Source organism: Cryptomeria japonica, chromosome 1 (assembly GCF_030272615.1).
Source record: "Cryptomeria japonica chromosome 1, Sugi_1.0, whole genome shotgun sequence".
Classification (NCBI taxonomy): domain Eukaryota; kingdom Viridiplantae; phylum Streptophyta; class Pinopsida; order Cupressales; family Cupressaceae; genus Cryptomeria; species Cryptomeria japonica.
The window spans coordinates 89,314,768-89,386,856 of NC_081405.1; the positions used below are offsets into that span (position 1 = coordinate 89,314,768).

Below are 72,089 nucleotides of genomic sequence, written 5' to 3' on the forward strand. Positions count from 1 at the left end.
AGACCAAAAAGCATGATCCAAACAAGATAATCCAACCAAAAACATTGAGCCATAACAAAACTTAATATTCCTAACACAAATCAACATAACTCACTTGTGGAATAGAAACACCACCAAAGAAACAAACTAAAAAATATTGCACGAACCACTTAATCATGTCCACTAAATCGTAACATAAAATTCAACATATCTAAAGGCTACTGAAGACTTTTCTGACCACTTTGACATACACCCTCACTGCCAAAGAATTGTAACAACTAACTTCTGTAATCCATGAATAGAAAACCAACTGATGCAACATCCATAAAACATAATATTTAGCATCCTAGAACTCTAAACTTATGGAGAATTAAGGAAATCTTCTAAACTTATGTAGGTTGAGACCCCAGAACTCTAGGATTTCAAAAGTGAAAAACATACAAGCTTAAGGATGTTTGGGGTTCCAAGACTCCAGAATCTCACAAATGGAAAGACAAAACCCTAGGATATGGATGAATAAAGCGATTCTTGATTTAAAACCATAAGTTTGAGGGGATGAAAAGTAACCTAAGAGGAATGACAATGAATTTCAATGGCCACCTTATCAAAAAGTGATTTATTGAAAGAAAACCAACAACAACAAAAAAGAAACCCTAATCTAAGAAACATGAAAAACAAGAAAAGAAAACAAGACAGGCAAATATAACACAAGACAAAGAAACCTACTTCAATAATGACCAACAGGAAGGACAAGATGCCAAGAAGCCACAACTTCAATCACTAAGATAACCAAAAACTCAGAGCTCAATCTCGAAAATATCAAATTCACAAATGAAGAAAATAAACCCCAAAGAGAGTGTTTATAACCCATTGTGGCTACAGAAAATGAGGCACCAAAAATACACTTCAAGGTTTTGGGATCTCGAAGTCTTGAGCTCACACAACTAAATGGTCATGATACACTTCAGTAACTCAGGGTTCTGAAAATCCGAAGAAGAACAGATAGAACTAGAAGAACTCAAGATCCCAAGATTTCGGGGTTTTGAGGCTTCAAACGAACAAAATATGAAGAACTTGGGATCCCATGATTTTGGTGTTTCAGAGCTCCAAACAAACAAAACATGTAGAACTCAAGATCCCGAGATTCTAAGGTTCTAGGCTCCAAACAAACAAAACAAAAACAAACAAACAAACAAAGACACTGGGACTATGGGATCTTAGGTTTTCAGGATCCAAAACCGAAAGGCTAATGAAACTCAGGAACTTGGGAGTCTGAATTCTAAAGACCAGAAGCAAAGAAGCAAAACAAAATAAAAAATACCAAACTTGGGAACCCAGGGTTCCAGGGTTAAGAAGCATGAAAACTCCTGAACCCAAAATTTTGGAATCTCGAAGGCAAGAACAAACAAAAGGAAAACAAAGGAAACAGAGAACAACAATAAGAAAAAAGTGGGACCCACATTTTACTAAATTAAAATGGAGGGGTGAGTATGGAAGGCATAACATGTAGTACACATCATTAACATTAAATTCATTGTAACAAGTGGATGCTAGTTGACAATATCTCTGTGTATTATACTTCAACATATAAATTTAATGAGTTTGGTAATTAAAAATTAATAGAAATTATAATTAATATGATAGCACAACTTACCTAGATACTATAGTTAGATAGAAATTATAATAATTTATTTGCAATTCTTGTCTTCATCCTTCATTAGGATTAAAACTTATGAAATGAGATTGGTGGTTAAATAGTGAGTTTATCTAACTAGTATTTTCTTAGTTAGCTATATAATTTTTAATTGAATACTTTATTAGTTTGGTGCTTAATAAAGTGACATGAATGTATATTGGTTTTCTTGTTATGTATTATCATTTTTTTTTAAATGGTGACATAAAATAGTAAGAAACAAACTAGAAAAGTATTTATTACTCAAGATGATTCATCCATGTAGTCCATAGATATCCATTTGCTTCATAAAGTTATTGTAGACCCAATTTAATGGGAGTTGGCCCTTCTAGCAATTTAGCTACCAAAAAAAGGTTATTGTAAACCAAAATTTTGGTCAAAATAATTAACGTTGATTTAATTTAATTTGACAAAAAGTTTAAAAGGTTATAAAAATAAGCCGGATGATTGACTAGATCTAATTAAATTATCTTTGTTTTATTTTGGGTCCTTTGAATTTTTTAGTTAAGTCATTATATATAAACAAATATTCATGGCTTATTGTTAGAAATTATAGAAAGAAAATACTCGTATTATTCACTTCACAATGCTATGCATAATAATGCTGGAAACTTGTTGTATTATCTTATATTATCTTCACTTTTCTAGGGCATTATTAGTGGAATTCCATCATGCCAACTTTTATTATCATTTCTCTTTGTTTCAAAGGTGTGTCACCTTTTCTATTACACATTTGTTAAGTCTTCATAATTTGCCATGGTTAGTATGTAAGTCTTTAGTATCTAGTAGTTCCTATTCACATTTTAGGTTGATTTAGGTCTTAGAATATTTATAGATGTCTTAGTGGACATTAGATTTTATTTTATATCATTTACTTCTTGTCTTAGGTTATTTAGTATCTGTTGTCTCATAACTTAAAGTTAAAAAAATATTCATGATCTTGTCTAAACTTATCTCTCACCTTGCCTATATAAGCAAGGGCGTATGCACATTTATATCATAATAATTATATACTATCATTGATCTATTATTAATCATTAAACATTATTGCTTCCATAAACAATAAATTCATCCTCATATTCTACTCTCTTATGAAAAGATATATTTTGTCTTCCAAGTGATCCTGAACTATGGGAGCTCTATTAGCTCCTTGTGGTTCACTATCAGCTCCTACGGTTAATACAAGTTGTATATAGAGTATTGTGTCTCTAGTCTATAGGTAGAATATTTATAGGCATCAAAATATTTTATAAGGAGCGTTCTCTGTGTATTTTCTACATCAGTTGGTCTCTAGTAGTTTTATAGTGTTTTATAATGGTTTAAATTTAGCATTTGAATGGTTGTCAATAGCATGCGCTCACTATCAGCTTCGCTAGGCCTCTGACCATGCAAATAAATTATTATTATTTTAATCTAACTATAATATCCAGATAAGTTGTGATATCATACTAATAATTTCTATTATTTTGAACTGCCAAATTCATAAATATAAATTTATAATTTCCAAAAAGAGTTTAAAAAAAAGTTCAGCATTTATAAATTTATATTGTAAAGGTCTTGTGGCTGTAGAGAGCATTTGGATTGAATGTAATGCAAGCTAGGTATTTCTTACTTTTTAAGGCCTGCTTATTCCCTATCGATGTTGAACTCTTTGTTTTATTATTATTTTTTTCTTTTTAAAATATTCGTGCTCAATGCAAATGATAATGATTGGAAGAAACAAAGTAGGATGAATGATATGTGTGACAAAAGAGGATGCGTCCCAAGACTACTGGTAGCAAAAGAGGAAAACTGTCAAATCATTTTACCAAAGTTGCTTCCCATGGCCTGTCTCGACCTTTCACTTCCAAGCTTTCTGACGCATCAACTTTCTTTTCTAAAAGCAAGTTAACCACTGGAAATTTAATGGAATTTTATTTATAAGGTGTGTCCACATTCCTTTCCCCTTCTCCAAAATATTCAAATTTTATTCCATACCAAAATATAATTTGATTTAATTTAATTAATAATTATTTGAAAAAATTGTGTCAACATTCCTTTCCTGATCTCTAAGTACCATTCTTTATCAAAAGAGATTGTAAATTTATGTATTTTTTATTTTAATGAACTTATTATATTTATAGTTATTTGGTTTACAAAATGCTCCCACATTCCTTTTCCATTCCCCAAAATATCTTCATGTTACTCCTTATGAAAAGAGATTGTGATTTTAAGTATATTTGATTTAATTAATAATTATTTTAGTAAAAGTTGTTCAAATATTATTTTCCTATTCCCAAAACACGCCATTTTTATTTCATATGAAAAGAGAATGTCATTTAATGTACATTTGATGTAACCTAACTTATTATATTACTTTTACTATTTGATCTAATTAATAAATAAAAGGTGTGTCAACATTATTTTGCACCTCCATAAAATATTCAGATGTTATTCTCAAAAGCATTTAAATGTTATTTCATATAGAGAATGTGGTTTCATGTATACTTGTTTTAATCAAAGTTAAGAAATTAATGATTATTTCATTTACTTAATAATCAATTTAGTAAGGTTGTGCCAACATTCGTTTTTCATTCTCAAAAAATAGAAAGTTCTATTATTCCATATGAAAATAAAAATTAATGTTATGTGTATATGATTTAAATGAACTTATGACATTAATGACCATTTTATTTGATTAATACCTATTTTAGTAAAAGGTATTTGCACTTTCCTTTCTCATTCTTCACTTATGAAAGGAGAATGTGATTTTATGTAAATGTGATTTAATTGATATTATAACATCAATGACCATTGGATTTGATAAATTATTTCAATAAAATTTAACATTCTTTTTCCATTTCCCAAAACATTTAGATATTATTATTTCTCAAGAAAGTTTGTGATTGTATGCACTTTTGATTTAATTGAACTTGAGGTATTAAAGATCGTTTGATTTATAAGATGTGTCTATATTCCTTTCCCATTCCCCAAAATATTAAAATATTATTCCATATGGAAAGATAATGTGATTTTATGTGGATGATCATATTAATGACTATTTAATTTAATTAATAAATTATTTCAAGAAAAGTTGTGTCAACATTCTTTTCCCATTCACTAAAACATTCAAATGTTATTCTTTACCAAGAAAAATTCTGATTTTATGTGATATTATTCCTTTTCCAATGTCCTCACAACCTATGCCGAAATGGGAGATTTAGAACAAGTTATGCACTCACTTCCCCTTTATCTCGTGCTTCATTCACAACCTTTTGAAATCTCTCACAGGGTGATAGGGAAGCATGCACCTTCCCTTTCACTGATAGCCTACGACTATCTTTCCTTGGTTATCTTGTGCTTCATTCACGACCTTTTGAAATCTCTCATAGGGTGGTAGGGAAGCATGCACCTTCCCTTTCACTGATAGCCTATGTGGGTCTTTCCTTGCGGGATGGCGAGGAGAGCCTTCCCTCTCCTACCTTGATAGTGTTGTGTTATTGGGCCCCTCACAAGTCTCATACCATCTTATCAACATGAAATCAAACATCAGCATTTAAAATGGTGTTTCCAAACACTCAAGTTCTATCGATAACACTTTTCCTCGATACTGAACAGTCTTATCGGAAAGATCTCATCCGACATAAAAGTGACTTCGATTACCAAAAGCTTAAGTTCTATCGATAACACTTTTGCATGATGCTAAATAGTCTTAGACTTCTCTTATCGAACAACAATATCACACTGAAATCCATAGGTCATCGCTAAGACAATTCAATGTCTTATCAAACTCACTGCATCTCCAACTGTGTGTAAAAGACGAAGGATATTCCATCGCCTTTGGAGCTGGTTGACAACAAGATAGTTTTCCACACCAATCTGATCACTATAGAAACCACATGCCATCTGATCGAGATTTCAACTAGTAAGTTTGAGACACCCATTCTCAACAAATATTTTGGATAATAGGAAAGGAATGTGAACACCCCTTATAAATCAAACGATCATTAATACCTTAAGTTCAATTAAATCAAAATTACATACAATCATAATCTTTCTTGATAAAGAATAATATCCAAATCTTTTGAAAAATGAGAAGAGAATGTTGACATAATTTTTTTTGAAATAATTATTTATCAAATGCAATGGTCATTAATGTTATAATGCCAATTAAATCGTATTTATATAAAATCACATTCTCCTTCCATATGGACTAACACTTAGAATATTTTGAAGAATGGGAAAGGAAAGTGCACACACCTTTTACTAAAATAAGTATTAATTAAATGAAATAGTCATTAATGTCATAAATTTATTTAAAGTATATACAAATAAAATCAATTTATATTTTCATATGAAACAATAGTTGTATTTCTTAGAGAATGGAAAAGGAATGTTGGCACAACGTTACTAAAAAAAAATATCATGAAAAAACATTTTTGAAAGCTTCTCTGCAACTGTAATGGCGGGACCTTGACTTCCCTCCCATTTTCTGTGCTCGGTCCCTTGCCATTTCCTTGGGATCTTGTGTTTTATCCCTCCTTGAGGGTGTAGTTAGCAATGTTTAAGGTTGGGGATGGGACCCAACCGGGCTCCCATACTTTTGACCCACGTGTTGGTTCCCCTCTTCTTGAAGACCCTCTGGTGGCAGATTCATCCTGTCGCCCCTCTGCTCCTCAATACTGTCATGATATCTTTACAAAACTTGAATTGGGGACTTATGCATATAAACTAAAAGGTGAAAGTCCTACAAAAATGGTAAATATACTAGAAGGCCCATCTCTCTTGACTACGTGCATTGTTAGTGAAAATAAAGTTGAAGTACCAGATGTTTTTGTCAACAAAGCTATTGCTAAACTAAGCCTATCCTTGGTGGGGAATTTTGAGTCTTTTTGACCAGCTCTGGAACTGGTCTAACTGGATGTTGAAAGGGAGTGTCTCATCCAGTGCCATGGCCAATGGATTGTTCCTCTTTAGCTTCACATTTAATCAAGTTGACTTGGCTCATGTTCTCACAGAGGGTCATTGGGTCTTTGGATCCTTGAAATACCTCTTGTTGTGTAAATAGAAACCAAACCTCGACCCTTGATCTAATCCGGGTGCTATGGCTCTATCCTAGATTGCCCTGCCAGGACTTCCTTTGGAATTTTGAAACATTGAGATTCTTAAAGGGATTGCAAACTCATTTGGTACATATCTGGCTATTGATAGTATAACATAAAGTAAATCCAGGCTCCTATTTGCATGTGTCTGTGTTAATGTGGCAATCCATACGATCTTACCCACCATAATTACTCTGTAGTCTAGACTTGGGTCTTGGGTTAAATAGATAGAATATGAGAATGTGAAAGTCTTCTATCAAAAATATGGAAGATATGGTCATCTGAGCTCGACATGTAAAAGGAACATATACAAGAAACATCAGCTGATCACTAACTCTGAGAAAATTCATCAGATGGAGAACACAAATAAGGAGGAACCACCTCATGCTAATAATGATTCAAAGGGAGACTCCTCGCTAGGCAAAGACCCTCAAAAAGTGGTAGCTCCCTTGAGAGAGGTGATTGTGTCTACTTTGTACAAAGATAAGAAGAAGAGTGTGGATGACCTTTTGGCTTCAACCTCTGGTGTTGAGTTTCTTGTGGTGGGTCCATCCCTTCCTCTCTCCTTTGAGGAACCCCTGAGATTGAATCCCCCAGCTGCTAATGAGGTTGTCATTGATTTGAACCAATCAGAATGCAAGGAACATAGTAAAAAAGAAGGAAAGAAAAATGAAACTTTATCCAAGGAAAATGTTCCCCCCGTCTCATCTGACTTAAGTTTGGAAGCGAGGAATACATTGATGGTGACTCCCAAGAAAAATTTCTATGGTGGTTTTGGTATGCCGGGTTTTTCTGCTTTTCCTCCACAAACCAAGACAAAACTCTAGTTTGAGGAGGATGAACAAGACAAGGGATGGGAACAAGTGCCTATCAAGAAGAAGAAGAAGAAAGCTGATTGTGGGGGGGGGGGGGGGGGGGCAACATTAAAACAGGTCAACCAACTAACAAAGACTCTAGACAGAAGGAAGTGGAATAGGGGGTAGCAATAGGAAAGCAATCAACCTTGGATGGAATCCTAGAAAACAAGAAAAAGAGGAATTAACCCAAAGTTGATGGGATTATCTCCTATTCAGGTGATTAGGGTTCTTAAGACTTATATTTACATGATTATCATTTCTTGGAATGTTAGGGGCCTTAATAGCCCCTTAAAACAACATATGCTCAAATGTAAGTTATTGGAATAGAACTGGATATTCTTAAGATTTAGGAAACTAAGATGAATAAGGATAATTTTCAAAAAGCCATTAAATCTTTCTAGCCCTCAGATCATTTTTTGAATAGCGGCTTTGAAGTTTCCTGGGGGGGAATCACTACCCTCTGGAACCCCAACTTGTTTAAAGGAACTTTAGTTTCTTTTGAAAGGAACTCCCTTATTGTCAAAATGAGAAACATTAAGTAAAATTTATAATGGCTTCTGGTTAATGTTTATGCCACAAATTTCCACAATACCAGGGCCAACTTATGGAGATCCATAAATTTACAAATTGAAAATAGAGCTGATGAGTTATGGATGATTTTTGGAGACTTCAAGTCCCCCCTCTACCCCTCATAGAAAGCTGGTGGAAATGAAGACTTCTCGGATAGTATGAATGAGCTGGCTGATTTCATCACCTCCTTTGGCCTCTTGGACATCCCTCTCAATGGATCTAAATTTACCTAGATAAACAAAAGACAAGGGGACCATTCGATTCAGGTGAGACTTGATAGAGTGTTGATCTCTTCCAATTGGAACTGCCTTGATTCCTTCTATCTTTGGTCATCTCCTCGCTCAAGATTCGACCACAATGCTATCCTCTTAAGTTTGGATGATCTTGGGATTAGAAAGCCATACCTTTTCAGATATGAATTGATGTGGGCTCAACATAAAGATTTTAGAGGGCTAGTTGAATAACGATGGACCACTCCTATTGCAGGCACATCGATGTTTAAAATTACCCAAAAACTTAATATCTTTAAAGAAAGAGTCAAGGGTTGGATAGGTATTCCTTTGATAATATATTTGAGCAAAAGAACATAATTAATGAACTACCAACCATCCAAACTAAAATGAAAGAACAACAGTATTCAGAGAAGGGCTCTAAGGAGGAATTGGATCTGAGAAATCAGTGGCTTATTCTCAACAGAAAAGAAGAACTGTTCTGGAAACATAAATCAAGGGTCTAGTGGCTAAAGGAAGGGGATAAGAATATGATTTTTTTTCCATCAATCCACTCTGAAAAATACAAGCTGAAATAAAGTAAGATATCTTCTAAGAGAAGATGGAACCAAGGTGGAGGATGAAGAGGATATGTCAGCCCTTTTCATTGACTCTTTTAAACCTAGTTAGCTTTTGATTCATGGGGCAAATCAGGATATGAACAACATGTTGGATGTAATAGGTCTAGCATTATTGAGGATTCGGATCTCCTGGACCTCAATAAAAGACTTACCATGCAGGAGGTGAAGATTGCTCTTTTCTTCTTCTCTCCTAATAAGGCCCTTGACCCTAATGGATTTCCGCTTGCCTTTTTTCAAGACTTTTGGGATATCATTGGGAGTGACAAATTTAATGCTATCAAAGACTTCTTCAGAATAGGTAACCTCCTTAAAAAACTAAATGCTACCTTTGTTTCTTTAATTCCAAAGAATGACAATACTGTCTCCACCAGGGATTTTAGGCCTATCAATTTGTGTAATACTGTTTACAAAATTATATCCAAAACCATGGTCAATAGAATAAAACCTCTGCTTGATAAAATGATCTCCAAGAACCAGAAAGGTTTTGTGGAAGGAAGACACATTTTAGATGCTGTCATGGTGGCCAATGAGCTGGCTCACTCCGTGGATAGCAACAAGAAACCTTTGATGGCTTTAAAACTGGATATTTCTAAAGCCTATGATAGAGTGTCCTGAGAATTTCTCCTTGAAGTCCTTAAGAAATATGGGTTTAAGGGTAGATTCTTAGATTTGATTGAGCAATGTGGTTGCACCCCTAAGTTCTCGATCCTCCTTAATGGTTGCCCCAAGGGCTACTTTTCTTGCGGCAAAGGGCTAAGATAGGGTGACCCCGTCTCCCCCTACCTTTTCATCATTATTGCTGAAGTACTAGGGAGAAATATTGAAAAGCTTAGATGTGAGGGTGCTCTAAAAGTTTTTAAATATTCTTCATCCATAAACCCTACCACCCATCAACAATTTATTGATGATACCATCATCTTTGGTGAAGCTTTTGTCTCTGAGGCAAAGAAATGGAAAAATACCTTGGACATATATGCTATCATCGTAGGCCAACACATAAACTTTGTTAAGATAAAACTATTTATTTAAATGTCAACCCCACCCTCCAAGCAAAAATATCCTCCATTCTTGGTTTCCAAATTGCCAACCTCCTAGACTCTTATCTCAGGTTTCCCCTTGTCTCCAAACGTCCTAATCTGAATTTCTGGAATGGGTTGCTTGAGAGATTTCAAAAGAAGTTCGCTGGCTGGAAAGGGAACCTTCCTAGCTTGGCAAGCAAGATACAACTTGTTATTCAAGATACCTGGGGTGATTGCTAAAACAATTGAAAGGATCCAAAGGAGGTTCCTATGTTCAGGTATGGAAGAAAAAAGTAGACTTTCCTTGGTCTCTTGGGATAAAGTGTGTAGACCCTAGAATTGTGGTGGATTGGGCATAAGAAAGATCAAAACTTTTAATAAAGCTCTTATTTCTAAAATAGGTTGGCAATTAACATAGGAACAAAAAGGCCGGACTAACATTTTGAAAGCCAAATACTTCTCGAGTAACAATGGGAAAAAATTCATCAATCAAGAGGAGCTACCCATGGGTTCGACCATTTGGAATAATGTGGCTAAAACCAGACACGACATCAAAAGAAATGACAAGATAATTATAGGAAATGGAAGAAAGAATGAGTTCTGGAAAGACACTTGGATGCTTGGATAGTCTCTGGATTCCCTCCCACACTTGAAGAATATCAAGAAGTTCCTAAGCTGTCATTGGGGGCAAAGGTGCATGATTTCATAACTTGGAATAGGGGATATGCTTCCTAGATTAATTTGAGCAGAATTGTTTCCTCTAGACCGGATGTTCAGCCCACCACTAGAAGGCTAATCTTGAAGCAAACAATGAACCTCACTACCATGGTTCTTATTTGTTCTCTTTACACTACTAGTGGGGAGGATGAATGGATATGGAAAAGGAACGTGTCAGGGAATTTCACTATTAAGTCCTCTTACCACCTTTTGGAGGAAAATAATGACAAAGATTTAATATGGAAGGCCATTTGGATCAACTGACTAATCCCAAAAATTATCTATTTTTGGTGGGTGACCGCTCATGATCAAATTCTTACTATTGACAACCTAAACAAAAGGGGGTTTTCTCTGGTCAATAGGTGTGAACTCTGTTATATGGACTTGGAAAGCATTGAACATATTTTTTTACATTTCAGCTTTGCTCGGGATATATGGGAAGAAATGTGAAAGAAGGTTAACATTAATTGGGTGCAACTTAATTCTTTCAAAGATTTTCTTGAGGCGTGGAATTTATCCCCTTACTCTCACCTGATTGCCAAGAGTATGTGGCATCAAACTCCTCCCTTTCTTACTTTGAACATCTGGAAAGAATGAAACAACATGATATTCAGAGAAGAGAAGAGAAGCAACAAAATCCTAGCCACCATCATTATACAACAGATTAAGGAAAATATTAATGCAAAATCTACTGGTTTCTCCAAAATCGTACCCTCTTCTGGATCTCCGACTAAATCAGGTTTGTAGAATTTGACACAACTTTTCAAATGTTAATTGGCAAAGAATGATCTTGAGAAATTCCTGTTTATGGCAACTTCCTAAAATGGGATTGATTAAGTGTAACTTTGATGGTTGTTCTAAAGGCAATCTTGGGATCTCGAGGGTAGAAGGATTAATTCATGATCATAAAGGGTTCTTGTTAGTTGGGTTTGGCTTAGGTATGGGGACAACTACTAACAATAAGGTGAAAGCTTGGGTGGCCTAGATGGGTCTTCAGAGGCTATATGATTTCACTAGAAGGAATGCAATTTTGGAAGGAGATTCCAAACTCATTATTAACTACCTCAATAATGTCATCTCTCCTCTGTGGGATATCAGAGAGATAGTTGGTAAATGTAAATGGCTGGTGGAATTGTTTGAAGACATCAAAATACAACATGTGTACATAGAAGGCAATAGGTCGGCTGGCCTCATTTCCAATCAAAGTCTTCATATGCCAGACTGGCAGGTCTTCAAGTTTGAGAACATCTCTAGAGAGCTGAAGGAAATCCTCACACATGAAAGAGGAATCATAAAAAAGAAGGCAGGAAGTGGGACTACTGAGTTGTTGGAATGAGATCTTTTAATTTGTTTTATACCCGTGCTCTCAAAGATTTTGATTTGTCCGTTGGGTCCACACAGGTGGAGGGCTTACATGGTGATGACTCAATGCCTAGACGATTGGAGTCTCTTCTATAGCTGGATAGCCTACGTGGCTAATGACCAAGGTAGGAAAATTATCAATAAAAGCATGATGGTGATGGATGATGACTATGCTTGGATTTGGGAAGATAAGGTATTAATTAGAAGGGCCATGAAAAGGACTAATTTTTTCTTTTCTACAAACATGAAAAGAAGTCATTTTTACATTGCCTTTACGTGAAATGATTACCCAGGTGTCACACATGCGAGAAATATCATTTGAGTGATATCAGGAAAGGCATCTTTAAATTCATCCCATCCAAAAGAAGCCACAGTTCTCAATTTGTTGCCTTCTGCTCGGTCGCTTTCATAGAGTCAGGTATAGTTCTACTCTTTCCCGTATCAAGATGGGGGGCCCTCTAAAATGTAATGAACTGAGTAACTGTGTGGAATTGAGGGATAACAAAGAGCTATGGGAGATCTTTCAAATGGTGGTTTTCACTCCTTTTTTCCTGGCCATGAAGGGCTACAATAAGGAGCTCTCAGCTAGGGTTTGCAATTCTTGGCAGAATGGTGTGGTTACAGTTGGAAGAATCACCTTTACTGTGTCACCGGAGTACATTGTGGAGGTGACAAGCTTACAAAATTAAGGAGAGAAAGTTGAGAAGAAGAGCGCTAGAGATTATAGAGGTTAGATTAAGAAATTCTTTGAGAAAGGTAAAAAATGGGTTCCATTTCAAAACATGTATGATCGTTTGGCCCTTCCCAAGCCTTTCCCTTTGATCAGTTATCATGTAATGAAATATTTTACCTTAGAGGGCCGTTATCCTATTGTCCATGGCTACCATTTCCCCATTATGAACCATATAAGACACCATGTTAAAATCAATATGTCGTTATTTCTGTTTTCGTCTTTTAGTGCCTATATTCAAAATGGGGCGAACCCACCTTTACACCAGGGTTTAATTTAGATAATGTATAAATATGCAATGGACCATACCCCCACCATGAGTTGTATTGCTTAGGCCTCTGGTAGTGAGGGCAGCTGCAAGAAAACCTCTAAAAAACCACCAGTTTAACCTTTGAGAAACCTAAGGACGCTCCTAACACCTCTTGTCTAGTTAAAAACAAAGGTAAAAGCCCTATTGTGACCCTGGAAAATAATTCCCTTGAGCTATCCTTATTGGACTTAACCCCTGGCAAGAGGAAAATTGAAACACCAAGAAACACCCTAAGAAAAGCGAAGAGGTTTGGTAGTGAGTCAGTGGGAAAATGAATTACCATTGACCTAGAGATACAAAATTTTGAAGATGAAGGTACGAAGAGAATGGAGAAGGAAAAAATTGAGAGAAGCTCAGGGGAAAGAAGGTCTGTTAGGCTCCGAAATCAAGAGAGGAAAAGGCCCATCAAGAGTGAAGAAAACAGAACTAATACTAGCCTTTATGAAATTTATGATTTGGCAGATGAGGAAGATTCTAAGGATAATTCTAAGGACGAAGATGTCTAGGTGGAGGAAGAGGAACTGACTAAAAGCCCCAATGAGGACCCGAAAGAGGAAGAGGAAGGAGAAGAAGAGAACAACAAGTCACAAAGCGAGCATGAGTCTCCTTTCAAAAACCCCAATAGTGTTGGCATTACAGTAAGAAAGATTGTTGATATTCAATAAGGATATTGAAAAGGTTGTTGAAGATTATTGAAGATTGTTGCCTTTCTTGTGATTTGCTTAGGCTGCACTGTTTTGTCGGGTAAGTTCATTCGAGACTCTCTCTCTCAAAAGGTCCCTGAAATCCTTTCAGAAACTGTTGATGAGCCAAGCCATGCATCATTGATTCGAGACTCTCTCTCTCAAAAGGTTCCTGAAATCCTTTCAGAAAATGTTGATGAGCCAAGCCATGCATCATTGATTCGAGACTCTCTCTCTCAAAAGGTTCTTGAAATCCTTTCAGAAAATGTTGATGAGCCAAGCCATGCATCATTGATTCGAGACTCTCCCTCAAAACATTCCTGAAATCCTTTCAGAAAATGTGGAAGAGCCAAGCCATGCATCATTATATGACACTGAAAATAAGGTGGTTAAATCATGGACTGTAGCTTTTGCTTTCAAGGCACAGTACAAGTTAGTCACTACAGCTTTTGTTCCAGCAATCGGAAGTGTTGTGACGATTTGTGTTGCACTGATGGGCGCGAAAGTGAGACGGCTTTGGCATCATGGTAATAACGTGGGCTTGACATTCTATGTTCAGTGTGCTTTTGTCATAATAGGATGGATCGTCATTGTTTACAGATGGTTTAACATGTTGTTTTCTCATCAATTTTCAACAAATAAGATGCTTTCTGATGTCAAACGCTTTACAGATCGCTCATTTACAGTGCTCTCTATTTCTATCATAAATGTATTCGAGCGTATACCCTTCCCTATTGTAAGAGCAGTAGTGACTATAGCACATATTGTCAGTAAGGTATTAGTGTCAGTTTATCACATAAGCTACTTTTGTTGGGGTTTGTCGGCTTGTTTGGTCTCTCTTTGGGATTGTCTGGTGAAGCTAAATGAGAGGAAAAATGAGGGGTTGGCAGCGACAGATAAGGGTGGAGAAGAGCAGTCTGATAAAATTTTGAGGCAAATGGTGGTAAGTCGAACGATAAAATATGATCGTGAGAAGAAACTTAATGTAACATCTTATGAGCCAATAGAGGGTCTCATGAAAAGAGCTTATAAAACATCCTATGAGCCAATAAAGGATCGCTTGAAAAAAGCTGAAGAAGAAATAGGGAACTGCACAGAATTGCAGAGAGCAATCAAGAGTAGCAAGAACGTCGCAAGGTTTGAAAACAAGCGGCTGTGGAAGATGAGAGCAGTGGCTATAATCGAGATCATGGTGTTGTTAAGAAAGAATGGTTGTGAAATGGATATTGTGGATAGTAAAATTAAAGCATATAAGCAAGCTGTGGATCTGCTGGAATTTCTTGACTGCCCCGAGAATTTAACCATTGACTATATGAATCTATTTGGGACGTGCAACTTTGGAGCAGCTGCGGCAAGTTTAGCGGCTGACTACTACATGCTTAAGATAAAAAGATCACCCAAAGTCAAGGATGATAAGATGCTCTCAGAACCCTCCACTGAAAGATTTAAAGATGTCCGTCAAACACTTGAGAAGTATAGAGAAAGTCCAGCAAGCTCCAATGAAACAACTACATAATTATTTCAATTTGCGGAAAGGCTTGCTCAAAGAATTTGGCAAAATTCAACTTATCTGGGAAAAATTCGAAAACTGTCTCGCTTTGAATGGGGCAGACAATGATAGTATTGCTCTGTTATGGGAGTTCTGTAATTGGCTGCGGTTCTAGACTGTGGGCGAATGGCTGGCTGGACGACTCTTGCCTGTGGCTAAATGGATGTGGGGATGCCTCTCCTCTGTGGCTAAATGACTGTGGGGATGCCTCTCGTCTGTGGCTAAACGGCTGTGGGGGTGGCTCTCGCCTGTGGCTAAATGGTTGTGGGGGTGGCTCTCGCCTGTGGCTAAATGTGAAACCGACCTTGTGCTTATCTGTATGATCTTCCCTGGGATTCTCGTTGTGTTTGTTGTGTTCTTTGTGTTCGTATAAACTATCAGTGTGGTATTCTATGTATGCATCATTTCATTCATTTATCCATTTACCTTTATATTCATGTACCTCCACTCTTGCAGGAATGCTTATGCAATACCCATTACGGATCAATCAAAAACCCTCTGCTTGCAGGATGTTTCCAGTTATATCTTAGAGCCTGAGCCTAAAAGTATGTATGAATTGAAAGAGAGGGTAATTGTGTGCTTCGATGATCTTCTTGCTAGCTGTGTCCAAGCAATACCCGAAGTGTTGGTAGAATACTCCAACCAGTGGGCCAGAGAATTAGAGGAAGAGAAGATAAGTAAAGCGCTTGAGGTAGCAGCAAAGGTTACCCAACTGAAGAAAATGATCGACCAAACAGAAAAGGATGAAAGGAATAGTGAAGATATTGAGGTGAAGACAGGGTAAAACTGACGAAGAGGGTGCAGCAAAACCTACTCAAGCTGAAAGGGATTATGATAGTAAACCTGAAATTCAGATCAAGGAGGAGGGTCAAAGATTCCGAGGATCGACTTGTGCTCAACGAATGTGTCAAGGTGCAGATTTATCAGTTTTCCATGATTGAACTGAGATATAGTAAGTGTTATTTCCATTTAAGATTAGTATGGGTCATGTCAAGTCAAGATAAAGTCTTATAGTCCAAGTCAAGTTATTGCTCAAATTACAAGTCATTGGTATAGCATGCGAAGTCTGTATTGTCTACACCTAGAATTTGATGGTCACTCTTATTTGTTATATGACAATTTTATGATGGTTTGATGATAAAAGATATTTTATTTGATGGTTTTGAAATTTTTTTTTCTGTTAAAAAGATTATTTAATTTATGAATTTATTTGTAGTTTCATTTATAAGAAAGTAGAAGATTAAAATATATGATTTTTGTTGTGGTTTCTTCTTATCTAACAATTAGAAAATCTCAACATTTAAAGATATAAGAACAAAAACACAATCAAGAAAATGATTTTTCCCTTGCTAATGCAATGTTTATGCAACTAACATGATTATCCCATTTTAAGGTTTCATACTAAACCATGGATGGTGTGTGTAAAACATAAAAATCCATGTTATGTCTATTGTTTTTTGTTGTGGTCTCTCCTTATCTAACCATTACAAAATCCCAACACTCAAAGATACAAGAATAGAAAACACAATCAAGAAAATGATTTTCCTTTGCTAATTCAATGCTTATGCAACTAGCATTATCCAATTTTTAAGAGCTCATACTAAACCATGGATGATGTTTCTAAACTAAAAATTAGATAAAAATGATAAAAACTAGTACTATGTTTCTAAATTTATATTTAAAAGTTGTGGAATTTGGCTTTACACTTACCAATTGCATTTACGATGATGTTATTCCATGAGATGATATTTCTGAATCACTATGTAAAATAGTTCACATGCCTTGTCTTTGCTTCCATGTCTACCTGGATAGTTAGACATGCCTTTGTCTATGCTCCAACATTTTGGATACATGGGCCGTTACACATGCATCGCACAGGTTTCCACATTTTGGAAGCATGTTGCCTAAGTAATTACAACCACAGCATTGACAAAATTCTTTTATATTTTACCTACCATTTATGATAAAAATCAATCTTCTACTATGCTTTGATGGATGTTCAAACCCTACTCCAAAGCTTCCATTTTGGAATAGGTAGGGAGGATTGCTTGAATGTTTCAACAACCTTTTTAATAAATCCATTTTGTGCATATCCTAAGATCATGGGATTCCATGAGATAATCTATTTGAGGAATTCTGTCAAACGGTTTATGTGCCTTGTCTATTCTTCCACATTTTGCATGTGTCTACTAGAGCATTTCCAACTATAATATCTGAGAAAAAATCTTTTTTCATTATGTCCATGCCATGTTCCAAAGTTCCCATTTTGGCATAGGCAAGGAGGATGCTGGAAAAGGTTTTGAAATTTTGCTTTACAACACAATTGCATTTTCTTGAAAGTTTCTAAAGCTTTTTTTAGCTATTCCATTGTGTGCATATCCTACAACCATTGCAGTCCATGTGAGCACATTTCATAGAGGCATGCCACCAAACAGTCCAAGTGCATTTCATCTAGACTCCTACCTGTAATAGATAACAAAGCATTAAGTATAAGCTAGAAAATTTCTGCTAGAATACAAACATGATGTAAATGTTAGAGAAAAATTATAACCTGCTTAAAAACCAATTAAAAATTACATGACTTTCGAATTGTAAATGATGCTTATCTCTTTTTTTCAAAAAAACATCATCGAAACCCATGACCTACTTCTGTATTTTATAGAGATTAAGGCACACCCTGCCTTTGTTGAGCAGAGTGGGAGATTAAAGATTTGCCCATACCATCCTTTTAAAGTAGCTTCTCATGAATGCAACCTGCTATGAACATTACACCTGCTAAAAAACCAAGTAAAAATTGCAACCATGAAAATCATCTCTGCAAAGCTCAACCAATAGAAGAAGATTCAACTACTTGGACAAATAAAAGAGAGCCCCATTATAAAATCTCAAAAGAACTAGCTCAACCAGTTGAGAAGGAATCCATCACTCCATCTAAAAGGGAGTCCATGACCATCTTGAAAACCAAAAAAACCAGCTCAACCAAAAAGAAGAGAAATTTTGAGGGCTCCTCCATTAAACCTCCTAAACCTCACCCCAAAGAGAAGGCAGATTTGATGACCCTGATTGCCTCTGGATGCAAAGGAATGGTCCTCAAACTTTCTTCAATGTCACTTATGGTCTTCCCCTATTCATTCAACTTACCCATCATTTTATCCCGCGTGCACAAAAAATTATAAGGCTTAATACTTACAACAATTCAAAAATAAAATTGCTACAACATAACAAGATGTAGCACACATTGTTCTGGTTTTGATGGATGTCAATGCCCTATTCCAAAGCTCCCATTTTGGCATAGGCAGGGAGGATGCTGGCAAAGTTTGTGGCATTTAGCTTTACCGCCCCGATTGCATTTGTTTGAAAATTTCAAAAGCTTTTTCAGCAAATCCAATGTGTGCATATCCTGCAATCATTGCAACCCATGACCACATTTCTTAGAAGCATGTTCTGAAACAGTCCAAGTGCCTTATCTGTTCTTCATGCATGGCTACCAAGGTGGTTGCGACTATAAAATCAAAAAAAAATTTCCTGTTCAAAGCTCCCATTTTCGCACAGGCTCCATGCCTAGGTTGTGGAATTTGGTTTGACACTTGCCAATTGCATTTGCTTGAAAGTTTCTAAAACCTTTTCAACAAAACCACTTATCATGTAGTCAAGGTATCTCATGTGAACACATTTCTTTGCCACATTATTTTAGAGAGTTCATGTGCCTTGTGTATGCTAATGCTGCTTGTCAAAGCTGAGTGTGTTGGTTAAGCCCGATCGACAATGCTGTGTGTTTTTAAGGTATTTAGAGTGTCTGTAACCTTATTATGATTTACCGAGTCCTTTATGTTCAAAACAAATTTGTTAACTTAAGGTAATTTATTTGAACATTGTAGGTGGAGAAATCATGAAATGAAATAAACATTAGAAATGATTTCATAATACTAGCTTATTCTTTAAGTTCTTAGGCATATCTATCTCTTTTGTAAGAGTTGACTTTCCTAAATATCATATGTTCTTTGAAATTTATAAATATAATTTCTTAAGTAAAGTAAAAGGACAAGAATATAAGTACTTGGGTTATTTGGTTAAGTTTGAAAAAAATAAAAAAATGTCATCTGAAAAGTTTTCTTACATTTAATCTTTCAGATGATTTTGAAGGTTGTATTAATTTGGAAATATTTAATGTTTAATTTAAGAAGATTATGCAAAATTTAGTGATGTTTAAGAAGATTATGTGAAATTTAGTGATACTATTTTGAATACATCAATAATAAAAATAGATTTTTGAATATATTATTTTAACATTATGTTTACCTTAATATTTACCTTGATGTTGAGATTATTACTACTACTAATCTCTTGTGAATAATAAACCTTGATTGAAACTTGGTTGGATGAAACATGTCCCAAACCTAGTTGCTAAAATCTCCTTCTTAATAATCATTGAGAGGGGGAGTAGTTTTATTTTCTTTCAAGTGTACTATTGCTTGATGTGAAATGATTTAGAATGCTAATTTCTAGATTGAGAATCAAATATGGGTAAATAGAGAAGAATAGATTTCCACTCTAGATCTATCTACTGACAAATAGTTTACAAGATTCTTTGTCCAAAGTTTTACAATGACTTGTTAATACTATGATTGCGTTTCTTTCTCTCTTCCATATCATGATATTAAGACAAATTTTTCTTGTATATGAAATTGTAGGTTAGATATATTATTCTACACTAGATTCCATCCCACTCAATAGTTCTAGATTGCTAGGTACCTTGTGCAATGTTGGGAGATCTTCCATTGAAGAGAACTGGGGGATCTTAGGCTTTGTGGTTGAGAAAAATAGTACTTAGATCACGTCCTCATCTCATGGATACATATAAAGGAAGGATTAGTGGTGCCTAGAGACTTCAATATCTTATAGTATCGTTATTTATTGATGTAATAGACTTTATGGTTTCAATTATTGTAACATTTTCCTCATGATGAGCTAAACTATGTATATAAATATGATATTATGCTTTTGTTTCATTATATGAATGAGATATATTGAGAAAACTATGGAAATTATGTTTTATATTCGCCTACATCTTTATAGTTTGATGAATTAAATGTATTTTGTTTCAAAATTTCTAAAAAATATAAATTGTCAAAAAAGGTTAATTTATGAATTATAAATTATGTATCTTTAATTTATCTTTAAGGAAGTAAAAGATTGATAGATATAGGTTTTGATTTGGTCTCTCCTTATCTAACCATTAGAAAATCCCAAATTTCAATGATATAACAATAGAAAAAACATAATATTACTCCAAACATGGCAATGAGCGGGAATGGAAGTGGGTGAGGTTTGGGGGTTAGGGCTTCAACCGAAGAAGATTTTATAGAGGATGCAAATGAAGAGGATGGTGAAAGCTTTAGGGTTGAAGTTGGTGTGGATTGCTCTTTCTTTGAGCTAGATTTGTTCAATTGGGGTGTCTATTCTTAATTGGTCTTCCAACTGCTCTATCTGGGCGCCTTCTCTTTGGTTGCCTTTAGAGTTGTTGTTTTGGCTTGGGGAGTTGGGAATTTTCAGATGGGGTCTCGTTGGTGCTTCTCCCTTTCTCCTGGATGGTTTCAATTATCTTTTTTGTGGGGAGTTTCCAGATGGGCTATCTGTCCCTAGCTATGGTCATGGGTTTGGGCGTCACTATTATGGCGGGGTCTGCTCTATTTTTTGCCCCTGGAGCCATGGTTTGTTTCTATTTTTTGGGGCTTGGTGGGATTTAGGGGATCTTGCTAAAGATTCTCAAGGTATTTTTTCTCTTATCTTCGGGGGGTTGGGTGAAAGTTGTTCCTACCCTGATTGGGAGATTGTCTCGTTGGTTTACTTGAGGGCTCATCTTGATGTCCCAACTTTTCCTATACCATTGCGATGGATTTTAGGTGGTTTATTTGTTCCCTATTTCTCCTTGCACTTCCATGCTTATCTTTCTCATTTGGGAGAGGTTTCTCTAAGGATGGGGTCTGGTTTTTTTTGGTTATATCTCTTGACTCCTTCATGTATCTATGGTGAGGGTTTTGTCATTCCTCTTCATCTTGTTTCTTTGGCTTGGATCTTTATGCTTCAAGTTCGACATCTTTGGGTTACTCTATTTTTTCCTATAGAGGTGGTCCTATCTTCTATCAAGGGGGAGATGGATGTGGTTGGAGTTGACCCTTCTCCTATTGAGCTGGAGTTGGATGCTATTTTATATGCCTAGAAATATTGTCGAGGGTTGATGAAGTCCTAACTCGTGGTTGTAAGGGTGCTGATGATGGCTTTTGTGCTGAATACTTCCCTTTATCTCCTATTGAGGTGGAGATCTAGAAGGTAAGTTGTTTTTAGTGGTTTTCATTCTCAAGGATAAGGTTGTGCGAGCCTTCACAAAAGCCATATTTTTAGTTGTGGGAGCTCTACCTCTTAAGGTGAAGATATTTCTTGGGGACGATGCTGAAGGCTACCTTTCTCCTATTGAGGTGGAGTTGGGTGTTGCGTTTGATGTTGGAAGGTTGTGGTGGGAGGCTGATGGTACCCTTTTTGGTGACTGTATGAGAATAGTGGATGGTCTTTTAAATGTTTTATCTCCTTTATCAACTATTGAGGTGGTGATCTTGGAGGGTTTAATGTGCTTAACTTTTCTTAGTCTCAAGATCAAGATATGTATATATACATGTATACATGTATATACATATGTGTATATATATATATATATATATATATATATATATATATATATATATATATATATATATATATATATATATATATATATATATATATATATATATATATATATATATATATTGGAATTATTATTACAATCCAAAGTTTCTAACTTTATATTAAAAAATATTCAAGATAATCTTGTTAAAAATAAAATAATTATAATTTATCTCTGAAGATATTCTAAATTAATATGTATTTTTGTAATAAATGTTTCAAAATGTTATTCATTTTTTTGTAATTAAATAGTTGGAAGGTCAAACTCCCATTATATTAAAATAAAAGTTTAAATGTTTAATTGAGTCCAAGAAGTTTAACATAAGCCATGAACTATGATAAAATCCCAGAAAATGTTGGACTCAAACAACTAAAGACTAAGACTATCCAAGCCAAAAAGATCCAACAAATAAAAAAGGGATCAATAACCAGCCTAAGCCAAATTTTCCTAAAACCATAGCCTAAAAGAAGAAGCATAGTGTAAAGGGGAAAATTTGATTTGGCAATTTGCAACATAGAAGGTGAAATCACCAAATCAATATTTGCTTGATGTGGGAGATTTCCTTTACATTTAAAAGAGGGGAGGAATCCACTAGATTCAATCACAAATTAGATAGGGACTAAATACTAAGTGGATTGATAGATTATGATGTGTTTTTTCCTCTTTTCTAAGTTGAAATGATGATTTAGGATTAAGTGCTGAAATTAAAGATACAATTGAGAAAATACTGAGCTACAGATGCGGGATTTAGTTGTGTACTTGGATCTGAGAAATATGATTTGATTCAGATCTGCACTGCGAAAATGCCCCCAAAAATAAAGGACCATAGCATTACCTCTTGGTCCTCTAAATTTTCCACATGTTGAAAAGGGTTGTTCCGTCTCTATGTCTAAAGCTTATTTCCAGAAGTACAACTGTGCACCCGTTTTCTACATACAAAAAGAAAGGGAAATAGGTTGGGAATAGGGGCATGCCTTTGTTCAAACCCCAGTTTTGGAATTAACATGAAATTGAGATAAATAAAAATGAAATGATTGAAAGAAAATGTTCTCCTTTTGAGGGAGATGCTAAATTATGACTAAAAATGAAATGATTATACCTCTTTGTGAAGTTTTGCTTGCCTCCACATGGAAATATGGTTTCATGAAATGGGATGTTGATCCCCGCTTCAATGCTTGATCCTTGACTTTATTTCTTCTCCAAGGCTTGAAGGAAGATTGAAGATGCTCAATTTCTCTTGAATGCTTGATTGCTTGAGTGCTTGATGGATGCTTGATCTCTTGTGTATTCATTTGGTTATCAAATGAGAGGGAAAATCCTATTTATATACTAGCATTGCAAATTAATTGGATAATTTTCTAACATAGGCTAGCACTGAGAGGAGAATCCCACTTAAACTTGAATTGAGAAAAACGGTTTAAAGAGGCCCCAAAATGAGGTGGACCTGGGTGCTATGCCTTGTTCTTGCCCTATTTTGGGGCTAGGATCAAGTGTAGAAAAAGTGCAAAGTCAAAATATTTGATGTTTGTGATGTGTATGAGCATAACCAGGTCTTCAATGAGGCCAAGGGGCACAAAAACTAAGGTGAAGACAAAAATGCAGTCGAAAATTGCAAGGGGTGCAATTTTAGGATGCTACACATAGACAAAGAAATTTCTTCAAAAAACTTGAAATCCATTGAGTGGCCCAAGAAGAAGACCCTTAATCTTCATCAGCGACCTCCCTAAAAAGGATGCCCTCAGCTTGAATGGTTCTTTCAAGTTCCTCCAAATGAATGTAGGATTTAATCCATTTAGGGTCTTCATTTGTCTCCATGTTCATCCAACTCTAAAGAAGTTCCTAGGCTCTTGTTTTCACATGTCTGTTGTCTTGATATTATTCTTCATTGTCAAGTAGAACCATGGGGAATTTGGGGATGTCCACAAACATCTTATAGAAATCTTTAGGGATAGGAATTCGCTTGATCCCATCAATATTCATTAGAACATCGTCAATACCACCCATCGTCAATACCACCCAGAACTTGCCCTTTGAAAAGTCTAATGCAAAGCATTGTTGCTTTCCCTTTATTCAAACCCATGTCCAAAGCTATTGCTAAAAACATAGAAGAAATATTAGTATTCACCATGTATTTGTGGCTAGTCATCAATAAATCATCACCTATAACGGTCTTCACGACATGGAGGATAAGTGGATGGTCATATCGCATAATGACCTTCAATCGTTTACTGCCAATCTCTTTGAGGAAAGCCATCTGTCTTTTTGTAGATGTAAAGTGGATAAAAGTATCCATCACCCAAAATAATGACCAACGATCCTACAATAAAAATCCACCTCATAGAATTATTCATAAGGGTAAGTGCACCAAGATGGTGAACAAAAAGGGGGGTATAAGTGACCACTTGTTTTTCTTCTTCTGAAAAATAGGTAAACCTGAACTTCAAAGAGATATTTGAAGGTCATGCACTAAAAACTAGGAGGTGAGAAAATAGTAAGAATTGTAGTGCTCTGAATCTAGTTTCTAAACTACTAAAGTTTTTAAAAATTGGATAAGATTAAGAGGGTCTAACCTCTCGCACATGTAAATATATTTAAGATTTTTTCATTAAAACATAACATATATGTTTTCAAGAGCTACACAAAATATATAGTTAGCTTTAGTATTTTGTAAAACCATTTTGTAAGACGATAGGTAAGAGTGAGATCTAGGAGTTGTGTATTTTTTGTAATTTTCCGTTGAGTATTTTTTTTTAATAATTTATTGAAGTGACCGCATTCTAAAAATTTGGTACCTGTTCGTCCATTGGGCATAACTTGCATCAAAATAATAAAAAATACAAACTTATTTTTTACAAGTGTATAGAATCTAGTGTAGAATAATAATATGTAATTTATTTTAAATTTAGTCAAGTATATCAAAAGTTATTAAAAAAATGGTAGACATATGTCTGTGAGGATTGTTAAGGCACTGGTTAAGAAAATTAAAGTTTACTATGCTAATGTTATCCAAAAATAGAAAAAATTATATGGTCAGAAAATTGAGAAGACGTGTGAGATTATGGTGGTAGTTTTAGAGATACCCACTTGATCATTTGTAAACCTGATGATGACGAAGTCAAAAAATCATGTTGGAAGATGAAAAAAATGTGTAAAGGGACAAAAATGGAGGGGGGGGGGGGGGAATGGGCTTGCAAACCTTGGGGTCATTTCCAACCCCTCTTATCAAGCCAAAACCTGCACGGGTTTTGAAAAACAAAAAATACTATTCACAGTTATCCATAACCTGCACAAGTTTTGAAAAACAAAAAGTACTATTCATAGTTCTACATAACTAAAACCATTATTTTGTGTTTCAAAAAACCCATACGGGTTATGAAGAAATAATAATGCATGCTTGTAAACTTAGCATTTACTACACATGTATAGACATACATATATAATATGTGTTTATGTATGTATATATGCGGGTGAAGTGAGATGGTGATGCCCAAATGTTGTTGAGAATTCACAGTTCTACATAACCCATTATTTTGTTTTTCAAAATCCATGTGGGTTATGAAGACATAATAATGTATGCTTGTAAAATTAGCATTTACTACACATATGTATAGACATACATATATAATATGTGTTTATGTATGTATAAATGCATATCTATAGTTATATATACATATATTTATATAGATACATGTATATATGTTTGTATACATGCATGTCTCTCTTATTTGCCTCTCTCTCGTCTTCCTTCCCCCATCACTGTCTTTGTCTATTTTGAGCCTTAATTATCCTCCTCGAGTTCTATCTCATCTCTCTCCCCCCCACACTTCTCTCTTTGTTGGGTCTCTCACCCTTTTCTCCTTCTCGTTGTCTCTCTACCTCATGTCTCTCACCCTCTCCTCCTCTCTCTCTCTCTCTCTCTCTCTCTCTCTCTCTCTCTCTCTCTCTCTCTCTCTCTCTCTCTCTCTCTCTCTCTCTCTCTCTTCTCTTTCTTTCCCTATCTCTCTCCCTCTCTTCCTATCCCCTTCTCTCTGTCTCTAACTCTCTCCCTCCCCATCTCCTTATCCTATTCTCTCTCTCTCTCTCTCTCTCTCTCTCTCTCTCTCTCTCTCTCTCTCTCCACTTCCTATTTGGTTCCTAGTTCTACATAACCCGTACATGTTATGCATAACTAAGGCCAAAAATTCTAGTTTTGCATAACCCGTAGGTTTCTAAAAAATATAATGTTCCTCAAAACCTTTTAATTTTTTATTATAAAATATAATGTTCCTCAAAAGCCGTCTGATTTTTCAGGAACTTTGTGTTTTTTTAATTGTTTTTAGCTAGCATGTTTTTGAATTTCCAGAACACACACATGTTATGAAAAATTCATTTTTTTTTGCATGTGGTCACTTTTCTGTTCACCATCTTGGTACACTTAACCATAATATTTCCAAAAAGGTCAACTCTTCCTAATTTAGAAGAAAAAATTGGAAACCCTTCCAAACCCAAATTGATAGTTCAGATTTTAATGTCTAGCACTCCAATGATGGATTGGAAAAGACTTGTCATTATGAATTTAACACCTATAAGGAAAAAAACCCCCAAAAAATCACTTCACATCACCAAGAATTAAATGTTTGTCCTCTTCATGTCCTCTCTAAAACATTCAAAATTTCATGGCATCAGGCCCAATACCAAAATATATAATTGTTTAGAAAACAAATTTTGTTAATTTGCCATCACTTATTAAGTTGACAATAGGGATTTCACATGGATTAAGATTCTTTAATTTCTGCATTTAAGTTCTCAAATGAAATGGCCTGAGATACCAACTTGTTCGCCATCTTTTATAATATTTCACCAAATTTAAAATAAATTTCATGCTTCCCTTATTAGCGAAGGATCACCCTGATGAGATTTTCCATTAAGGATCTAGGATTTTGAGACATGCAATAGTCCTACATAATCCTACCAAAATATTTGACTATATAGATCTTATGCCATACGTATCATACTCCATCCATCAGATTTGGTATCATTGTTATAATTTAAAATTCAAACTTAAAATTAGTTCAAATTACTATTCCAAGTGAAAAGACCTGTCAACTGCTTGAAAATAAGGAAATTCCATCACCATTGCATCCAACTCATCAACCAAAGAGGCTAAAAAATAAAATATGTCATTTATCAATAAACCTCAACAAATCCAAAAGACAATTCCACCATGTCAATCAACCACCTTCCAATAGGCAACTTACATACTCCACTTTAGCATCAATCTCAACTTTAATTTATCTCCCACTTTCAGATGCATGCTTGGCTAGATTGTCTGCCCTTTCATTCATTTCCTTATAGATGTTGCTTATTTTAAAATCTTCACATTTATTAATTGATTCTTTAATCGGGTGAATCCAGTGCACTAACATCCAATTGGGTGTTTGATTCATTCTAATAGTGTTAATTTCTATCATTGAATCTCCTTCTAAGTGAATTTTCTTGGCTCCAATCTCTATCCCCATTTGCAAACCAAGAATTGAATCTCTAATTTCTGTCATATTGTTGGTAGTTTTCCCTAGGGCCATGGATAATTTTTGCAATCATCTTGTCATTCTTATCCTTAGCAATGCATCCCATAACACCTAGACTTGGATTGCCTTTGGCCAACCTATTAGAATTTATTTTGATCCACCCAAATTCTAGGGCTTTCCTTTCAATTTTCATTTTAGAGGAAAGGGGGGTGACTAACCAACCTAGCCCCATTAATAGGGGGAACCACAAGCAAATGAAATTATTTAAGCATTTCCTCATCCCAATGGGAGAACAAATTATTCTTAATTGGTTGGTTCCTAGGTATTGCATTCCCTAATTCTATAATTTGGTCTTCAATCTTCCAGTAGAGCAACTCCACCATCATCTCTTTATCCTAGAAGATTCTATAGTTTCTCTCTTTCCAAATTTATCAAACAAAGGTAGAGGGAATTATCTTCTAGAAACTCTCAAAGGTGCCCTTTCTTTGTATAGTAGGCTAAATATTAAACCATTCCAACAAAATTTGATGAAAAGGGCATTAGAAATTTAGTTTAGTTAGAAAAAAGTTCCAACATTTACGAGCATACGAGCAACCCGATAACAAGTGATCCACTGATTCAATCTCTTCTTTGCATAGTATACATCTCCCAGCCCCATAAATTCCCATTTTCCTTATTCGATCTTGTGTAAGTATTTTCCATTGGATGGCAAGCCTAAAAAACACCCCAACTTTTGAAAGACAATATTTATTCTACAATAGTTTGGATGGCCACCAATATTTAATTATAGTTGCCTCCTTAATTTGATAACCAAAATTTACTTTATAAGTTTCAGATTTAGGCCAACACCATCTTACCATATCCTCCAATTTAGTAGTCATAAAAATCTCATCCTTCAAAAGTGCCATTAATTCTCTTTTTGATATCTTGGGGCATTGATATCTTCTAAGGATCTCCATTTCCGTTGAGATTTATCATCCTAATGAATAATCAAGCTTTAGTTACTTACTTTGGCTCCCCCAAAATACAAAGCCTCCTTCTTAAGATCCCCAGCATTAAGGTAGGCATCAATAATGTCATGGTTATCCCACGAGTTGGTACAAAAATAGGCTCTTTAATCATTTCCAAGATCCCAAGTTACATGTTTCGAGATAATATCTCTACATTATAAAATATAATTCCAAATTGCAGATCCTCGTGGGGGCTTCCTTATTGTTAGAACATGCATGGAGTCATTAGAGTCCAAGTATTTTCTTCTCATGTATCTAATCCATTTTTTTTTATCTTCATTAGCATATGTGCTCCACACTAATTTAACTCCCATTACTAGATTCATCACAACAAGTTGTCTTATTCTTGAACCCCCAACTATTTTCAGAGTACAAACCTTTTTTCAAGAAACTAATGGGAATTTAGTTTGGTCAGCCATACCACTCCAAAAGAATCTTCTCATAATCCTATTAATTTCTTCACCCACCGTTGATGGGAGTTTTAAGTAAGACATCGAATAAACTGGAATTGTAGGAAACACTATTTTAATCAATAATTTACCAACAGAAGAAATCCATTTACCTTTCCAAGTTCCCATTCATTTTGAGTAGATATTCATGAGATTTTCCAAATATGCTTTCTTACATTAATGCATGTGAATAATGGAGCTCTTAGGAATATCCCTAGGAAATTAACTACCTTTAAATTTAAAATTCTAGCTAACACCGGGTTTCAAGGCTATGTTAAGTGTTTAGAATAAAGGACTTTTGATTTCTTCCAATTAATTTGATGTGAAGCTTGGTAATATCTATCCAGAGAACTCTTAATGCTTTTTTCTTTCATTCTACTATCTTGCCCAAATAAAATTGTATTATTAACAATTTTTTATGAGTCTTTGTTTCCATCCCCTTTGCAAAATTCATCCAAAACCATTTCCTAGTTGACCTTAGGAAGTTGATATATTTTCCCAAAGATTCTACCATAATGATAAAAAAGTAAGGGAGAAAGAGGATCTCCTTCTCTAATGGCTCTAGAGGATAAAGAAAACCATGAGCTACCCCATTTAGTAGGACTAGGAATTTAGGGGTAGAGATACAACTATTTAAAATAAAATAAGTTAAATTAAATTAAAATAAAATAAACTTAAATCACAATCTCTCTCTATATAAAATGACATTTGAATGTTTTGGGGAATGGGAAAGGAATATTTGCAGACAGATTACTACAAATCAAATGTATATATTGTGACATTCTCTCTTCGTAAATAATAATATTTAAGTATTTAAAAATAGGAAATGAATGCTAGCATAAATTTTGATAGAGGTGGAGGCTAGCATAATTCTATTGCTATGTTAGAGGCGGAGGCTAAAGCCTCTAGTTGGGTGGAGGATGAGAAGGAGTAGAGGGCTTGGATGGTATTGGGGAACTTGTTGGGATGATTGAGAAATGGGAAGAATTGGACAACTCTGTTAAGGAGTTCATAGAGAGTCAAACCAAGAACAATAAAGACTTGGTTGATATGGTGGAGGCTTTGTAGGAAAACCATGATAAAATGAGGACTATGGAGAGCATGTTTTTATCAAAATAATGAGATTATAGAGAACTCAACCAAGAACATGAAATACTTGGTTGATATGGTGGAGGCTTTGTAGGAAAACCAAGATAAAATGAGGACTATGGAGAGCATGTTTTATCAAAATAGTGAAATTCTAGAGAACTTTGATTCTTTTCATGACATTCAATATGGAATCAAGAGGAGGTGGGCCAAGAAAAGAAGACACCTAGAGTGTTCAACCACAATGAGGCTTGAAGCATCTACTTCAAGGGTGAAAGCCATGTAGGACACCCAAGTTGTTTCCTCTAGGAAAGATTCCTCTTAAAAACTCATTGTGCTGGAGAAAGGTAAATATATTTTCTTGTAAAGGAAGTTGGAGTTCTCTCCCACCCGATAAGCCATTAATTCATGCTTTCAGTGGGAGAGTGTTGTTATTTGTTTGTTGCTTTTGTTTGTTTTTGTAAATCCGTTAAAATAGTTAGTAGTAAGGATTAGTCATCAACGTAAATAAAAACCATTTTAAATAAATATCAAAGAAGAATATTAGCATATAAAAAAAATAGGAGAATACATGAAATGCACTTCCCTTATCATGCTCCTATGCAATTTGGTTCTTCCTTGTCCTCCTCTTCATCACCCTGATGCTTCGAGATTGGCAAATGAAGGTTTGGAAAGATTGACAAAGTTGAATGTGGATTGCTCTCACAATCACATAACATAATATTGTATGTATAATGACTTGGGCATGATGAGGGTTCTATGATAATAGATTCTGCACTCAAGAGGGCAACATGATGGATGCAATGATTATGGATATGCAACCAAAAGGGCAACATAAGGTTATGCTAAAAAATGGATAACTTGATAAGAGATAAGGGTTCAATTTATAGAGTTCAAGGCTTGGAAAATGACTGTCAAGATCAAAAGTTGATCAATGGTTGATATTGGATAAGAGAGCAAGGTGTTCTCACACATGTGTGAGCACATCTTGGGAAGAACAACTATCCTAGGAAAAAGGTAAAGATTTGCTCACACATTTGTGAGCAAATCTTGGGAAGTCCAAGAGGTTGACAGGTGGAAACACTTGTGGAAGGGTGTAAGGGATAGTGGAAGAAAGCTTATAACATATAGGCTAAAAGGGGAAAGTGTAGGGTGGCTGTATGGGGAAGAGCATCCTCACACATGTGTGAGAACCTTCTAGTCAAAGGTGATGTGGAGATGTGAAGTGACTTGTACATGCAAATCCTTCACGAGGGAGGTCACATGTGGGTTTTGGGTAGATGTGCAGTATTTTAAATTTAAATAAATACTAACAAGGATTACAATTTGGGTTAATTAGTTTAATGGGGGGGATAAGAAGATAGGTTTTCAGGAATCACTAAATTAGCCTAATTAATTATGAATTAATTTAGCTAATTAGGATTAGAAATAAAGTTGGGATATTTCCTAAGGCATAATCTGATTTATTGAAGTAAATCAATCTTTGGGAGAAATGAAAAGGGGTTATTAATTGAATATAATTTAATTAATTTAAAGGTACTAATGATAAGATAGTATAAGTAATTATATTAATCATGTGATAAGGGGATAATATTAATTTAATCAATTTTATTTGTCTATAGCTATGTCTAGTGTCTGGTTCTAGTTTTTGGGTTTTTTTTGTGTTTGTGGTTTCTCCTAGGTCCATTTTTTGGCTGCAAGTTTTTGTTAGTGGATTCTCACTCCTTGTGAGCCCTTGGTTTTGTTGCCTTTTATTGTAGATATGTTAGGTTCAGGCCTCTCTCAGTTTAATATTTTCAAAACATTTGAATATTTTGGGGAATGGGACATGAATGTGAGATCACCTTTTAAATCAAATGGTCATTATTGACATAAGTTTAGGTAAATCAAAAGAACATAAAATCACATTCTTTCTTGGTAGAGAGCAATATTTGAATAGTTTTGGAAATGAGAAAGGAATATTGGAATAAATTTTACTAAAATAATTATTAATCAAATCAAATGTACTTAAAAACACATCCTCTCTTAGGAAAGAGTAATGTTTGGATATTCTAGGGAATGGAAAAGGAATACTGGACAATTTTTACTAAAATAAGTATTAACTAGATTAAATAGTCATTAATGTCATAAGTTAAATTGAATAAAATGTATATAGAATCACATTCTCTCGTAGTAGAGAATATTATTCGAATGTTTTGGAGAATGTTGGCATACATTTTACTAAAATAATTAACATAAAGTCATCTTCTCTCTTGATAAAGAATAATATTTGAATATTTTAGGGAATACGAAAGGAATGTTGACACAACCTTTACTAAAATAATTATTAATTAAATGAAATGTACTTTAGATCACATTCTCTTTATGAAATAACATTTTAGTGTTTTAGAGATTAGAAAGAGGTACACCTTTTACTAAATAAAATAGTCGTTAATTTCACAAGTTTCATTAAATCAAACATGTATAAAATCACATTATCTCTTAGTAATGAATAGTATTTGAATGATTTGAAAAAATATGAACCAAATATTGAAAAAAAAACTTTATACGAAAATATTATCAATTAAATCAAACATGTATAAAATTACATTCTCTTCCTTTATAAATTAACATTTGAGTATTTTAAAATATACAAAAAAGAAATATAAGCACATCTTTTACTAAAATGATTACTAATTAAATCAAATGATGATTAGTTCAATTCAATCAAACCTACAAAAATCACCCTTTTTCCTCCCTACAGAGCATCCTAATGTTTTGAAGAATGGAAAAGGATATGATCATGATTTTTTAATTTAGTACATTAAAGTTTTCATATGTCTAATGTGTAGATTTATTCCACGGAGCTTGAAATGGAGCCCAAAATGTTTCGAGTATCCTTTCTATGCATCATGTTACTTGCATTTCCACTTGCTTTTTATGTCCTTGCTTTGTATGCTCTTGCAATACCTATTGCATATGAATCACAAACCCTCAGCTTGCAGGATGTTTCATCTAGTATCCTTAACAAGATGGATGAATTGGTGCAAAGTGTAACGCTTGAGATAGCAGCAAAGGTTACCCAACTGAAGAAAATGGTCAATGAAACAGAAAAGAATGCAATGAAACTTATTGCAAATCCAAGGGACAGTGAAGATATTCAGATGAAGCTAGAGGGTGAAACTGAAGAAGAGGGTGCCCTAAAACTTGCGGAAGCTAAAAGGGGTAATGATAATGAAGTTGAAATTCAGATCAAGATGGAGGGCTAAAACTGACACAATTCTAAAATGTAATCTTTCAAGTAAAGACTGTGAGTTAAGTCATGTCAAGTGAAGGAAGAGTCTTAGAGTGCAAGTTAGAGCTTAGAGCACTGGTCATGTCATGTCAAGCTACATATTGACTGCAACTCAAGAATAGAAAATTGAGGTGCAAGTTATGCATATATTATTGTAACAACATAAGGAATGGTGAAAGAGGAAAGTAGCAATAGTACTTCTATGTTGGAGCATTTTTTAATCAATATGATTGTAGTTTTGTGCATATTTTTTATTTTATGAGTGGGGTTTATATTCTATAAGTTGAAGTATTTCAATTTTTGTTGTTCTACATTTTTGGTCTAAATACTTGTTTTATCAAATTGATATCCAATCAAAGTTATTAAAGGAGACAAGTTTTCAATCGAAGGAGTTCATTTGCAATGGGTAATGTAAGTAGAAATGCAATTCAATCATTACATTACTTCCACATTTCAAGGGCAAGAAATATGAGTATTGGGATATGTATGTGAAGATTTTATTTGGATTACAATAGCTTTAGAAGTAACTAAAAAATGGTATTCAAAACTTTAATATCAAGTAGCATATAATGCTTTTACATGAGTTTAGATGGATTTGTTGAATGAAAATTGAAAGAATAATAAAAAAATAATATAAATAACATAAGCAATTGATAAGTCTATCTTTTAAAAGATTACAATAGCAACTATATCAAAGTAAACATGAGAGACTTTACAATTTTTAAAATTTTTTTTTAGCAAAATGAATTTAAAAATTTAAACCTTAATCCTATTTTCAAAATACCTCATATATAATATTGTAACTAGACACATTACTATTAATTTATAAAGTTAATTAAAAAGTCAACGTCCCCATAGAAATTGTAAACTTGAAAAGTCCACATAAAATTCTTGAGACATTGCATCCTATAAAAGAATAGGTGACATGGCAATGTAGTAGTCATTGATGTTCCAAGATAGGATGGGATGAGAGCTGATGTAAAATGCAGACATGGCTAAATTTGCCCCTATGGGTTAGTTAAGAGGTTCCCAAATATTCTTAACATTTTCTCACGTTTATTAGTTTAGATTTTTTTCTCCACTTTGACATCTTCATCTTTAGCCTTACTTGAAACTATTAAATCTAACTGTTCATAATGACTTTGTCCAAAGTTCCTCAAATTTTGATCATCCAATCAAGTTGGACCCACTTTATTGTTGAATGATTTTTATAGTTCACATATAATTAAGCAATGTGTATATGACAGTAGTATGAGATTGTCTGTATTAGTTATGAGAGACATCTAACTATACTATAAATGAAATATACGATCTACATACACTCAAGGTCAAAACTCCATTCTCTAGCTTTCCCACAATGTCATCGACATTTACATTTTAGGTAGACAAAATTGCCTTCTCCACAACTCAACTCAGTGCCATTAATCCATCTTTAACTCTTGTTCTTTGTACTTCTTCTTTCTTATTTGTGGGCACTCTTACTGTGTATATTCCTCATGTGGATAATAACTTGCAACAAATGGTGCCATTAGCAAAAAAAATAAAAATGAAATGAATAACTTTTTATAATTAACAGTCCTTTAACAAAAAGTTTTTAGGTAGAGGAGTTCTTCACATCCTTCTGTACATATGGATCATGCATGTTCCAGTCATACAGTCGAGCGTATTATTGATATAATACATAGCTTGTTCCAATTATATAGTCTTGTATCAAAATATTTGTGGAGGTAAACATATCAATTTTGTCTTGGGATTGTCTTGGGTTTGTCTTGTGGTGTTGTTATTTCAACACCCAAGCACTGGATGTCCTCACACTCAGAATGTGAAATAAAATTTAGGAATATTTTGTTATGCACAAGCCTTTTATTATGAGTCCAATGTAGCCATCAAAAATTTCCTACAAAGAAATTGAATGAAAGTTTAGATTGTTCAAGAAACCATAACATAGAGTAAAAGCACTATAAGAAAACTTACTCAGGTAAGCATTAGCATACTGTTGGCTGATCATTATAATCATAATCATCTCAAGAGGCAAGTATAATTTGAATCACAAAAACCAAATCCACGAGAAATTTTGTTACAAAAGTTAGAAATCTCTTAATGTTTCAAGTTTTGTTTATTTATTTATCATTTTCTAGAAGTTCAACATTACTCAAATGGAATCTATAAGAGAAGATTATGGGCCTGATGAAGTAGCATATTATATCAATATGATGCTAGCAGATTAGCAGATTGTACCTGCAAAAAGTTAGATCGATCAAAATTAGAGTCAAGGCTTTTCATAATAGAGAAATATCAAGACGTATCATGGTATTCATGGTTGGTGTTATATAATTGAATTTTTGACTTCTCATTGATTAGGATCACTTGCAGCTTGTTCACTATACCATCATCTGAAATGAATAACAACAATCCTCATCAATAAGAAGTTCAAATTTCAGTTATGTAACATCCAATCATTAATTCCATGGTGTATTCTCATGATTGGATTGCTGCTGTAAAACAGCACTGTAAAACAACATAGCCTCTTCCTTTTCTTGATTTGATCCATCTCTTTCCACATACTTCAAATGCTAGATATAAATATATTAAAAAATTTATATGAAATATAGGTAACATTCTTCAAAATATATAATATAAATAATAAATCGAAACTCAAAGCCTAGTGTAAAATAACATTCTGGAAACAATGCAAATTTGTCTACCACGTCAGCAATGTGAAATTGTGAATGACTTTAAAATGCACGTCCTTAGATAACCCAAAAACTCAATGCCTCTTGCAAGAAATTTAATAAACTATGTTGGTATGCTAATTTCCCCCACGGCATAATAGACTTCTGTAGTTTTTGCATATTATAAAAATAGGATTTTTTATGAAGCTAAAAATAAAATTCTAAAATTAGAATGAAGTTGTTAATTATAATTGTACATGTGTGTTCTTCTATTTTTAGCTACTCTTCTACTTATTCAAGACTTCTATATAAAGACAATTTGTATTATTTTCTTTGTCTCTAATCTTCTAGATCAATCGATCTTTGATCAAGAATTCAATTGAATAAAAAGTTTTATCTCCTCTCTGAAACAATTCTGTGTTCTTTTTTGTCTTCGATTTTCTTCAAACTGAATAATAACAAAGCTAAACTGGCCTTAGCGTGTCTACCACGAAGTGGAATTTGAGTCACACATATCCCCGACAAGATAACGCAGAATACAAACAGAAAATTTTCGCCACGTATTGGTAACCATCTTACCGTGGAAAAAAACCACATAGTGGATTAATGCTCGGGCTTAGTCGTTGATTCTAGTCAAGTCAATGTAGGCGGCTTTCTAATCTTTTGGCTATAATAATCGCCTTTCACTTTACCATTTCCCCGTGTCGTTTCCTTTGCAATGGCAAACTCTAATAATTTTCTGCAATTTCTTGTTCTCATAAGCGCGGTGCTCATTTTGTTCGCAATCCCTTCTGAATCACAGAAGAATGGATGTGGACAAGCCTGTAAAACCCTGAACGATTGCCCAGGTCAATTGATTTGCACAAGCGGCAAGTGCACGGACGATCCCGACGTGGGCACTCATATATGTTCCAGCGGAGGCGGAGGTGGTGGTGGCAGCGGCGGATGCAAGTCGAGTGGGCGGCTGCCAGGAAGAAACCCACCTTCTCGAGACGCTTGCAACACCGCCACTGGAGCGGAGTGCTGTACTGCCTCCAAGACCTACGCCAAGTACGATTGTTCTCCCGCCGTTTCCTCCACCACTCCTGCCATTCTTACGCTCAACGATTTCACACAGGGCGGAGACGGAGGCGGCGCTTCGAGCTGCGAAGGAAAGTTTTACAGCAACTCGGAGAAGGTGGTGGCGCTTTCCACCGGGTGGTTCAACGGCAGAAGCCGGTGCTCCAAGATGATTCGGATCTCCGCCAATGGGAAGAGCGTGGTGGCGCGAGTGGTGGACGAGTGCGACTCTAGGAACGGATGCGATGCGGAGCACGGTTATCAGCCGCCGTGCAGGAATAATATTGTGGATGCGTCTGTTGCGGTGTGGAATGCGTTGGGTGTGCCCAAAGACCGCCAAGGAGACGATTTATCCGTCACCTGGTCCATGGCTTAATTCCAGTTAAGCCCTAATCTATACACAGCGGCCGGTGTGGATTTATATTTCCTTGTAGGAAAGACGGCCGTTTGTTGAATAATGCACGATAATAAAGCAAACAGAACTACTGTTCGACTGTTGGCGTTTAACTGAATTTTTCTTATAGCTTTATGTTTTTTATTCTTGTAGGAGAGTTGTAAACGAATGAAATCCCGTTTACAGAAATCTACCAATAGAATTAGAGATATGTAGTTGCCCAAATTAATGACTTAAAAAGACATCACACAAAATGATTTATCCACATGTTTACCTCCATAAAAAAAGTGTCCCACATGCATTAAGGAAGATATCATTACGAAAGCTTTGGAATGTTTTACTTTGCTTTCACATTAAATACGTTTTGGTGCGAGAAGTAGGTTAATGTGATTTTGGGAGTCATGAAACACACTGACAACTTTCAAACATTCGGATGCATCTAAAACGGCAGTACGGATTGACTAACATGCGTGTTAGTCGCACGTTTTACACCATGGATTTTGCAATAAATGGCTGTGATTGACTAACACATTGCTATCACGTTGTACGAAAGGCCTGTTTTGGAGCCAGAATAGCCGCGGCCTAAACATTCTATTCAGTAAACAGCAACACCTAATGTAGTGGTCCTTGTTTGATTACACCTCACCATGGCTCATACAAAGCATTCCCCTTACACAATATTAACATACACTTACTGATTCCTTAGATTATACTTCGCTATATGTGTTTAAAGGTCATTTAATGAAAATCCTAATGTATTAGAAAAGCAGTCATCTATATCAATAATATTGCAGTTCTAAAACGTTGCGATCTTAACATTTTGAATTCTTTTACTAAAAGAAATCATTATAAAAACTTTAAAAAAATTATACTATTAAAGACAAAAGAAAATAAACATTATAAAATCTTGTAAATCAATAATTTGTAACTACTCTTCTCTATTAATTCTTATCATTAATACAATGCTAAAAAAATTTAGTATGTTTATAAAAACACACTAAACCTTGGTGCATAGTCTATGGATTTATTTTCTAAGTTAGGCTTGCCCAGCCCATCTTCAGCTTTTACGTTGCAACCTTGAGGATTGTTCAGTTATCAGTCACCTCTGCCCTAGTGACTAACCCTGCCTTTTAAACCCATTTCCTACCATCTCCCTGCTAGTGCTGACATGTCAAGTTTTTATTGTATTGCACTAATCCTTCGTATCACAGGTTCTTACTTTTCCAGCCTCTAAAAAGTGCGACAATGCAGAATACTGCTGCATGTCCTTATTGGTAGAACAGTATTGTATGCCAGCAGTATGCAATACCGATCGGTCTCATCAGGTGATCAGCTCTGATTCGTGTCCTTACTCAAAAGTTGAAACTACAATGATGCACATTTTTATTAGTGGTCATGACGTAGCATGGGATCGAGCTTCTTTTTCATTCTTAGCAACCATGTTGATTGGTGACTAGGATCTAAATAAAATTTTGTTATTGCATTACATTTCTTTTCACATTACAGGTTCTTAAAGCAGGAGCCACTGCAAATTGTGATAGTGTGCAATGTTGACATGTATACTTTTAGTGCCACATAATGACAACTCGACATCCTTTTTTGAAGGCCTAGCACGTGTGTGGGGCCATCCTGTTGACTTTTAAAATGCTTTTATCTGTGCCTATATTTTATATTTTATATTTTATTCGACTGTTCTCTTCTAGTATATCAAAACTTTGAAATAAAGGAATTTAAAATTGAGAAAAGGTCGTTCCTCCCACGTCAAAGAAAAATCATTAAAAAATGAAATGGGGCTATGACAAATTATGGTTTAATAAATAAACTATATCCATACCAAATAGGCAAATATCAAGTGGTGGAGGTGTCTAAATGTCATAATATGGCTAATTAGAAAGTTTTATTGTGAAAACGTCATATGGGCTATAAATTCATCTAGGTTGATGCCATCTATGAAGATATGAGAGATGCAAAAATGGTATAAAGTATGGGGAACCAATGGAGGAGAACCTTTCCCATGTGGATAATTGTCTAGTGATTATGGATTTTTCACAAATAAAATCATTAAAGATATCAAATGATAAAGAAATGAGGGAAGGACATTTATGATTGATGGAATAGAATTGTGATGGTGAATAAGTGCAAATTTAGGGATAAGAGGTGAAGGGAATAGGAGAGTGTAAAAATGAGCACAATAAAATATAAGGGTGTGCAAGGTGTTAATATAGACATTAAGGAAGTTTATAAGGATAAGGGAATGGGAAAGGAATATAGTAATGAATTAATGGACAATAGAGAGGTGTTAGCTAGTTATTTTTCATACAATTTTTTTAAGCCTCAATTTCCTATTTTTTATAACAAATTATTCAATTCAAACTTAATTTCTTAAATGAAAACTATTCTAACATCCCTTTGATAACGTGTGCATAATTATACCTTCATAGCATCGAGGAGAAGTACCATCATCACATGAGATAAAATTTGATCATCCCTACCAACAAACCTTAGAATACTTAATTCATATTTCCTTGGTTACTTCTTCCACCATAACTAAATGTATTCCCAAAGAGTAATTAGATTTTAATTTGACTTGTGTTGATGTACTCTAATTTTGCCTAAAATTAATGACCCTTCAATATTTAATCTTTAACTATCCCTCAATTTTCCACAAATTTCTTCATCACAAATATTAATGACTAAAATTTTCTCCACCTTACAAATTTTGACATTTTTCTTTATTTTATTTCATCAAACTATCTATATCAAATAAAATTAAAAAGTTAGACCTTTATGATATTTCTAAAACAATCTAATTTATGCATTCATCAAATAAGTCGTAATAAAATTAATCAATCATGAAAGAAGCAAGACAATCTAAATTTTGATCTATCTTCTACTAAGTAGATTCTCCTCTACTGAATCTTCTAGTAATGTTTCTAAATTTATTATACTGAAGACATACCTTATGAAGTATTCCAATTCACTTTACAAATCAATGGGTCTAATTGTCGGAAAGACCTTGCAAGACGATTAAAACGCTAGTGATCGTTTTTTTTCCCGTAAAGTTTTCACCGATATTATGTTTCCCGTCGTCACTTTTTGCACGCACAAGCTCTTTTTCCTTCCGCTATTATACCATTTTTAACTGTTCTTTTCCGTTTTCCGGGTTCTCGCCATTAATATTCTCGTTCTCCTGCTCGTCGTTGTACTATCTCTGTAGCACCGAATAAAACATTGCCATTACTTCGGAATCCACACCAATAATATTGGCAGCTATATTTCATTAATGAATCCGTACCATTCGATAGCTCAACTTTGATTGGATAGGATATAAAGGTATTAAGGCTAGAAGTATGAGCATCCACCTAGACCTAGACCTAGACCTTTCATTATAAGTAATCATTTATTTATAACAAATGAGCGATAACAGAACTGGTCTTTTTCACATGCAAAAACAAACATGTATTCAAGCTGTTCTCACCACTTAGCTGCCATTGAAGGATGGAAAAACTATTGCATTAATGAAAAGAGGGAAAAGATCAACTGAGTTTCTCCTCCTTGAAAGGAATACTTTTCTACAAACAAACAAGTTGGTTAAGCCAGGCAAGGATAAATAATGCAATGTGTAATATAATGAATACTTTGGTGATGGTTGGTTGTTATTACATTTCTGTCTAAAAACATCTTACATTCTATTGTGTGAAAAATCTATTACAATTATTAATTATTATCCTTCTATCTTTGATAGATTATTTGAGCAACAAATATTGGAAAATAACACTACTGCAATTTCACAAACTCATATAAATGCGCAACACAATGAACACAATATTTTCGGACAATTGTCCCTGAAAAAACCCCAAAGGGAAAACCAATACTGTGGATGAGAACTATATTAAAACTTCAGCAAATTAAGAGATACAAATACTGCTTGCCTGTTACTGACAGAGCTTCGATGACCTCCCAATTTCTCCTGCTGAGATTCCACCCCGCTACTATCCCAGCGCTATCACTGCGCCCTTGCTAACACTGCAAGTTCTTCACACCGTTCATTCATCCATTCATTGTTTTTCAAATGCCCCCTAACCCCCTTATATACTACTCTCATTGGAAAACCAACGACCGAGATTAATTCTCAATCAATGGCTGAGATTAAAAACAACTAAACAACCCTAACCAATCTGGTTGCTAGAAGTTTCTAAAAGAGTCAAATAATTAATAAGAATTGTTTGAACTCTAACTACATTTGTTAGCAAACAATTATTTACTAATTATTTAGCAAATGGACAAACAACTATCCAAGCTAACAAACTAACACATTGCATACACAAAAAAATAAGACACTAGGAGACATGACAAAGCTAAAATAAAGATTAGATCGAAATGAGCATGAAAATGGATAATAATTATTACAATAGTTCACACCATATTTCAAGATTTGGTATTGGATATTTAGTTTCAATTAGATGGGGACGCCTTTATGAAAGTGTTTTTTAAGATTGTAGTAGGAGGATCGTTCTTTGTGTATTTATATTCAATAGTAATACTAGATAATAAATATGGATTTTAGTTTAAAAAAACTAAAAAAAGTAATAGGTAGAATTTGACCAGATCTTGTATTCATAAAATTAATAGGTAGACTTTGATTAGATCTTGTATTCTTGAATCATAAGGTATAGGAGAAATATTTATCTGACTAGCATGTGTTTTTAAAATGTTGGAAAATAGGGTTTTTTATTAATTATATTTTAATAAAGTTGTCTACATCTTTTTCACTTGTTATTGTAGTTTGACTAGTTTGCAATTTTTTTTATTTACATAATTGGAAATAATAGTGGCATTGACAATTATTATAATTTTTAAGCTTTATGATATGTTTAATTTGTGACATTCAAATTTGTATAAATTTACGATATAAACTAAAGAAGAAGATTAATTTCAATTTATAAAATTAAAGATGATAGCAAATGAATAGAGGATTTGGATCGAAGTATTTTTTATATATGTTATGATTAAGTCCATATTGTGACCAAGGCATAATATAAAAAATGTGATATATATGTATATTAGAAATGTATGAAATCTCTATCTCTTTATATCTCCCTCTATCTATATCATTCCCTTCTCTTACTCACTCCATCTCTACTATATTTCTCTCCCTATCTCCCTGTCACTCCTCTCTCTATCTCTCCCTATCCATATATTTCTCTACCTCTGTTACACTCTCTCCCTCCCTCCCTACACATCTCTCTCTCTCTCTCTCTCTCTCTCTCTCTCTCTCTCTCTCTCTCTCTCCCCTATTTTTTTCTCCCCCGCTCCATCTTCCTCTCCCCTCCTCCTTCTTATACCTCTATATCTAAATCTCTTTGCCTCTCTATCTCTATCTCTATATTTTCTTCTATCTCTCCCTTTTATCTCTATCATATTATCTCTACATCTTTCTCTATCCCTATATCAATCTCTCTAGATCCACCTCTATGAATATATAAGTTCCTATATCTATCTATATCTTTTTATAGATACCCTCTCTCATTATATCCCTCTCTTTCTCTCTTTATATATTTATCTATTATATCTCTATCTATCCCTATCTTCTCTATTCTTGTTTTTTTATCCCTCTCCGCCTCCATCCCCTCACCATCTCTCTTCTCACTCAAACCCCTTTCTAAATAAACCAAAAATTTCCTTAATTGACCTTCCACACTTTTTTGGCATACCCATTGCACACCAAAGTTCGATTGCTAATTTATTTCCTTAATTAAAAAAAATTATATTTAAATGAATCATGAATATTTAAAAAATAAAAATAAATAATTAAAAAAAAATAAAAAAAATCAATTAAAAATGATAAATTATAAAATATTTTATCTTACACATTTTATATTTCTCAAACTCGCCTACAAAGAGAACAACAGTGATTTCAAAACACGTCCTACAATATCCAAGATTTTGTTTGAAATTTTATCATTAAGTAAAATAAATTTTAAAAACTTTTTCGATTGCAAGGGGCCTCTAATATAAGTCTGCTCATCGAGCCTTCAAGTTCTCTCTGAAAAGGTTTGTTTTTTGGTCAGAATATTTAAATTGACGACCATTTAATAGTTGTCGACGTTTTATAAAATGTGGGTCCTCAACTATAACTTTCCAGTCAGTCATTTATAACTCATGCTCTAAAACCGTATTTTAAAAGACGCCTCTTCTCAAATATTTCTGAGATATTAGCTTGCGTTAAATTTTTTGGGAGTACCTTTCACCGTATTCCAGTTAAATTATATTTATATTTAATTTAAAACTAAAAAGACTATCTATATTTATTAGAATCCAAACGTTTGCGTACAAAATAGTTATTGTGGTTGTTGTAGTAGGACTTTTGATGAGAATGCATATGTACTTTTAGAGCGTGCCACAGGATAAACCAAAAGACTAAAGAAAGCAATATAACTGGAAATATGTGAGTACATTGATTCTTGAATTTCAGTGCACCAGAATTTCTTGAAAACTTTGGTGAGGGTGGATATCTCAAATCAATGATATCATCGTCATAAATATGATATAGTCTATTGATCAAGGTCTTTAAAATATGATATAGTCTATTGATCAAGGTCTTTAAAATACGGATGCGTTTATTTTGGTTTCAAAACGGCAGTACAGATTGACTAACATGCGTGTTAGTCATGCATTTTATATCGTCGATTTTGTAATAAGCGGTTGCAATTGACTAACACGTTGCTATCACGTTGTATGAAAGGTCTGTTTTGGAGCCAAAATAGCTTCAGCCTTAAAATACGATATTTTAGGGGTTAGGTGGTGATCATGAGAAGAATGCAGGTAGAAATTTGTGTGGGTTATCTTTGATAAACTTGACGGCCAAGAGAATTATTTGATCTCGTTATTAGCACAATACAAAAGAAAGAGAGTGGGGTGTTGATTTTATGTTCTTCACTAAAAGGTATGCACTTAGTAATGCTATTGAAATGGAGAGGCAAACATATGTTGATGACATCAACATAGTGTTTTCACTATTTAGGTTTAAGAGGAAAGGAGTTAAAAGGATTATTTCTTCAAAATGTTTTATGTAGGTTAGCTACAATAGGAGAAGGTAATATTTTGTAGAAATCTTATTAATCTATTAATAGGTCATTCTTTTGAAGTAGAAACATGGATCTCAAGCACAAGGTAATCTTGTAACTCAACATTATCAAGGAAAGGAACTCTTGTAAATGAAAAAATGACATCAAAGCTAAGTGGTAGGATTATATGCTCTTTTAACTTGTTATCCTTGAGAAATTTTGTGTATTACATACTTTCAATGCTCGGTCAATTGAATGCATTGCAAGCTCACCGATGGATCTGTACTTTGCGCATTCAAACACAAATAATACTAAATATAACATAGCGCGTTGCTCGACTTTATCTTATTCCGATCAAGCCAATGTGAACCAGAGTAGACGACCCAATAGCTAATGTTTTGTCTATAAAAGTTGCCTTCACTTGCCCATTTTCCCCATCTTGCTTCCTTTGCAATGGCAAACTTTAATAAGTTTCTGCAAATTCTTGTTCTGGTAATCACAGTGCTCATTTTGTTTGCAATCCCTTCCATATCGCAGAAGAATGGATGTGGACAACCCTGTAAAAACCTGAACGATTGTCCCGGTGTGGATATATATGTTTCCTTATAGGAAAGACGACATGTTGTTAAACAATATAATGCATGATAAAAAAGAAACGACACTTCTATTGGCGTTATCTGATTTTCAATTTAGAATTTTAGTTATCTTTTGTATTCTTGTACAACATACTTATATTTTTAAAATTCTATGTAAAAGAGGTAAAAAATTAAACAAGTGGAGAATCATTTAATAAATATAGATTTATTGAGTAATTTCAAAATGAATAATATTTATTACTTAAATATAAAAGTAAAATTTAAATATATTAGTATTAGAGATGGGTTGTGGTTCAATTAGAGTTATCTTTAAGGTTAGGTAAGGATTAAAAACTTCAATAATTTCAATTTATGTAAAAAAAAAAAAAATCTTACGAAATTAATATAAAAATCAAATTTCTCATTAGAAAAAAATATGCACTCTAAGTTTCAAGGACAAAAAAACAATCACAAAGTGTATATGTAGAAGATTTGACATGAAAGGCAATTTCAAACTATAAATCAAATACAGATTGTTAAAGGTTTCTTTTAGTGGTTTTGTCAAGGTTCTAATTTATTTCAAATTCCTGAATATGCATCTACAAATAGATATCATGATTTTGATCAGAGAAAGTTAGAGGATTGTATGAATGGCCATAAAATTGTAAAATATATTGAAGACAAATTTGCTTTAGATTTAGAACAATGGTCCATAATGAAACAAATAAATATAGGAAATTGAAAGCACAAACCTCTTTAATATTATCTACAATACCCTTAAAATTGGGAACACTTGTCCCTTGGTAAATACCATGAGCTCTAGAAAAATGATCTTCAACTTCTTCAAAACTATAAGGATGCACTCTTTGTAAATTAAAAGCTACTGCACATTAATATCTGGATATCAATTATTATGTTTAATTATTTTAATTTATTTTTTAAAAACCTATCAATCCTAGCCATCATCGATTAATGTAGGTTGAATTATGCTTAATTAGCTAAGTTAACCATAACAATATGTTATTTTTCTTTACAACAAGATAATTTCAATTCCATAAAAAATATCATTATCGAGGTGTCTAGTCCATTGAAATAAAATAAAAATAAGTATCTAAACTAAAATAGTGTCAAATTTGAATGCTATGTGTATATAGCTCGCATGTCTTGGATGTTAAAAAAAAATGCATTAAATTCTTGTACATAAAAGGGCATAGCCATAGGTTGTGCAAACTTGTGTTTTGTCAAGCCTAAGTGATGAGAGTAAGGGAAAGAGTCGATCAAATTTGAATTTTAAATTTTAAAATTTAGGGAGGACAAGTCCATGAGCATAAGGTCATCTGTCACTAATAGACAAATCACCTTTTTCCAAGTACACATATCTACTACATTTACTTTCATAAAATAGATATTTGTATCTATTAGATTTATCAATCTTAACTATTCATAATAATTCTAAGTTGAACTATGTTTAATTAGTTACTTTTAATCAACTTAATGTAACAAACCATAAGAATATGTTATATTCCATTATAAAATGATACATTCAATTTCATAAACATGAATATTGAGGCATCTAGTTCACTAAAATTATAATAAAATATTGTATATTTTGAATGATATATGAATATAGCTTTCAAATTATGAATATCCATAATGAATGTATTAAATACAAGAAAATAGTCACACATTATGCAAAATTGTATTTACTAAATCTAAGTGGTAACGATAAGAGAAAGAGTTGATCAAATTTAAATTTTAAATTTAGTGAGGACAATTCCATCACATAAATCAATTATGAATTTGTAATAGAACATGAAAGAGGCTAAATCATAGTGGCAAAGTTGTACTATTAGTTTTTACATTTCTTAATAGTTAATTGAACTGAAGTATAGGAAATAAAAGATATTTGTCTTTTGATTGATGCAAATAAACTTCTTGGGATGATATGAAAGTTCTTACCAATTTGAAAATTGATTCATATTGATTTAAAATTTTATGCACTTGCATATTCCCAAGTATTTCATAGATTTTTTTTTACTTTGATGTTGTTATCATTAATTGTTGAAAATGATTCTCTTAATTTTTAAAGAAAGTTTAAAATATGTGGAAATGTATTGATAAAATAAAGTTAAGTTATAACAACTAAAACCAATATGTAAAGTGGATTCATTAGGCCTTCTATTGTTACCTTCTCTTCTATCAAATGGTAACTTTGTATGCGTGACAACTCACAAAGGAATTGTAAACCTTATCATGGTATAAAATTTTCCTATGCCACTCCATTGCTATGTGTAGGGTAAGTAGAGGATCCATCTGATTACCCATGTCATGTTTTCTGGTTGTATACTAACTTCACTCATTTACAAATATGTGCTCTCTAATTATACACAGTAAATTTTCACCATACAACAATATTATACCCAACTAAATCCAAAGGAAGAGAGTCACGAGTAAGGAGAATGGACCCAAAATGTATTCTAAAATGATTGTGATAATAGCAATTGTTCTTTTGTACTCGTAGAGTCCTTTGAATGGAATGATTGACATGCTTTGTTTTGTTCTAGTGTTTTATGCAGATCTAATTGAGCCTCATGTTCATCAACGATATTCTTGTCTCAATATTTTCCTCTCTAAAGATAATCAATTGTAATTGAAGGAAAGCTATTTTTAGAACTGTGTCATTTTTTGCTATATATGTTGGCAAATTCTTAAAATACATGAACGAGTAGCATATAATGAGTCAATAAGTGAAGGCCTAGGGTATTGGGGTAAATTTGGGTGTAATAGTTCTAACAAAACTACTATTGAAAACCCTTCATTATTCTTCTTCAATAAATCAGTTCTTAAATACTTAAAAAAATCGTTATTTGAAAATGAAATGATATTTGATTTGAGGTTATTTTTCTTCAATAAATTTTGGAATGAAAACATTACAAAATCATTTAAATTGAGATAGTATTTTGCTGTTGAAGTCTTTTTCTTTATTAACTATAATAAACTAGAATAAATTAGAATTTTTCAAAGAGATAATTTACTTATTTACACTTCTAAACTTAAAAAATGTTTTTTTAAATTAAAATAAATTAAATTATTATTTAATATGTTGAAAAGAATAAAATATTTTTATTAAATAAAATTACATATTACTTAAATAAAAGAAACACGTAATTAAAACGAATAATCTGGAAGGAATCGAACAAGCCAATCTATATCTAAAATAGGTCTAATAAATAAAACTGAAGTTCATAGTGAAGGAGGCACATAAAGAACCCTCGGCCGTGAATGCCATGTATACAGAGCTGGTTTTGTTTGACTGTAAATAATGTCTCAGCTCTGTTTGTCATCTCGTCTTGTTTTGTCTGATTCCCCGCCATACCTGTAACTCCGTGTAATTTTGTTCTTTTTTAGTCCAGTTAAAAAATATACATTCATATGATTCTAGTTGTTCTATAACATAAAAATAAAATAAAATCTTCAAATATGATGCGTTAATGTTGTCCGTATAAAGCCAAGAAGATGATACTGACAATAGCGAGAATAAAACGCCAACTTATAAAAGCCGAAAATATAAGGCCAGGACTGGGAGAAATAATTATTACATTTTATATAATTTGAATGAAGACTACGGTAAGAATCGCTAGAGGAGATGCAGACAGATAATTACTTAAAGGGATCATTGAAAACGCGTAGCGGATAACGCACAAAGACTAGGCATACAAATAATCGGCATCTACCAGTTTTTAAACTATATTACACGGCCTTGTAGCGTGGCTAATACTAATTTTATTTGAGTCAAGTCAATGTGAGGATCCAATGTACACGGCACTGCAATGTTTCCCGGGCTATAAAAACGGTCTTCGCATGCCCATTTCCCTCATCTTGTAAGCTTCAATAATATTCTGCAATGACAAGCTTTAATAATATTCTGCGAATTCTTCTTCTTGCAAGCGCGGTGCTCATTTTGTTTGCAATCCCTTCCATATCGCAGAAGAATGGATGTGGACAAGCCTGTAAAACACTGGACGACTGTCCCGGTCAGTTGATTTGTTCGGGTGGCAAGTGCACAGACGATCCGGACGTGGGAACTCGTATTTGTTCCACCACCGGCGGAGGCGGTGGCGGCGGCGGCAGTTGCAAGTCGAGTGGTCAGCTGCGGGGAAGAGACCCGCCCACTCGGGACGCTTGCAACACCGACACTGGAGCGGAGTGTTGCAGTTCCTCCAAGAGCTACCCAAAGTTTGACTGTTCTCCCACAGTCTCCTCTGCCACTCTTGCCATTCTTACGCTCAACGATTTCACCGATGGCGGAGACGGAGGCGGGCGTTCGAGCTGCGAAGACAAGTATTACAGTAACTCGGAGAAGGTGGTGGCGCTTTCCACCGGGTGGTTCGACAGTAGAAGCCGGTGCTCCAAGATGATTAGGATATCCGCCAACGGGAGGAGCGTGGTGGCGCGAGTGGTGGACGAGTGCGACTCCAGGAATGGATGCGATGATGAGCACGGTTACCAGCCGCCGTGCAGGAATAATATTGTGGATGCGTCTGTTGCAGTGTGGAATGCGTTGGGCGTGCCCAAAGACCGACAAGGTGATGATTTCTCCGTCACCTGGGCCATGGCTTAGTTCCACCTAAAGCCCTTTTATATCTACTTGCAGAGAAAGCGGTTGTCTTTTCAATAATGCACGGTAATAAAACTACATATTACGTCCAGTTCTACGGTGGCACTTCTTTAAATGGCATTTGCTAGTCTTTTTCTTCCATCTTTAATGTCCTTGTAGTGAAATTGTAAGTTTATAATAACTAATCCAATTGAAAAATGCAATTGATTAATCACAAATAATTAGGCCAAAGAAAATAATTGAAGAAAGAGGGCATCTAAAACTAACTCAATAGTATGTAGAGAAGTGCATTCAATGAAGAAAAAGTGTAGTATGCAGAGAAGTAGCATTCAATAAGAAACATAAAAAAATAACATTATTTGGAAGGGCTTTGCAAAATTCCTTTTTCTTTTGTCTTATGTAAGTGTGTTTATGTGTATGTATATGTCAAGAAAATTTATTTTAGAGATCTTTTTTCACCGAACGGAATTTGTAGATGTAATCTTTTTTTGATATGGAATCTAATATCTATTATAAGATAAATAAATGTCATAAAGAGTATATCCACATGCAAGTATATCAATTTTATCTAGAAAACAATATGATCACTTAACTATAATAGAAGATACAGTTTCCAAATCTTTTAGATCTCCACCTATAAACTATAAATTAATATCCCTCTAAAAATAAATGCTAGATTCCCTTAACAAATGAGAAAGATTAAAGTTTATTATTTTAGACTAGTCCAAGAGAATAAATGATGAGAATTAAAAATTAAAAATACTAACCAAGAAAAGAACTATTACTAAAATTTTCAATCCATAAAAGATAACGAGTAAATAACATTTTTTTGTGAGCATTCCAAATTATAAATCCTTATCAGATAAAAATCATTATGTGAAAACTTTAGCAACAATACTACTTAATAAATATTTATAGTTTAAAATTTTCTCCCAAAGCTAATATTCCTTCTTGCACTATATCTAATAAATTTTATCAACTAAAGTTTGACTATTTAAAAAAGACTAATATCTCCATTTTATATTAATCTATAAACTTGTTCTTCACAACTAATGAGGTTCCATCTCTTCTAGTATAAATATCTTTCTGAGTTAAAATATTAAAAAAAATAATTAGTAGTAGAAGGTACTATAAAATTAAAGAGTGTAAATTTCTTTCCTAAAGAAATTCTTTAGTAAGAGAGTTAACACCTTTTTGAAAAAAAAATAGTAGTAAAAGGTATTATAAATGTATAAAAACAAGGTGTATGAATGAAATATTTTAAATAAGAAATATCTTCTATAAAATTAACCAAAAGAAAATTGAGTTCAAAATGATATTTCCAAATTGTAAACCCATCAAGAATCATTTTTCACTAAAAATAATGAAGAACAAAAATTTACAAGGAAATTTGAAGAGAATTCTTATATTTTAGCAACTCCCATTAAGATAGTTTAATGCCTCACACCCACAACCCATTTTGACTTTCAAAATGGAGGCCGCCTTTTTATGGCTCTTACTTTCCTTTCTACATATTTCCATTTGTTTAGCTTGTTTTCCTTATTTTCCTTCTCTTTTGATTGTTTTGGTTCTTGAGGTTCATCATCCTAGGGCATGATAGTAATATCAGCCTTAAATTCTTAAAACTTGCCCCTTTTTTCCTAGGAAACCTAATCTCAATGGTATGTCATAATTAGTCATCCCAATATGACTATATATGTTCCTCCAACACCCTAATCCTTGATGATTTTTTTTAGATGATATGTTACCTTGTTAGAATTTTGGAGCTTACCATGCTAACATGATGGAATTAAAACCTTTGACTTTAAAACCTTTAACATGAGATGTGACCTATCATCCACTCAGTGTTGTCACTTTATTCAATTATTTAACACAAATTAATACCAAATTTTGTGTGCAAATTCACAAGTAGTTTTTATTGTTATTTCCTCAATTTCTTTTTGTGTTGTTTAGATTTTATGTTTTCTCTTTCCTTTTAAAGAATGTTTTGATTTCTACTAGAGCTATATGGGGTTCTTGAAATCAAACCAAGTATTATCTTTGGAATCTCTATAATAATTCTTTCATGGTAAATTTTATATCCATATACATATATATATTTGTATGTATACATAAAGATGTAGAGGTATGCAATTTATAATCATTCAACTCCACATGCTAATTTAGAGGCCATAAGAATGTATTTTAAGTCACATTATATGCATGGATGCACTAAAAATATCAAATTAATTATTAAATAAATATTCAGGTACAAAATGTTCTTGTAATAGTAGTCTATATCTACATACAAAATATTGGGCCTATAAATTTATGGTCTTAAGATATGTGGTGCTATGTGTTCACAAATTAATATTGGACTAAAGTAAATTTGTTAATATGTTATATGGTATTTCAATGTAAAAATGAGAAAGAGGCTAATACAATTAGGTCAAATAATAAATTATATTATTTTGTAAAAATTAGGTATGAGACTAATATACACTGAGTTTTATAAATTGTGATGTTGTTATGTATGTAAAGTGTTTGTTTAATACTTCTCAAGTTAAATGAGAGCTTGAAATCACATGTAATAAGCCTAAGTCATTGGTTGATCTATATTTGTACATGACTTATTGTATTTCTTTTACAACAATAAAGAATAAAACCTTAGCCACAATTTAACTTGTCCAACTCTATGATGTTGAATAAAATTGAGAATATTTTTAAAGTTAAGTATATCATATTTTATTATACCTACAATCACAAACAAAATTATTAGACATCAATCCACATTGATCATTGTTAGTGAGTATATTATAAATGAAAAGTGAAGAGGCTGACTATTGCACATTATTATAAAGAGATATATTTTGAATGAATAAACTATAATGTGGATATTTTATGTAAAGTAGACAATTGGATATGAAAGAAAAAACATAATTCTTTTTACATGTTGTTAGATGATAAAATATTAGTAGATTAACTCATAATTAGCTTTCATAATTATGAACTCGTATGAATATTGGGTAGAAATATTTAGGTTCAGTATACATTAGACATGCTCATAAGTATGATGGAGTTATATATCTTGTCTATAATAAAAAATTCACAACTTGATATGTCTAAAATCTAGAAGATGATATAAGAAAAAAATGTCATATGTTCTTATTAATGTAAGTGGGAAAGGGCCCCAACCCATTATAGATTTAGCAGCCACCATCAAACACAAAATTGGAACAACTAGTCACAGAGGCAACCAACTAAACAAAAAAGATAGAGCCAAACATATTACATCTTATTTTTAAATTGAACTTTGATATTGCTTATCAACCATCCTAATCTTAGATAACTTCTTTTTACATTGGACAACTATATAGGTAGATCCATTTATACAATCAAAACCATGATGAACCAAACACAAAGGTGGGTCAAAAACAATAGAGACGACAACATTACCAGCAAGAACATCCATATTACTAGTAGAAACAATGATATCAACATTACCAGTAGTAGTAACATTACGAGTAGAAGAAACAAAAAAGACATTGACAACATCAATTGCATAGAGTGTAGATCCAACACTACCAATTTAATTATTAGCAACAACTCGTACTGGGAAAATAAGAAAACCAAGAGGAGAAGAAACAAGAGTGGGTGGATTAGAATCCTTTGAAACAACATCAACCTCAGAAGCAACATCAAGAAAAATAGTGAGATGGTCACACACAACATTCTTCCTCCAAGTTGTGAAGACTTCTTGCACATATTTTATGTTGATATTAATAGTCCAATTACAAATCTATGATCAAATATGTATTTTTATGCTCAAATTAGCATTTCTAAAGGGGACATGAATTGCTTGAACTCTGTTGTGTTTGGTATTATCTTGAATATGTTGAGCCAATATGAGCTATGAGTGGTAAAAAAATGACCTATAGTCTTATTAAATATGTGCTGATGTACTATAAAACTTGTTGGCTAAGCTAATGTGTAAGTTGTGTGCATTGTTAATCAATGGTAATTAAGAGGTTGCTTGATAACTAGATGCATATTTAGCTAGAGGGTATTTAGGGTTATATGATACATTGAAAGTAATAGAAATTACCTTACACTCAATTATCATATGGCATGGTATGATCATAGATAAAGCTTTATCTATTACTTGCATAGATAGATCTTTACCTTATTAATCATAAATTGATTATTATATATTATAATTAAATGGAATATTGGACAATCTATTTTATAAAGTGAAGTTGGGTGATTTAATTTATAGTCATCAAGCATATAGTGCTATCTCATCTTAATTTAGAATATTTAGTAATATTAATTTACTCAAGGAAATGTAACTAATTCTTTAATATAATTTTTTTCATGAATTATTATTTTTAAAAATGTTGTTCAAAATATTTATTTTTCTCCTATGAGGATGATGTGCTATTGATTATATCATTGCTAGTTTGGAAAATTTTATAATTTTAGATACAATTTTTAAAATATTAATAGAGTTCATTATACATGGTGTTGGATTAGGGTTAAAAAACAAAGGCATATGAGAATACTTCATAGGGAATACAATAGAATAGACTTATTTTGTCAATCTAACTTTAATGATTGCATTTCTTTAAATGGAGAGATTGAGGGCTTTATGTCAAAGAGGAAGAGTGGAAGAAAATAAAGTAGTCTAAATCAAAGGGAAACCATAGAACCAACCTACCTCAAAAAAGAAGTGTATCTCTCTAATACTAAGACTATGGAAATGGATTTGAGTTAAATAAACTTATGGAAGAAGAGTAATGAAAAACCTATTGACACCACCAAATTCATGCAAAAGAAACCCTCAATAGTTTGAGATATGCTCTTTAGCTATGGTATGCTCTTTAGCTATGGTTTAACATTGATAATAATGGGTAGGAAGGTTATAGGGGAGTACTTGTGTGTACACCCGGTCTTAAGTAATGTATTAACAAATAAAAATGGATTAGAAGAACTTGAAAGTATTACAATGGCTTAGTCTAAATAGAATTATTTAAAATATGATAAATTTTAAATGATCCTAATTAAATAAGGTATTAAGATACTCTATGTCCGCTATTATATGAATAAAAAACTTTTTCTTTCTTATAGTTAGGAATTAATGATGTTCTATTGTGATAAGATTTTGAATAAAAAGCCTTGTATAATATAATTTATACCATAAAATGTATTAAATTCTATAAATTTTTCAAATTTTGTAGTTATGTACCAAACCTTAGGCTAATGATTCCAATTTACATCATTCTAGATCTGGGGCTATTGTTTAAACTATAACAAGGGTTTCTCATTTTATATTATAATATGATTACTTTAATCTAATGATATCTTAAGCTTCATAGAAAATCAATTACACATGCCATGGCAGAAAAGCTAAAACATTATCGACAAGAAACTCCTATTTTCTAGCTAAATGCAGTAAGAAGTATTCAAAATATAAAATTAAAAAAATGTTTATATTGAGTTGCAAGTCAGGTCAAAGTCAAGAAACGAGATATAGGGCGACTCGATAATGGTTAGGAATAAACGTTACAATGTAGTATATTATTTTAAAGATCAGATTACAATGTACGTATTGATTACATAATCAATTTTAATAATTTCCAAAGGTTAAACATTATTATGATAAATGTATTTGTTATGTTTGTGAAGTTCAATTTCAATTTTGAGAAGTGATTAGTGTTATGTTGTTTTTGATAAATATAAATGGGTTTTACATGGACCTGAAATCAAGAGTTTTACAGAAACTGGCCATCAGCCAACCAAACAGAAACCAATAGCAAAACAGAGGAACACCCCAGACCGAGCACAAAAGCAAAAAGAAACAATAGGCAACAAAACAAAGCACACAAAAACACTCAATTAAGCGAGTGCACCAGATGATAACCTTGTTGATTTCCTCCAAGTCCTCCATAATTAACTTGGAGGTACCCTTATTGTTGCTGGTGCTTCTGGTCCTGGAACTAGGGCCCGTAGTTTTATTGCCACCCACAACAGAGCCTTGACCACCCAGATCTTTCTTTCTATTACTGTCACCAGGATAATCACTTTCAATAAAATTGGATCTGTACTCTGCCACCATGGCATTAATCTTTTCCAGCCCCTCCATACATTTTCTCATGACCTCCTTGCTCATGTCTACCAGATTCTTAAGGTTAGTCTTGATCTCCTCCATTAATGTTATGTCGTTGATAAGTATTGAAATTTTGATTAAAAATTACGATTTATAATTTATTTTTATGATTTGTACTAATTTATTTTATTACTTAAAAGGTATAGAATAAATGAAGAATGATCACATGTTCACACAAAATAATTCATCTTAAATTATATTGAATTAAAATTGTTATTAGAAATTAATGTAAAGTCAATATAATATGAAAGACATTACTAATGTATATTTACTTATAATCTTAAATTCATATTTATTAAGAGTTTTTATTTATATCAAATTAAGATATTACGAATGTTGTATATATTAAGAATGAAATTAGAGTAGGGTTTTTGAAAGATAATTTCATGATTAGATCAAAGTTTGAAAAAATCTCTTAGTATATATATTTTCACATATGAGTAATAACATTGTCTATAATTATCAACCATGATATTGTTATAGATAGAAAGGAAAAGAAAAACTAGACTTTCAAGAAAGTTTATTGTCAATGACAATAAGAAAAATAAATTCATTATGTGAGAAAATTGTTTTATTGCATTTGTAATTACAAAAAATATGTTTGTACAATTTTGGTTTATTGCATATAGTAAAATTTGAGAGGTGAACATAGATAAAAACAAATTTAGTTAGCGAATAGAAGTTTGAATTATAGTAGTTTCATGGCATAAATTGATATTGAAATTTTGTTTAGATAATTATATGACCAAACTAAAAAAATTCTATTAGGTTTTAGACAATTTAAATTTTCATTGATGGTCAAAGTTATCAATTTAATTTTTTTGACTTTGGTTGAACTGACTAGTTTTAGCTTTTTGTTAGGCCCACTTCAGTGAAATTCTTAGTGGCTAATATTCACCAATTGCCTATTTTTTGAAATTTGGGAATTAGAATTTGGCTAATAAGTTCAACTTTTAAGGTGACCTGAATCACCACATTTTAACAAATTGTTATTGTAGTATTTATTTAAATCGTCAAAGAATTTATTTTCTTAATTTTTTTAACTCAAAGATTCGCCACAATATTTGATACATGATTGGATCAAATTCACCAATATTTTATAATTTATTGTAGAAATCTAAATTAATTCACCTATAATATATCAAAAATATTAGTTACTTTAGGGTTATATAGACAATCTTTAGTTGCCATCATTGATTTAAAATATAATCTAATGACCTTCGTTATGTTCCATGAGGTAAATTGTACCTACAAGTTGTAATGCTCATGGGGTTTGAAATTACTTTTGAATTGTTGACCTCAATGAAAATCAATGGTCTAAAAGCAATTGTTGGCTTGATGAGTATTGCAAATTGTTGGTACATTTTATCTCACAAAATACAAATGAGGGCTATAAGATTATTTTAAATTAATAGTAGGAACTAAATAAAGTAGAGTCTACCCCTTAAACTCATTAATGATTTCCACCTTTAGGCCTTTACTTTTCTATAAAAAACTATTTCTTTAAATGAAAGTATTTGCAATAATAACTAATGCATACTCCTATTGTTTTCCAAGATTCAACAATATTTTCTACTTAAAAAAAATTGATATTAAAAAAATTGTCAATAAAATTAATATTTTTCTTTAAAAAAATGAAAGATTCACCAATAAAAATTATTATTATTTAAAAATAAATAAATATTCGCCAAGATTTTAGACATTTTTTTGTGAGGAGGTTTCTTAAAGTTATCACTACCTACTTGCATTCCATGTTATAGCCCTTTACTTCATTTTCATAATATTTTTTACTAAATTTTTTGTATAAGTTAACTTTTATATAATTTTATTTTGAATGAAACTTATTAGTATATTAAGAGCTAGCTTAGTGATAACATATAGTGATAAGTTAATCATCTAAATAAAGATACTTTATTGTTGTTTGGGGCCTTGTTCTTCATCTATTATCATAAATTAATTAAGATCATAGAGAAAGATAGTCTATTTATCTACACTTAGGAAATTGAAATTAAAAATTGAATTCCAATTTTAAATAAAAAATTATCAATTAAAATGTTGATGGGATAAAATCTATATTTTTATTGAGTTAAATTACATATTACTAATTTACAACATATGTGTGTGTGGGGGGAGGAAACAAATCTATATTAAAATAGATCTAAAACTGAATTTTATATTAAAAAAGCACATAATGAATCCTGGGCCTTGAATATCATGCATTTGAATGATTCTAATTGTTCTAGAACATACAAACAAACATATATCTTCAAATATAATTTCTCTAGTGGCCCTATAAAGCCAATAAGGTCATGCTACTCAACAGGTCTGGAATTTGACAGGGTAGATGACCGTTTTTGCACTTTTGAACCGTATTTGAAAGCTTAAAAAATTATGGGACCGTATGCATTGATATGTTTTTTTTCTTTCTAAAACCGTATATATGACACTTAATAATTTTAATAAACCGTAAAAAATTATAGTAAGTAATATATATCATACAATATTCATATATATTAGTTTAAAATGTTTACTATAAAAATATAAATTTATTTAGAATATTTTGAAATGGAAAGATATAGTTGTTTCTAATTTTATAATATTTTAATATAAATTTTCTTAGAAACTTGTTATAATTGAAATAATAGAATATAATTGTTAAAATAGAATATAAGTTTTATAATATATTCTATCTTCATAAATTTAGAAACTTAGTAAATTTAAGATTTTTGCATATATTACTAATTTATCATTGCTTTTAAATTGTTTATATTCTTTTTATACATATATATCACATATCCATATGTGAAATGAATAAAGAGAGGACAATGATTTTCATTTCTTTTTAAGAATGTATCTTTTGTATTTTTTTTTTTTGACAGTTGATATTTTTCTTAAAACGTCAAATGAAAGGCATTGAAATGACAAAACCGTCATAAAAAATCCATATGACAGGTAGGGGTGGTTGTCAAATTCCAGGCTTGCTACTCATTTTGTATAGCGGATTGACTTTTATGCAGCTAGATAATTATTTTAAGCGATCATGAAATACACTTAGTAGATAACCCCCGATAACTACCGATACAAATAATTTGCAACTAGCAGTTTTTGTACCAAATATCACGACATTCTAATTTTGGTTATAGATATTTTATTCGAGTCAAGTCAATGTGAAGATCCAAAGTAGACGACACTATTTTTTTTCCAATAAATGTCACCTTCTTATTGGCACTGGCCAACATATTTTTACATCTTTTATCTTTCCTTTTCTCATAATGTCATCTCATAAAATTGGATAAGAATAATGTCATTAGTCAAACCAAACGCATCAATATGTCACTTGTTAACACGTTATTGCATTAAGATAATTTATTAAGGCAAAGGCAAAATTAAATGACAAATGACACATGTGTACTAATGTAAGCATTACATTTTGCCGACTTTAATACATACAATTGCACTTTGATATATAATGGTACAATGAAGAGTTGTGAAAGGTCAATTAGAGAAAATTTTGATAAATTTTTTGTATACATTTGTGCAATACATAAGATCAATTTAAAAGTAATTGACATACCAGACATGATTGTCCATTGTTCAAAAAGCCTCAGAATGGAACATTTAATGTGATGACTAGAATGGATCCTCTTGGTGGAGAAAACCCTAGTGGAGGATAATTTAATCATGTACTCGAGATATTAAATATGGAAACAATGGCCCTTAATGATAGTGGCCCTAAACCTAATAAAGGTGAAGGTGATAGTTCTTGTTGTGAGGGGATAAAAGGACCAAATAACTATAGCATTTCATCGTCTAATCCTCTATTCAAGGATGAATTAGAGGTTATCCTTGCTAATATGGTGGGTAAAGATAATCACCATGATGGGACTCATCCTAAGATCCCTAATGGAGATGATAGCCTTAAGAAGATTAATGCCCAGGAACTAGCTTTGACCACTATCAATGAAAGAGCGGAGCTATTTAAAAATTCAGGGCAAGTGCCCTCCCAACACAATGGCCCCCTATTGGCTGAATCCAACTTAGTGCTGGTTAATCGGGTCTATGGAAAGGAATCGATTCTTTCTAACTTTGAAGTTGAGATGATATAGGCTAATCAACCTGATGATGTCCATCCTTTCATGGAGGTGGGCAAGAAAAAGAAAAGAAAGAACTCAAATAGACGAGATCTATATCCAATTTAACCTTGGAAAATACTGTTTCTAAGAAAGGAGGTGATCTTCTAGATTGCTTCAATAGACTCTACAAGAATTGGAACCCCCCATGCCCCCCAATCCAAATAATATGATGTTGAATATTGCTAGTTGTAATGTTAGAGGGCTTGAGATGAGGGACAAAAAAATATGTGGTTAGAGACTGGTGTAAATATATAAAGGAAAAGGATATCATTTTCCTCCAAGAGGTGAAAGTGGTTGGGTTTCATGCTTCCACCACCCTCAATTTTGTATGGAATCAAACAACATGTCTTGTCACCAATCATGACAGGGGGAAAGGAGGAACTACTATGTTGATTGGCCTTAGGTGGGTTGATAAAATTGATTCTATGTGAGTCTCACCTTGTAATAGGGCATGTTGGGCTTTATTGAAGAGTCAGAAGATAACAATAGGTATATGCAACATATATGCCCCAAATGACTATAGAGAGAGGGTTGTCTTATGGGATTGGCCAACAAATTCCCTCCCTAAATATCACTAGATCCTCATAGGAGAATTCAATATGGTGGAGAATAGAGAAGATAAAATAGGTGGAAATAAGCTTGCTTGGAAAGGCAATGACTCCAAATGGCATTTTGTTTTGAACTTTTTGTGGCACCAACCATATGAGCCTAAGAAAACCTATTTTCCCTGGCTTATATTGCTTAACAAAATTGTTGTTGGGGATGTTTTGTCTTCTGTGGGTCTGTCCCCCCTTTCTGGTCCCTTGTGCTTGCTTCCTGAGTCCGTGGAGCATCTTTTCTTTGAGTTTCGATTTGCTAAATTGGTGTGATCATTATTTCTTGGGCATCCTGTAACTTGGAATTCCCGTCTGGGTCTATCTTGGATTAAAGTCCTTGCTAGTTATATTGATTAGTTTGATGATAGATTGAATAAGTTTTGGTCTATTCTCTTTTGTGAAATTTTGTGGTTCTTGTGGATGAAGAGGAACAATGAGGTCTTTTAGGGAAAGAGAAGGAGCCTTGCTGACTTTAATATTAAACATACACATGTTACTATCATGTTGTAGGTATCTACAGTGTTGGAAATTCCCAAGAGAAGATTTATGATATTGGCACAAGAAGGTGTTTTGTTGATATATAAATTAGACATTAGATCAGCCCATTTCTTTAATGCTTACAAAAATATGCTGGGCCAAGATGAGTTGAAGTTACTAAATTAGTTTCTAGAAGATAAAGGTGTCTCCAAAGAAGATATTGAAACTAAAAACAAGACAACCAAAGTGCCTGATGTTCCTACTTGGGAAGTCGTAGCTGAACCAAATATTCATCTCCCCTTGGGGAGATTTGACACTAATAAAGCCAAGGGAAGTAACAATATTATTGGGTCATGGGAAGCATGATGACCGAAGATCTAATACTGATAATTCTAAACTTTCATTATTGATATTTTGATCTTGTAATACTTATATAGCTACTGACTGATTAGTTACTGTAGACTTAGTTTTTTTATTTGCTCAGTTGTTTTTGGAAAGACATTGCTGATAAGCGTATATTTTGTATTTTGTGAACTATCTTTAATATATAAAAAAATACATAAGATCAATTGGGAGGACATTGAACAAACGATACTATTTGTGCAATAAAGGTCTCAATGGAAACGTGATAGGCTTAAATAACCTATGCATTTCCTAAGAGATCCAAATATGACTGAAACAAAACTTTTTAATTAGAGTCGATTACCAACAAGCTCATGTTATGTTTGCATGGAGAGAGAGAGAGAGAGAGAGAGAGAGAGAGAGAGAGAGAGAGAGAGAGAGAGAGAGAGAGAGAGAGAGAGAGAGAGAGAGAGAGGAAACAGAGATGAGAGTGACATAAAGGAAGATAATGGAGAGAATAATAATATAATTTTATTAACTATTGTTAATATTTATAAAAACATATTTGCATATATTATTAATATATTATTACCATAATAATATATAATAATAATTATATGAATGTTAAATAATATAAATACAAATATAATATATCATTTTACATATTAGCATGGTTGGACTAGTGACCTTTTGCATAGTCTCACAATCCTCTGCTAAAATAGAGATCATAATCCTTTTGTTTCTAGCAATAGAATTGTTTCTCATCGGTGTAGGGGTGGTGGAATCGGGGTAATTCCTATAGTAGAGAATGTCAAATTACCTATGACTCTTTCTCACCTATAAATGTAAAAAGACAACAATTCAAACAAGAAAGCGCATCTGACAGAAATGACACCTCTAATAATATTGTTAAAAGCCTAAAACAATGATGTTATAATAGGTTTAATGGTTGAGATTGTTTGATTCATCTTGCAACCCTATTGATAGTTTTCAACCCTTTATTTAAAAAAATAAGGTGCTCATTTCATATAAGAAACACCTTCGGTGTAAATATCATGTTGTATACACATAAAAATGGCTATGAGCAATTAAATAAATATTTTATATTTATTTAATAATTATTCTTCTATTAAATAGTTAATTTGAAAAGATCAAATGATTTAATTCATTTCGTGTCTTTCTATTAATTAATTTAATTGAAATATTTTATTAATTAATTCATCTATCCTATTCCTCTAATTAATTAAATATCTAATATTTAATTATTCTTCTAATCAGTTAATTAAATATTAAATATTTAATGGTTATTCTTCTATCCTATAGTTTCAAATATTAAATAATTTCTTAAATTATTTAATCCCTCTTATCCAGCTCACCCTCTATCTCCACTTCATCTTCCCTTTGCCAACTCATCCATCATGTGGCTAAAAAAATTAATATTTCTTAAATATTAATTCATCATTTATCTTCAACCTCCAAAATTAATGAAATATTGTGTACGTACACATATTTCATAAATATTGTGTACGTACACATATTTCATAACCTCCTTCTATATTCTCTCCAACACCCTTTACATCTTAGGAAGGACTTGAGTCTACTTGTCCTCTCATGCCTAAATCTTCTCCAACCATCCCTAGATTCCCTCAGTCAGCAACCCAGTCAAGGTGAGATGAGTGACACTTGTCTTCTCCTTCCCCCTTTCTCTCAACCTTCACTTTTGCTCACAACCATCCAAATCTGTAGATCTGATCATGACCATTGATCTAAGCCACATCATCTTGTCCTCTCAAGGTCTATAAAATCAAGAGTTTTAGTTGAGAGAGTTAGACTTAAAGTGAATTTGTAAGCCAAATCATTTGTAAAACTTATGCATCCGTGAGTTTTAATCTTGAAGCAAATAGCAATTAGCATTTTAGCATAATCATGTAGCATTGCATATCCTAGCATTTGTGAACTATCAGTTATCAGTGCATTCTTCATATGTCATCTTGGAAGCTATCAGTGCTTGTCTAAGAGAACACCATCTGCAACTAGGAACGGTGGAGTTAGGACACAATGAGACATAAACCATGAAAGTAATATCAATATTTTTATTTCATATGTATTTCATGTAGTTTCATTGGTTGAATTTGGATTTCCTGTAGCATTTCCATTGGTATTTTGTGAAACTAATTTTTTATAGGTAGCATTCTAAGGATGAAATTCAAGTCGACACATTTTGGCGCCCACCGTGGGGCTAGAGGACCTTGCATATACCTTTAAAAGAAAAATTAACGCATTTGTAATACAAATTCACGCATGTGTGAATTCTGACAGCGCTTTTACATCATAGGTTAGCGCTTTTACATCACAGATTAGCGCATTTGTATCATAGGTTAGCACATTTTCATCACAGGTTAGTGCATATGTCATGTAGGTTAGTGTTTTTGTCCGAGAATCCACGCATTTGTCTTACAGGTTAGCGCATTGTGACGCAGGCTAGCGCTTCTGAACATAGGTTAGCGCTTTTGTGACGCAAGTTAGCGCATTTGACAGATGGTTTAGCACATTTGACAATTGTTTTAGTGCATATGTTCTCTAAGATAGCGCATTTGAAACAGAGTGCAAAATTTTTAATCAAATCTTGAAATTAGGCTTGTGCAAGGGTAATATATATGGAATATAACATTAAAGTATAAGTGACATTTCCTCTTCTCTTTTCTCTTTCTTATAATTTAAGTTATATTCCACATATATTTTCAGGATGTTTGAGAGGGGTTTCAAACCTCTAGGAGTTATAATGCAAAATCTAGTTTTTGGAAGATCTTCCAAATTTCAGACTTAGTCAAATTTCAGGGCATTTCAGGATTAGAAGTGAAAAATTTGTAACCAAGATTTGAAATTAGGCTTGTGGAATCCCACCTAAGGTTTTGGATTTTCACTAACTTCTTTTTTATTGCAGGTTTCTAACAGTTTCTTGCAGATTTGGAGTTAAGTTAGGATTTAGTGATTTCTTTTCTAGCTTTTTCAAAGTTGGTTAAAAAGAACTCATATTTCCTTTTGGGTAAAAAGAACTTCATTTTTCAATTTGGTGTTCTAAAAAGTACCTCACTTGTTTTTGGGCTCTAAAAAATAATCACATTTGCAAGGTAAAAAGAACAACAAATCAAACATTTACTTTCTTGCAAAGTTGGGATTTACACCTCAAATTTTGGGCTCTAAAAAGAACAATAATCTTTCATTTTCTTGCAAATGTAAAAAACACAATCAATCTTATTTTTTTTGCAAGTAAAAAAGAACAAACAACTTGTCCATTCTTACAAAGCAAGCTAATTTTTGTAACGACTTTCATTTTGTTGACCAGGATTTCCAATTCCTAGTTTAGAAAATCATTTTCTATGTGGGCTAAAATAAACACCATGCTTGTTGGAGCAACATCTCCAAATAGGACTTAGCCAACAATTGCTTTGAAAAGGGTAAAAAGAACTTTGATTGCTTTGTCTTAAGTGGTAGGTATATGCTCTCCCCTTAATTGGGTGACCAAAAAGCCAAACCCACTCTTTTATGTTTTCGTTACTTTTAAGCAATTAAATCCTTTAGAGGGCCTACCTTCCCGAAGCCTCGAAAAGGCTAGTGAGGGTACGACCCAAGTGGGCAACAACTTTATCACCAAGTTTACCAACCCACTATAATCAAATATGGAGGCTGATGAAAATCCCCTCCAACGGAAGTGTGTATTTGATAGCCTTCCCCTAGTATCCTTGTGATGCAAAAAGCCTTTGTTCTAAAGGTTGGGAAGCCTCTTAATTGAGTTTATTATTTTTTGTGCTGAACGAAATCCTTACTATGAACCATAGAGGTAGAAGCTTTGAGCCGAGTTGGTTGCCATACGTTGGTAATATCATAGTGCAAGGGTGTGGAAGAATCTTCCCCCAAGATTACTCACCATATATCTCCCAAGATAACTACCCAACTGTGAAGCAATTCACTTTGGGTTAATTTCTGGAAAAAGGCAAAAAAATGGGCGCCCTCTAGGGGGTGACAAGGCTGTTTGAGTTGACGGAGTATCGAGACTAATGGGCTATGATATTGTCAATGACCTTTGAATAAAGTGTCTATCTGATGTGTCCTTTATTGTAAATCAAAACAGTGAAAACATTGGGGATTTGAAAATATCCTCACAAAAACATACACTCAATTTTTAGAAAAGGGATGATCATTATTTTCATGTGTGCTATGTCTTCTTGTTATGAGCATTGAATTATCTTGCAAATCAACCAATACAACAATCAATTCAAAACAAACAGAAAAGAGAAACCTTAGAGAAAAGAATTTCAAAATCCAACAAAGCACTTTTTTTTTTGAGGTGGTTATCGACTTTTCAACTATCTTTAGGCAAGATTTTCATCCAACAAGATTAGGGGAGTATCAAACAAAGTGATTAAGAGTTTATCATCCAACTATCTTGATGACAACAATACCTAGCTAGGTATTCAAGTTAGTCAAATCAAGTTTCTATATTGAGAGACTTTATCCATATCATTTGACGTACTTTGTCATAAGGGCCTATCGAACAAACCCTCTATTCAACTTAGTGAGCTTGAGTATCCGAAATGAAATATCTATCAATTCAACAACATCAACCTATCTAAACTGAAAATTTGATCACTCATGTGACCATCGCTTATCACTTGAAAAAGAAGAAGCTTATTCAAAGGAAATGTGTCCTAGCCTTAATCAAGATCAAGATATCATGGCTCTACAATCTAATCCCATTTTTGATCAAGATCCTACCTATCAAGAATCGTATGATGAACCCCTAAAATTTTGGTATTCCATCCATGATGATCCCCTTTTATCTCAAGAGCGAAGTCCCATTCAACATCCACCTCCTAAGCAAGAGCATGATATCCCTTCCATCTCCTTTACTAGTTTAATTCAAAATCAAGAGAAAAGCACAAACTCAAATGATCCTACTCCAAGTCAAGATCAAGATCAAGAAATATCTTCATCCTCCAAATCTATTTTAGGTCCTTTCGTTCCAAAGTCAATCTCTTCATCCTCCAAATCCATTTTAGGTCCTTTCATTCCAAAGTCAAACTCTTCATCCCCCAAATCCATTTTAGGTCCTTTCGTTCCAAAGTCAAACTCCCCATCCCTTCCATCCATCTTGGGTCCTTACTTCCCTCCATCCATCATTTCATCACCTCAAATGATTCATAAGAAAGATCAACAAAGGCACACATCTTTGAACTTCTTTCAAAAATCTATCTAAACATCTTTTCAAAACTATTCTTCCATTATTTTCTTTATCTATTTTGGGTTCTTATGTCCCAAAATTCAATTTTCCTCCATATCTTCATTACTTCTTAAGTTGTGTACCAACACTCATCTTGAATACTATCCTCGCACAAATCTTCAAACATTCTATCTATTATGCAACACCTCTTTTCTATCCTTCCATCCCTTTCATTCAATCCTTTGCATAAATTCATCATCTATGAAATAGGCATTTGTGTCATTTTGTCACATGCTTGCCCATGCTCGAATCTCATGTTCAATCATTTTCCTAGATATCTATTCATGATACACTTCAGAATCTGAGGTTGTTCCTCTTTAACATTATCTTTTGATTGTGATACACATTCAATCCAGAAAAGAACCACTTATCATATCTTGGTACCGACATATTTTGATTACTATATCTCATACACTTAAATCAATTTCTCTAAAATCATTGTGATCTCTTAGTCGAAGACATGGCTAGTGAAAAATCTAAAATCTTGCTTCAGTGCCACTGTAATTATCAAACCCATGTAAGTGTCATTACTTACAAGCCAATGCAATCAAAATAAGAAAAGAAAAAGACAATATGAAAAGATCCAAAGCATGATCAGGAAAAGAAATATCCAAAATAAGAAAAAAAATGAAATATCAAAAGATTGGCTATGGGAATATGCGAATAACTCCATCGGGGCTATGGACATCTGGCTGGCAATGGAGAAACATTTGTGATATTACAGTGATAACCTCGTTGGAGCGATGGATTCTTTCTAGCAGTGAGGCTCTATCTAGGATGCTTTTGAAGTCAAGGTAACTCATGTAGCTAGCCATGTTGGATTTTGAAGATTACAATGATCATATGAGCAAGAATGAACCCAATTGCACACACATGCGTAAACAAAGACTAAGAATCTTGATACAGTTTGGGATTCTTCTTCCCTTTTGAGTCTACTTCCTAGTTGCTAGATATGTTTGATTGAATTTATTAGAGGTTCTAAGTGTGGGTTGGGTCTCTATCTTTGAAAAGTTCAGGAACACTTATTCAGGTGGTGCTAAATATTGTGACAATCTTACATATCACCTCTTTACAAATGAAGACCTTTATACTTGGGGTCAAAGTTTCATCCACTCTATTCTTCATACCACATCTCCCATTATTCTTCCTCCAGTATCCATTACCCTATCTAAATTCATCTAGTGCTATCTACGATCTTTCTTCATGCTAATCTATACCATCTATCCTAACTATTCATTTCTTTCATCATGTATCACTATCTATGATCTTGTTTCTGCTATCCATAGCTCATCTCCATCCATATCCTCTTTGCCATCCTTCATCTTGATCAAAATTAAAGACAAAAACATGATTTTAAGAAGCTATTGACATGTCTCTTCATGTTCCATAATAAGACGCATCCATCTTTCACCCATTCATCTTCAGCTCAACAATTCATTCATTCCTTGTCTTTCTATACATTGGGGTAACCAAATACACATTTCTTCTAATCCAAAAAGTTCAAAAAAAAAAAAAAAAGAGTCTCAAAAGCTCAAAAAAAAAAAAAAAAATCACGAAATGTACAAAAACTAAAAATTAAAAAAATTGACAAAATCAAATACAAAATTGAAAATCAAAGCCTGACAACATGGACCATCCATCAAATAATATCAACAATAGGAAAACTCTCAAAGTCCGCAATCAAACTGATCACATGTCTAGTTAATCAATCCATCTATCAACATCAACATGTCTTATATAGGGATAGGTACGCTCGAAACTAGATAGACCGGTCTTACACGGGGTACTCACTCTTTAAAACCAGACATTCTTATCAATCATCAAATAAATCAAAAAAATGACATAGATCAATATGACTACTGGATTTTGTTCTGGGTAGTCTTACCTTTATCAATTGATGGCAGGACATGTTTCATCATTCAAAAATCATGAAAGACAAAAAAATGAAAACAAATCAAAAAATGCAATAAATTTAGATGGTGAAAACCTGGTAAACAGGCGCTATCTAAGAAGTGAGTTCTTCCATCTATAAGATCGCTTTGCGCACTTATCCATTCCATAATATCCATTCTATCGCTTCCATCTATCTTAGCTTATCCATTTCATCTTTCACATCCATTGCTCTGAACCATTAGTAGAAAATATGCAGCTTACCAACAATTATCAATCTTTGACACACTTGTCGTAGTCACTGTCTTAGATTTTATCAGAATCAATCAATCTGCATTTGTATCCCGCCATGGTTTGGATCTTGATCAATTCATATATCCATAATAAAGATTTGTTTCCGCTGGGGGAAAAATCCTAATTCCTTTTGCAAAGGTGATATTTTGAATATTTGAAAATCCAAAACATTCGGAAAACTTAGAAAAACCAAAAAACACCTAGGGTTTTGAAACAGATAACGAGCAACAAAGCAACAAAAATCAAGGCATTTCATCAACAACTGAATCATGAAACTCAGAAACCGAAGAATCAACCAACAAGTAATAAAGGATTATCAAAGATCATTCATCAAGATGATTATATCAGTTAATGACCATAAGAACATGTGAATGACATACAAGATTCAATGTTTATATCTTGATTTTATTGCTAATCATGTACTCTATGCGACTCAAGGATGTCCATGAATAGATAAGCTATGATGAGGCGTGATTATTTTCTTTGATTGTTGTCTGTGGTTTATCTCTTATTAAGGTATGTACTTGTCTCATGATATGATCGACAAAAGATCAAGGAGGACCTTCCAAGTCATGCATGAAAGGAGATAATCCTTGTCTGTTTTGCAAGCAATACTCAGGTCAGCTTGACTCATTATATCAAGTTGCTTGTATTAACTTTCTATATCAAAATCCATGTAAGAAATACTTAGGTCATCTTGGATCATTATGTCAAGTTGCTTGTATTTTCTTACAACATTTTAAAGCTCTATGATGAAATCAAGCACTGTTACAAGGCAAGCATATGAAGAATGGCAGTATCATTTTTAGTTAGATCATTTTAGATTAGTTCATTATTCATTTGCATTATAATCATTCAATGTCAGTTGCATAATAAGCATCTCATTTCATTCATAGATCAATGGTCAATGAATAAAGATTGAGTATACTTGGACAAACAAAAACAATTTGCATTTGATCATTGTAGGTGCATTGATTTTTTAGAATAATTTTAATCATGAATCATCCATTTCATTTAGTTGCATTTTAATCATTGCATTAGTTTGCATTCAATTAAGTGCATTTCATTAATCATGTAGTGTATCATCATTATTATTTGCATTATCATTAAACGTTCATTAAAGATCATTTAGTTGCATCTTTACACTTAGATTCATAATCATTATAAGCATTACATATAAAAATCAAAAGAATATCATATAGATCATTGCATTTGCATCACTTACGTTAGTAATCATTTTCAATTGCATAAAAAACAAATCAATCATTTATTTGCATTTTCATATAGATCATAATCATAAGTAAAAGAAATAAAAAGATCACCATCATAACATCATCCATATCATCACTGTATCCATATAAAATGCATAATAAAGATCATCATCATATAGAATAACATTCATAATACAAGATCATCATCATATAGAGTCCATGTCTACATATAGATTATCATAAAACAATAAAAGTCCAAGTATACAATGATATTGGATAAAAAATACAAGTGCCTCATCAATACAAATCAAGTCAAGAATCATGACTGCCTCTTGAGCTTGTGGGTCTAACACCTAGATCACCTCAAACACTTGCACCAACATCATCATCCAGTGGAATCATTCTTCAATTTAATATCTTCATCATTAATTCAACTATCATCTATCATGTCTTATATAGGATGTATCTTTCCCAAAACTAGACATTTTGATCATCTATCATGTCTTATATAGGATGTATCTTTCCCGAAACCAGACGTTTTGATAATCTTTTGTCTTATACGGGATGTGTCCTTCCTGAAACCAGACTTGATCTCAATCCAATCAATCTTATCAATCTAATTCATCTGATCAATCTACAATCTATTCACTCATCTATCTTTCATATAACATTCTTCTTGTATCGAGAGATCATCCATGCCTTTAATGCACAAACGATCTCTTGAGGGGGCATCATCAAACAAATCAATATCCAAAAATCAGTATCTGGGACACAAAATCAGGATTTTTATCTCCATCAGGCACACTATCGAGACTTGATTTAATCTTTGAAACAATGTTGTCTCAACATCATTTCAAAGAGGGGCAAAATGTATACACATAAAAATGGCTATGAGCAATTAAATAAATATTTTATATTTATTTAATAATTATTCTTCTATTAAATAGTTAATTTGAAAAGATTAAATTATTTAATTCATTTCATGTCTTTCTATTAATTAATTTAATTGAAATATTTTATTAATTAATTAATCTATCCTATTCCTCTAATTAATTAAATATCTAATATTAATTATTCTTGTAATCAGTTAATTAAATATCTAATATTTAATGGTTATTCTTCTATCCTATAGTTTCAAATATTAAGTAATTTCTTAAATTATTTAATCCCTCTTATCCAACTCACCCTCCATCTCCACTTAATCTTCCCTTTGCCAACTCATCCATCATGTGGCTAAAAAAAATAATATTTCTTAAATATTAATTCATCATTTATCTTCAACCTCCAAAATTAATGAAATATTGTGTACGTACACATATTTCATAACCTCCTTCTATATTCTCTCCAACACCCCCTACATCTTAGGAAGGACTTGAGTCCACTTGTTCTCTCATGCCTAAATCTTCTCCAACCATCCCTAGATTCCCTCAATCAACAACCCAGTCAAGGTGAGATGAGTGACACTTGTCTTCTCCTTCCCCCTTTCTCTCAACCTTCACCTTTTCTCACAACCATCCAAATCTGTAGATATGATCATGACCATTGATCTGAGCCACACCATCTTGTCCTCTCAAGGTCTATACAATTAAGAGTTTTAGTTGAGAGAGAGTTAGACTTCAAGTGAATTTGTAAGCCAAATCATTTGTAAAACTTATGCATCTGTGAGTTTTAATCTTGAAGCAAATAGCAATTAGCATTTTAGCATAATCACGTAGCATTGCATATATAACATTTGTAAACTATCAGTTATCAGTCCATTATTCATATGCCATCTTGGAAGCTATCAGTGCTTGTCTAAGAGCACACCATCTGCAACCAGGAACAATGGAGTTAGGACACAATGAGACATAAACCATGAAGGTAATATCAGTATTTTTATTTCATATGT

General features: G+C 33.1%; 2 protein-coding genes across 2 annotated transcripts; both read left to right on the forward strand.

The window, feature by feature from the left end:
- The first annotated feature begins 10,179 nt into the window (after positions 1-10,179).
- On the forward strand, positions 10,180-16,505 carry LOC131041958 (uncharacterized). The gene is made up of 3 exons (XM_059208317.1): positions 10,180-10,327; positions 14,187-15,717; positions 15,857-16,505. Exons 1-2 carry the CDS (start codon positions 10,180-10,182, stop codon positions 15,365-15,367), a joined length of 1,329 nt encoding a protein of 442 aa, XP_059064300.1. The 3' UTR covers positions 15,368-15,717; positions 15,857-16,505.
- Positions 16,506-36,832: 20,327 nt separating this feature from the next.
- LOC131041866 (kiwellin-like) lies at positions 36,833-49,835 on the forward strand. Its single transcript, XM_059209549.1, has 3 exons — positions 36,833-37,541; positions 46,523-46,531; positions 49,346-49,835. The coding sequence occupies exons 1-3, from the start codon at positions 36,838-36,840 to the stop codon at positions 49,833-49,835; spliced, it is 1,203 nt and encodes a 400-aa protein (XP_059065532.1). The 5' UTR covers positions 36,833-36,837.
- The last annotated feature ends 22,254 nt before the right edge of the window (positions 49,836-72,089 follow it).

Coding starts and splice junctions, on each gene's coding strand:
- LOC131041958 (XM_059208317.1), top strand. CDS start 10,180: ATGGGTTGCTTGAGAGATTTCAAAAGAAGTTCGCTGGCTGGAAAGGGA. Junction 10,328..14,186: donor AAGGAGGTTCCTATGTTCAG/GTATGGAAGAAA, acceptor AAATCCTTTCAG/AAAATGTGGAAGAGCCAAGC.
- LOC131041866 (XM_059209549.1), top strand. CDS start 36,838: ATGGCAAACTCTAATAATTTTCTGCAATTTCTTGTTCTCATAAGCGCG.